Below are 72,089 nucleotides of genomic sequence, written 5' to 3'. Positions count from 1 at the left end.
ACCCTTACATTAGAATCTCTATAATAGAGAAAGATTTAAAGAGAACAAAGTAAGAGCATTCACATCTTATCCATCATTTTCTACCTTATAATTACATCGAAAACAACTACATTTTCTTTTTTTTTTTCTAATTAAGTAATCTCTTTTTTATATATTTATCATTATCTTTTCCCTCTCTCCTACTCACCACCACTTTTAAAATATATTAAAAATTATACATGGTGAACAGTATCCTCTCAAATATATAGATAAACAGTAACATTTTCCCTCTTTCTTCACTCACAACCATTTCTTATAATATGAAAACCCCTCACACATAATTTAGGGAATATGATGTGAATGCTCTAACCTCTATATTTAGAGGCTCATATCAACTCTCTATAATTTTATTGTGAGGCTGGTGGGTGTGGGGGGGCGCGACCCCGCCACCTCAGCCTCCATAGCGGCACCGGGGCTCCATCATCCACATCGCCGTAATTAAAGGGGGGCGCCATCATACTTTCGCCAGCATGTTAACGAGCAAAGGTGGGGCTCCATCGAAGTTGTCTGGCTTTAGAGGGGGGCGCTATAATGGTAAGGGGGCTTTATACCACACCCTACAAGTTAAAAGAGGGGGCTTTAAAGCCCTTGTATGACGTGGCGGTGAGGTGGCATGATAAAGCCTTTAGCCACATCCTCCAGCCTGAGTGTGTAAGAAAAGAGAAAGGTAATAAAATTAGTGTTTTTGAGTATAACAAAGATAGAGACAAAAAGTTGAATGTGATGTTTTTTGAAAAACAAATAAAATTTAGAAAAAGATATGTTTCTAGTCTTATTATAGATAAAGATAAAAGTAAAGGGTCTAATGTGAATGCTCTAAAGGAACTTGTGTTATGAAGTTGGTGTGAAAATTATATAACATTCTAATTTACAACATTCCTATTCAATGTTGCTTGTACCCCATGCATAAAAAATGGTTCAGTAGTTTTGTTGAATCTATGGGCTGGTTTTGTTTTACACTTTACCTGGGTTTGATGACAGATACTTGAGGGTATGTGCGTCCTGTGGTATCTTATAATGTCTTTTGGCTTCAAGAGAGAGAAATCCTTACTCATCTCTCTCTCTCTCTCTCTCTCTATCTATCTAAACATCTGGGATTCTTCTTCTACTACTTAACCAGCGATACACAAGCCCGTTCCCATGGTGGTGGTGCTTTATGTTACGTTCCCTCATCACCGCTTTATATGTCTTCAAATGAGACACTCAGAGACAAAGAAAGGGAAGAAAGAGATAGTGAGCAGCAAGAGAGAGAAACAGAGATGCGGAACGGCGACTCACCGGCGACTGGCTCCAGACGCGTGATCGCCTCCCACCTAGAGAACTAAAGTCGTCAACTCTAGGGTTTTCCGGTGAAAATTCGAGGGTTCAGAGGTGGTGGTGGTGGCGAGTTCCAACAGATCTAGGATTCCGAACCGTTCAATCATCCTTTAATGTATCCAATCACAGGTGAAATTCATATCCTTCTCTTTCCCTCTCTCATATTGTTGTTTTAATTTCGTGTCTCGAATTCGTAATCCAGATCGAGGTGTTTAAATGTTGGAACTGTATATACATTATGCTTCAACTCCATTATTGGAATTGTATTCTTTGAAGTCGAGCCTTAGTTTGAATTCTATTGATGTTATTGGAGCATTATGTCTAACAGAAGAGTTCTGGTGAAAAAACCACGAAAAAGACACTGTAATTTACAAGAATGACTAATTGTGAACAGAAAGTGCTAATTTTTCTTGGAAACCAGATGGTTTTCTTTTTGTCGTTTTCGAATTAGGTGATTGAAGAAACACGAAACTAATTTTAAGGTTAATTAGTTTGGTTTATGTTTCAAACATGAGGGTTAATCTTCTTAATTTTTCCTGAGCTCCGATGTGATCCGATCTTCCTGCAAAATAGCAACACTGTTAGCTCGTTAAGAGTGAGAGTAGAGAGAATGGAATGTTTAACATGAGTATGGAGGTCTCTATTTATAGCTGGAGTAGTGTAAGAGGAGATGGGCACCTTGATGGGAGCCACGTATCCAAGTTGTCGGCCTTGTTGTCCCTCTGCCCTCAGCAGGTGAGTGGAGATCATGGGGCAGTTGTCGCCGCCCCCTGATTGGTGCCACGTAGGCGTCCTTGTGTACTCTCTCTCTCTCTCTCCTGCACATCAGTCGATCGTGGAGCACGATAGAGCACAGCCTGGTGGATGCTGATTGGCTCGTTCTTCTGCCACTCGTACCTTTGGTACTTTCTGAAGTGGCCCTGCGGCGTAACTCTTGCACGACCCTTGTTATGCATGTAACTAGCCGGCGCAGGGTTGTAGGACTGGAAGGCTCTTATTCAAAATACTAAGTGTGGAACTAATGTTATCCCTTGCTTGGGCTTCGCGCAGGGTCCAGGTTTTATTTAAGCAGCCCGCGCGAGGTCCACAGATTAATCAGCTTATTGAGTAAGGAGTATGGTCCAGCGCGCGACCTGATTGGTCTGCGCGGCTTTTTGGGACCATACCCCTTCAAGTCCCCGCAATCCAGTGCTGCTCCATGCGCGAAGTAAATGGTTGGAGCTGTGGACTTAGAAAAAAGAAAGTGTGTTAGCTTTTAAAAGTATTTGCTAGGTCTTGGTAGACGGTGCACGTATAGGTGTTTGTCGACTATTATGGCGCGACTACCATGCTTGCTTGTTGATAGCTTTCGTTTTGGAGTGTTGGCGCGCAGGCTCATGGATATTAATGAATGCGGCGCGACCTTTGGTAACTTCTGCATGAAGTTTTGTAGTAAATTTGGGCAGGAAAAATCTCGAAATTTGAATTCTGACAGGTTGGTTCAAATGTCGTTGACGGTGATGTTTGAGTTGACTGCTGACACGGCGATCATCATGCTGCCACTGACGATTCGGCTCTCCGTCAGGCGAGTGAGGCCCACCGTCACTCCGAGAATCCCGCCTTACGTGGCGGCTGCTGATTGGTTACGCGCGCGGTGATCCCGGCACGTTTACCCATCATATTAAATGCGATGGGTATATATATTCGATGAAGGGAGAGAGAATTTCACAATCACTCGTCTGCTTTCCCTTATTCTCTCTCCGTTCTTCAAACTTTCTTCGAATAATCAAAAGTTATGTAGCAGATCTTCAAGTTTTTCTTGAGCATTCTTTGAGTTTCCCAGAAAATAGTTAAATCTTCATATTCAAGTACTCATGGCTGAAGAAGAAATCCAAGTTGAAGAAGGCCCAGTCCCTGTTCTCAAGTGGGATCAGGGGCTGTTTTGAACAACTGGTTAGAGGTTTCCACTTTCTGGTAGAGTGGGATGCCCGATACCCTGAACAAGGGCAAATGGCAGCCGATGCACCACCGGGTTATATCACTCTTTTCCCTGACTTCTTTCTTGAAGGCAACTTCCGTTTGCCGGCCACCCATTTTATGGGGGCCATCCTGCACTTTTATAGTTTTAATATTTCGTAGATGAGTCCCATGGGGATGGTTAGGGTTCACCACTTTGATTTTCTTTGTAGATCCCATAGGCTCGAGCCTGATGTTGAGAAGTTTAGGGCGATGTATCAGTTGATCAGAAACATGGGATTTATTCTTTTGCTTCTCAGAACGTGAAGAAAATCTTGCTGAACCCTCCTAAAAGCTTCCATGATTAGAAGATGAAGCTTTTCTTTATCTGAGAGGAGGTCATGCCCATCGCGATGATATTCCCAGAATCTGATGAGATTCTAAAGGGGGATGTCCCCTTGCCGAAGAAGGAGATGTGGTATGTGCGCTTGACTGCGACGCCCAACAGGGTTTTTGGTGAGCAGGTGCTCATCGCTGCAGGCATGACCGATAGGTGGCCTGCGCGTAGTGAAGAGGTTCCAGTTTTATTGCTTAATGGCGAAGGTATGTCCTGTCCTTTCTGTTCTTTACATCAGCGATAGTGATGCCTGATCACCTCTTCTTGATGCAGTCAAGCAACTGTATCAAGATGCTTTTACTACTTTTGGAGGAGCTATGGGTGTGCGCCCCTTGGAATCCGGCGAGGCGTACTGGTATGAACATATCAAGGACAACTTCATGTACCCTCCTGCTGGAGTCTTTGCCAATCCTCCCACTGCAACTGAAGGTGCGCATCTACCCAACCCGAGGCCCTTGCGTGCTGTGACTTCCGCTGGGAAAGAAATTCTTTATCTTTCCAGCGAGGAGTCTGCAGGGTCATCGAATGGGGAGCTAAGTTCCTTGTCAAACATCTTTGCAGGTGTGTTGCGCAACCTTGGTATAGATCCTGATGAGAAGAAAAAGAAAGTTGCGGGCAAGAGGAAGACGAAGAAGGTGATAACTCTTGATACTGGAGCGACCAGTAAGAAAGGCGGGAGTAGCCGCACGACTGCGGCAGCCTCTGATAAAGGTACTCTTCGATTTCGACAGAGTGACCTTGAGGATTACGTTGTTGCTAGTGATTCACTAGAGGGCTTATCCCGTATAGGTGAAAAGAAGAAGAGCAGTGCAGGTGGGTCGAAAAGCTCTGAAAGCGCAGGGTCTAGGATCCCTGAAGCTGGTGCGACCCCCTCTTCAGTCGCCTTAGATGATGAGGAAGAAGAAGAACATGAAGAAGCTGCTGCTAAGTTGGTGAGTAGGAAGAGGTTAAGGGAAGAGACTGCTGCTGGGGCTGGGCCGGCTTAGAAGGTTGGAGAGGGCCCAGTGATAGGGAAACAAAGCAGATTGCGCACCCTTTACAAGTTTTCCCCAGGTTAGGGCTGTAGATCTCATATTTTTTTTTTAGTAAAATTTTCTAACACTTAAATTTCTGCAAAGACCTTGAAGAAAACCCCTGAGAAGGTTAAGGGTGTTGAGTTGAAGGACCCAAAGGAGCCGGCGCCGAAGAAGACCAAGTTCATAATCAAGCCTCCTAGAACTATTGAGAAGGAGGTTGAGAAGGTGGTTGAGAAGCCTGCGGGCAGTGTAACCCTAGCGAAGGAAAAACAGAAGGAGACCGAGACTGCTGCTGCTACTGAGCATGCTACGACGCAGGATCCGAAGGTCACGTGCATCACGGGTCTTGACCAGCCCCCCAAGGAAAAAGAAAAGGAAGATGTTCAGCCAAAAGGGCCTGAGGTTGTTATGCCAACGGAACCTGCGTAGCCAGATGCCCCCACCCAAACTATGCAAGTAACATCTACTGCTGGGGGGTCAGCTGCCACCGTACCGGAGCGGAGAGCGCACAAAGACTCTTCTGCTGCTACCGGTGGTGCAGGTGCTGGAGGTTCCGGTGGTGCTAGAGGTGCAGGCGTGGCTGGTGGTGCTGGAGGTCAAGGATCAATGCCACAAGCTCCTATAGGTCCTAAGGATACCTTGGGAGATATCTACTATAAGACTTACACAGAAGCGGCTCCGGCGATACTCCCCACCAACCTGTTTGGGGTTTAAAGCAGAAGGACACATTCATCGAGTTTGGGGCCTGTCGAGATTGGTACTTGGGCTGCTTCCCTCCCGGAGAAGTTAGTAGACAAAGGGCGCGTACCCATGAGGGGTTGTATCGCGCCTACATTGTTGGGGAGGCCAATACTCGTGCTGCTAACCATCAGATTGTGTGCGAGTGGCGCACAATGGTTAGAGAGCGAGCTGACTGGGAGAAGTACAGGGAGAGTTTGTTGAAGCAGGTCCAAGACTTCGAACAGATGAAGAGCGCCTTTGCTGAAGAGAAACCTGCTTTTGAAGCGGAGAAGAAGTCTGAAGAATGGGGCCGCGAAGGGTTGAAGAACAAGCCGCATGCTGTTGAGGAGCTCTTGTCTAAGGAGCGCGCAGAATGGAAGAAGGTATGTGAAAAAGACAATCAATGCATGTATGTTGCGCGTTCCAAAATTACCGACCTTGAGGCTCAGATTGCCACTCTAAAAGGGAAGGTTGAGGAAGTTGAAGCAGACAAAGGGTGTGTTGAGGTTCAACTGTCTTAACCCTTTTTCCTCTTTATGTTGATTTGTACTTGTCAAAATATTGCTAAGTCTTTGTTTCAACCCTTGCAGGCTGAGTTGAATGCGCATGTTGCAAGCAAGGATAAAGAGTTGGCCGCGAAGGACGTGGAGATAGCAGAGCTTAAGCACCGATTGTTTGAGGCCCATGACAAGAATGAATCTTTAGAGATAGACCTTGAGGCCGAGAGGGTGAAGGCTGAGACCGCCGAAGAGGCGAAGAAGAAAGCCGAGGAGGCGCGTGATATCAGCACCTCTTCCCTCAACGTTGCTCAGAATAATTATGTTGAGGCCCAAACAATCGTTGACACGCTTATCTCTGAATCCGAGTGGATGCACAGCAGAGGGATAGCTGTAACACCCCGAAAACGGGTTTGGTAATTAAACCCCGTTAATACTAAAGAGCGGGTAAAATACCGTTAGTGGTAAAAGTAAACCCGATGAATATTAGGATTTAATTAAATAAACCTAATATTAAATAAAAGTTGAACAAATCCTTTCGAGGAAAATGTAGTTGATAAAAGGCCCGAGTTAACGGCACTTAAAATAAACTGAGTCATAAATTCCTTGAACCCACTAAGATACCTAGGAATATCTAACCTAGTTAACAAGTGAGAATATTGTTAGAAAGAATTAGGTTGTGGCTAACTTAATAACTAGCCAAAATATGAGGGACTAAACTTGGATAACTTGAAAATGGAATTATAAAAATAAAACATAACATAACACAACACACACACACACACATAGTGTGTGTGCGTGCGTAGAGATCGACCAGAAGGTTCCCATGGAGCCAAGAACCCTAGTTCAGCTAATTCCTTCAAATTGAAAGGCTAATTGAAGCCCGAATTCGGATCTGAACACATAATAACGATCACCTAATCATGTGAATCAAGAGGTATGTCGAAATTTATATTTTGATGATACTTGTGAAATTTGATAATCATGCATTAATGAAATTCTTGTATGAAATATGAATGTTATAGTGAAATTGTGATGTCTATGAGTCTAGGAACGAACCCTAGATGTGAATTTAGTAAAATAGTGCCATGAAACTAGAGATTTAACTAATGACCTTGTAGGTGATAAGTGGGTTTTATGGTACTATGATGAACACTTGAAAAGTGATGATAAATATGTGAAATTTGTTGTTGTAATAATAGTTCTAGATGATGTTCATATACACTAGACATAGAGGTTTGAATTCGATGTTAAAACTTGGTTAAAACGATAACCATGAACTTGATAAAAGAAGTATACGAATTTCGCCCATAAGGTGTTTGATAAAAATGCCTAAGTGAAATTGGGTACCTACTAGTTCGTAGATAGAACTTGGTTAGAATAGGTATTTGGATGAATGCCTAATAACATGATGAAACGGGTTTCATCTATAGATGAAAACCCGTAGATTTTGCGTAATGAAAGAATAATGTAACGTTAATAATTGAGAGCTAAGATAACTTAGTACTAAAAATAGCATGAACTCGGATTAAATATTAGTTCAATTGGTGGCCTAAGAATAGAGCCATCGAGTAAAGGGTGGAACGCCAACATAAGTTTGTCAAACTTAGTTGCTCAATTTCATATGCTATAAGGAGGCTTGACTCTTAAAAAGTGAAACCGACCTATGATAGAGTTCGGTAAGAAAAGTAGTATAAAGTTCCATAAGGCGTAAAGGTTATGATCTAGAAAGACTAACCTAACCACCTTGTTAATATTATATGATAGTTGACGCTTAACAAGCTAGGTAGAAGCTTGTGGATGAAGCGGGACAAACCGAGAAAGTACGGAAAGAAAAGCGTGGCATGGATGAAAGGTAAGTGAAACTTACAACTTTTTGTAGAATACTTATTTAGTTTATAAGTTATAAACTCGAGGAAGATAATATTGGAAATATGGATTCCGACAAGATTGATACGAGTCGGAACATATACAAAATTGACGAAAACCATGGTTTATAGTAAAAGGGGCGAAACGGTAATTCAGTCATGTAATGACTAAGAAATGATGAAATTTCGTTAAGGTTACCTTATAGTGTAACTAATAATGAGAAAAGGGGTAAAACTGGAAATTTAGTCAAGTGTCAACTAATGTAAACCGAAGCTAAAAGGATACCCATGGTGTAAGCCAAAATGGGCTAAATAAGTAAGGAAAGGGATCTATTGAAAGAAAAATCCGAAATGGGTCGGATGGGAAAATTGGTAATTAAAAACCATGGTTTTGTACATAAGTAAATGTTTGGTCATATAGGCCAAATGGGTCAAATGGTGGTGATAACGCCATTTGACAAAATCGACTAATGTGGTTGCTAAGTCTTACGTCAACAGGAGCGATTAGCAATTCAGATAATTGTGTCACCATAGAATATGGGATAATTAAAGTGAGGTATAAATTGGGTCTATATGTTGACCCGAGCCAGGTACGCATAAATAGGTTTATTGTTATGAGTGAATTTTGGTTATATAATTAGTGAGTCCCTTGTAGTAAATGAAGGGCTGAAAGTTGACCAAAAAGCCCTTAATGGGCGAACTGGGTAAACGACCCTTAGAGTTTGTTTAGGAACTCGTTTATTGATTATGAAGTCCTTAGATACATATAAAAGTTATAGGCAAAAACCTTTGTGGGTCGAATGCCTAGAAATGGGTCATTTGCATAAAATGACTAGTCAAAGGGTAAAAGTGGGATTTTGGGTTCCTTACGTTAAATCCACCACAAAAATAGTTGTGGTGGAAGCTAATTAGTTAATTATTATGGAAATGCGAGGTACGAAAGAAAAATAACGAGTTTGATGCTTAATGCTTAAAAGTCCACTAAACGGGTCAAAATAAACTAAGAAGTTAAATGCGGATTAAGTGATTAGAAAGATACACATAAATCGGTGAATGTAAATGCGTACGCGAACCCCATAATGGGATTGAAAATGCTATGGCTTGATAAGCCCGGGATGGGTAGGAAATGTTTGAAACGACATCTTGTTAACATTATCGCAATGTAACTTTAAACGGGTCGAATAATAGGAAAAGAGATTTATAGACTAGTTTCCTATAAACTGGTTTTTAATACGAAAAACGATGGTAAACGGGTCGGTATTTTAATTACGGACACGTAGGAAAAAGAATCAGGTAAAACGGACATCTGGATCGAAAGATATGCGCGTTTTGTAAATTATAAGTTTGAGTAATTGAGCTGGGAATCTGCAGCTCAAAGGAAAATAACTTACTGTCGAAACCAGGAAATCGTGTCGCGCGACACCCCCATCCTGATATCGTCGCGTCACACGACAGAAATCGCGGCCCGCGACGGCTTGAGGGTGACTTCGTCGCGGCCCGCAAGGACCTAAAAAGCTGACAAACGTGTTATTTGTTGTTCGTTTTAATTTACGGACATGTTTTAGACAGGTTATAAGCATAATATAACTAAAATCATTTCATGATTATGAAATGTAGGTACATCTTTGATGCCGTAAGACGATCAAGCTCAATGAAGGACCGAACACGATCAAGATACAAGCTTCCACACACCGTTTCGTTGTTACTTTTAAATGACGAATTTAATTACATTATGTTGTAAACTTTTAAATTGTAAAAGTTTTAATTAACCAGTATTTTTAAATATATATGTAATCCTAAATACATGTTCATTTTCGTAAATTAAACGAAAACCGCTTATTAATATCATGGGTGTTACAATAGCCAAGGTGAGTTCTCCTCTTCTGCCTTGGGTTTTGTTTATTGTTGTTTTTGTTCTTATGATTTCCTTCTTTTTGCATAGATTGCCAACTCCATACTAAATGCTACTTAGATGGATGAGGTTGTTGCCACGCTGATAGATTCCTCACGCGCCGTCGGGCATCGTGGTGGCTACCTAGAGTGCGCTCAGTAGGTGGAAGAAGCGTTTGGCCAACAGTTTGACACTCATCACTGCTCAGTGACTGATCAGGCTGATTCTATGCTTTCTCAAGCCGAAGAGGTTTACGACCATCTTTCATTGCCCGTTATGGAGTTGGTCACTAAAGCATTAAAGCATGATGACTGGAGCGCGCGGCTGAGGTCCATCATCGATCCTCCAGAGATGGTGGAGTAAACGGATGAAGAGGAGGCACCTGGCGAAGATGGCGATGGTGATGGAGATGGTGATGGTGATGGTGCTGGCTATGAATAGGTGGTAGGATCTGTAGGCTGGTGCCTTGTAATTTTTCACGTTTTCAACTTTAATGTAATCGTTGCGCGGTCGCACTTTTTGAATAGAACATAATATGTTTGCTAGTTATTTTGTCAAGTTACAATTATTGCACTGTTGTTAGAAACTTTGTTTAAGTTAGCGCGAATAAATGTAAGTGCGGCTCGTGTATAAGTGTTACTGCCTGATCTCGCGCTATGTTCGCGGAGGACCTTGGAGGCTTAACTCAAGAGCTCGTAATTTACTGAAGTGTTTTCGTGCTAATCAAAAGTTTAACATGCATTTGTAACGTAGAAGACATGATGATAAATCATAAGGCATAGCCAATGCTTGCATTAAGTAGCTTAGAAACAGGCGCGAGGCCCTCATACATAATCGAAATAAAAGAAAAGGCGCATGGCCAACATAGGTAATTAAAAGGCACATAGCCAACATAACTAATAGAAAAGGCGCGTGGCCAACATAGATGATTGAAAAGGCGTGTGGCCAAGGGTGTTCACATGTAGCACTTGCGCAGTTGTTGCGCGTTCCACATGCGAGGGATGATATGGCCATCTAAACTGCGCAGTTTGTACGCCCCTTTTCCTAGCACTTCATGAACCAAGTATGGGCCTTCCCATTTTGGTGCTAGTTTTCCAGGGCGCTCGGCATTAGAGGCTTCATTGTCCCTGAACACATATTCTCCTGGGTTATACGTACAAATGCGCACCCTCGCATTGTAGTATCGCTCCAGCTGGGTCTTGTACTTGGCCTCTTTGATTCACGCGATTCCGTGCCTCTCTTCGAGCAGGTCCAAGTCTAAACAGCGCTCCGCCTCGTTATTAATCTTGTTGACTACTGATAAGCGCGGCGAGGAGAGGCCTATCTCTACTGGGATAACCGCCTCTGAGCCGTAGACAAGGCTAAAAGGGGTTTCGCCAGTGCTTGTTTTTGGCATGGTTCGATTAGCCCACAAAATGCTAGGGAGCTCATCTACCTAGCCTCTTCTCTTGGTGCCCAGGCAGGCCTTTATCCCTTCAACAATGCTTTTGTTGACACTTTCTACTTGGCCGTTGCCTTGAGGGTGCGCAACGGAAGAGAAAGTGTGCTCAATGTTTAGCTCTTTCATCCACTCTTAAAGGTCTTCAGAAGTGAAATTAGTGTCGTTGTTAGTCACGATCTTTAGAGGGAGGCTAAACCTGCAAATGATGTGTTCCCATATGAATTTTCGCACCATCATTGCAGAGGTTGAAGCGAGGGCCTTTGCCTCCACCCATTTAGTGAAGTAATCAACAACAACAATTTTGAACTTCACTGCGCCAGGAGCTTCAAGGAAAGGTCCCACCATGTCAATCCCCCACTGTTGGAAGGGCCAAGCTGTTGATATAGGAATCAGATCGTTTTTTGGGCGCAGGGTCTTCGGCGCATGCCTCTGACAGGCATCACATTTGCACAACTCTTTCAAGGCGTTGACATGCATATCTGGCCAATAGTAGCCTGCATTCATTATCTTCGCTATGACCATGCGCGGGCCCGCATGAATGCCGCAGATACCTTCATGAATTTCCCTGATCAAATAGCTTGCATCCTGGGGGTCCATGCATCATAGTAGTGGGCCTAAATAAGGATCTTCTGTAAAGAATGCCCCCGTTCATCTCGTAAAACAGCGCTTTACTTTGTATTTTCCTGTCTTCCGCCTTGTTCTCCGGGAGGATTCCTTCTTGCAGATACTGAATGATAGGGGTCATCCACGAAGGTGGCCCTATCTCGATCACATTGACCTGGCGTAGCAGTACCGATGGGTTTTTCAAGACTTCAATTCTTACATCCTTGGCGAGGTGTTGAAATGTTGTTGAAGCGAGCTTGCTTAGCGCGTCAGCTGGCTTGTTCTCTGACCGGTAGATATGAACAACCTTGTAAGACTTGAACTTTTGAAGTAGCTCCTTCGCTTGTTCCAAATACAAAGCCATGACCTCGCCCTTTGCATCATATATTCCGTTGATTTGACTCGTGATCAGGAGAGAGTCGACATGCGCTTGTAAGTTTTGTGCTCCCATCTTGATGGCCAGGCGCAAGCCTACCAAAAATGCTTCATATTCTGCCTCATTGTTGGTATTTTTGAAATCCAACTTGATGGCATAGGTGAACTCATGCTTTTCTGGGCTAACAAGGCACAAACCAGCTCCTACGCCGTCTTCGTTTGAGGCTCCATCGGTGAATAACAACCATGGTTTATCCGATGTGTCTTTGATGGGAGTATCTACTAGCTCACATTCTTTGATCTTGTCTTATGGGACTTCAGTGATGAAGTCCGCTAATACTTGGCCTTTGATGGCTGGGCGCGGCCTGTACAGGATATTGTGGCCCCCAGTTCAATTGCCCACTTCGCCAAACGGCGTGATGTCTCTAGCTTTTGCAAGATTGTGCCAATATGGAAGTTAGTGAGTACATTGATTACATGCCCAGTGAAATACCTGTGCAGCCTCCTGGAGGCGTGTAGTAGCGCGAGCACTAACTTCTCCATGGTTGAGTATCGTGTTTCCGGATCCGTGAGCACCCTACTAACATAGTAGATTGGAGTTTGAACTCTGTCCTGTTCTACTAGCAGTACCGACCCAACTGCCTTGTCCGAAGAAGACAAGTACAGAATGAGTGGCTCTTCCTCGAATGGTGTGGTTAAAGTAGGGAGTTTGATCAAGCATTCTTTCATCTGTTGGAAAGCTGCTTCCTCTTCTGGCGTCCATTTGAACTCTTTCTTTTTCACGCAGTTGCGCAAGGTACAGATGAAAGGATAAGACTTTGCAGCGTGGTTTGATAAAAAAACAATTAAGCGCGGCTAGGCGACCGGCCAATCTTTGCATTTCTTTGATTCTGCACGGTGATGGCATCGGCTTAATGGCTTGAACTTTTTCGGGGTTGACTTTGAAACCGCCGTTTGTAACCACAAAGCCTAGAAATTTGCCTTCTTCCATTCCGAAAGAACATTTCGCTGGGTTCAGCTTCATATTCACGCTTCTCAGAGAATTGAACGTCTTCTCTATGTCCTTTAGCATCTGGTCTTCCTCGGGAGTTTTGATCACGCGATCGTCAATGTACACGTCGATATGCTTTTCGATATCATCAGCAAATATCTTGTCCATTAGTCGCTGGTAGGTTGCGCCAGCATTATTGAGCCCAAAGGGCATCTTTGTGTAATAGAAGATTCCGATGTCAGTGCGGAAGGGTGTCTTATCTTCATCTTCGAGCTTCATCTAGACTTGATGATACCCCTTGTAGAAATCTAAAAAGCATTTCCACCTAAATTGTGCGAGAGAGTCTATCTTCTTGTCGATCTCAGGCAATGAATAGCAATCTTTGGGACATGCCTTATTGAGATCTACGTAGTCAACACACATGCGCCATCCTCCCGTAGACTTCTCGACCATGACAGGGTTTGCAACCCATCTTTGGTAGCGCACCTCCCTCAGTATGCCAGCCTTTAACAGTTCACAAACTTGCTCATTCATGGCTTTGGTCTTATCCGCTCCTAGGCTGCGCCTTCTTTGGACCTTCGGCTCGATGGATGGATAAGTGTTCAAACAATGTTCGGTGACGTCGCGCGGGACACCTGTCATGTCAGACGGGGTCCAGGCGAAGATGTCCATGTTCCTGAACAGTAGTTGCTTGAGGTGCGTCCTGATACTTGGTGAGATTGTGTGGCCTATCGTCACCGTTTGTTCTGGGTACTTGCGGTTCAAGACCCATTTTTCAGGTTCGATTGTTGAAATCATTGCCGCTTTGACTGGGAGCGCATCTTTTGCTGCCGTCACCTCTTTCTTCGCGTAGATAATCGCCACCCCCATTCCAGTTGGAAAGCCAATGGCTGAATGGGGCGTGGAGGTTACCATGTTCATTTCTCCCTGAGTTTCTCTCCCAATTAAAACGTCATGCCTTGACTTGACTGGCATCACCATAAAGTTGACGTTTGTGGTTCTTGAATGCTTCCCGTCAGAGAGCGTGACGGGGAAGCTGATTTGGCCCAATGGGAAGATTGTCTCATTGCAAAATCCTGATAGAGGATAATCCACAGGCTCGAGGCGCGCTTTGTCTTCTTCATCAAACTGGTTGAAACATTGTTTATAAATGATATCAGCTGTGCTTCCTGGATCGATGAAGACATACTCTGTTTCAAAGTGGCCTACGATGCCGGTAATGACAACGGGGCGCATGGCGCGTGGGCCCCCGCGCACTACCGGAAAGATGACTTGTTGCTCTTGCCATGCTGGTTCAAATGGGCGCTTGCCCTTGTTCCTTGCGCTGTGTCTTGGTCCATTGACCATGTGAGTTTCTAGGCGCCTAACCTTCTTCTTGTTTCCATCGTCATTCCTCTGAATCCGGCGCGTCTCCTTGCGCATATTCTTGACCAGATGGCTTAACTTGCCGCTTTTCAGCGCCTTCTCGATCTCCTGCCTTAAGCTGATAAAATCATCTGTCAAATGACCTGTGTCTTTGTGGAAATCGAAGTACAGGTTCGGGTCTTGCCCCTTCTTGTTTGTCATAGGCTTTGGTGCCTTGAAGTCATGGTTCTCTGTCATGAGCACCTCTTTTGGTGTCTAAATTAGTGGAGTCCAATGTTTCTCTCGGTATTCATTCCTGACAGCTTTACGATAGCCGATGCGGTCAATTGTATCTCGCGCGTCTTCTCTAAAGCGAGGTTGCTCTTCATAACCGCTGGACTGGCCTGTCTTCAAGCCAGGGTTTCTGTTTCTGTTTCGCCTGTTGTTGTCGCGCGGGCTTGCTTTTGAAAAACGATCTTCGTTGTAAGAGATTTTGGTTCCAGCCAATGATTCTTCGGTCTGCACTACAATCTTTGCAGCTGCCATGAGTTTGTCCCACTCTTTGGGCATACCGTCCTTTCCTGTGATAGTCCTGATTAGACTATCACAACGGATGGCCTTTTTAAAGTGAGCGCGCTTCAATTGTTCGTTTACATCTCCAATCTCTAAGCACTCCTTGTTGAAGCGAGTGATAAAATCTTCTAACCCCTCGTTATCTCTGCGCCAGATGTCTGTTACTTCTGATGTATCGCGCTGATAATCTCTATGTTGGCTAAAATGGCTTACAAATTGGGTTTTGAAGTCGACCCATGACTTGATTTTTCCAGATTGAAGGCTGTCCAACCAAGCGCGAGCAGCCCCTGTGAGAGTCTGAATGAATAGATGGCACCACATTGGCATGGTCCATCCTCCTAAAACACCAACGCTTGTAAATACTCGAACATGATCATCAGGGTCAGTGAGACCATTGAACTTTCCCACTGTTGGGGGTAACTTTGCTTTTTCTAGCAGGGCTAGAGGAATTTTTGGGATAAACTTCGAGTGTTTGGCGGCTTCTGCTGGTCTATAGACGAGACTGAAATCACGCTCTGCTTCTTCGTTGTAGGAGATGCGCGGCCTTGCTCTATAAGACTCATGATTTTTCTGCAGACGGTTGAAAACTGAGGAACCTTCATCCTCTTGCCAAGTAGGATCATCCGGATCCGTGTCGTCCCATTCGTTGTTCATGTTACGCGGCCCCAGCCGGCTGTGAACTGGACCCCTTTGCACATTTGACGGATGGTCATAATAACTGCCTGTCTCCCCATGTGTGTCGCGCGTGTCGTGCACGCTTGCTCTTCTCTGGGGAGGAGGTCTATTGATTCGCCCTTGAATGTTTTGTTGAGGAGTGTCTGGCGCGCCCCCTGAGTTGGACCCGGAGGTGTAACCAAGGATGGTTCTGTTTGCAGAATCGCTTGTTGTGCGCTCAAAGACTGATACGCAGCATTTATAGTAGCAATCTGCTTGGCATACCAGGAAGCTAAGGTTTCACCTTCTGGTAGCCCTAGTAACGCCGAAATGTTCGGGGTTGGAGCTGAGTTTGATGGGCCAGCGACATTGCTTGTTGGGGTTCCCATTTGAGTGATGCGAGTGATGCTCGCACGGGGTCCCCCAGTGTTCGTTGCTTCGACTTCGACTATCTCGTCGGCAGGTTGGAGTTGGACATGCGGATTGTCCTCCCCCATTCCTACGTTAGAGTTTGTTCCGAAACCGAAATCGGGCACTCCCTGACCAGCCATGATCGAGATACTAGAAAAAAGCTCAGAAAAAAGAAGATGAAGTGATTGTAAAAAACGGTGGGCGCCAATGAAGAAACACGGAACTAATTTTAAGGTTAATTAGTTTGGTTTATGTTTCAAACATGAGCGTTAATCTTCTTAATTTTTCCTGAGCTCCGATGTGATCCGATCTTCCTGCAAAACAGCAACACCGTTAGCTCGTTAAGATGGGAATATGGGGGTTTCCCTCTTAACCAGACTCCAGCGTGAGAATAAGTAACTCTTTGAGGAAATAAGTGTGTGTTAAGAGTGAGAGTAGAGAGAATGGAATGTTTAACCTGAGTATGGAGGTCTTTATTTATAGCCGGAGTAGTGTAAGAGGAGATGGGCTGATGGGCCTTGGGCCGGAAGGCGACAACAAGGAATATCCTTCTTGTCTCACTGGTATCGACCGTTAGTGGTTTCTAGAAGTTCTCCGGTGCTGGCGCACCTTAATTGGAGCCACGTGTCCCAGTTGTCGGCCTTGTTGTCCCTCTGCCATCAGCAGGTGAGTGGAGATCATGGGGCAGTTGTCGCCGCCCCCTGATTGGTGCCACGTTGGCGTCCTTGTGTACTCTCTGTCTCCTGCACGTCAGTCGATCGTGCAGCATGATAGAGCACAGCATGGTGGACGCTGATTGGCTCGTTTTTCTGCCACTCGTACCTTTGGTACTTTCTGAAGTGGCCCTGCGCCGTAACTCTTGCGCGACCCTTGTTATGCACGTAACTAACCCGCACAGGGTTGTAGGAGTTGAAGGCTCTTATTCAGAATACTAAGTATGGAACTGATGTTATCCCTTGCTTAGGCTTCGCGCGGGGTCCAGGTTTTACTTAAGCAGCCCGCGCGAGGTCCACAGATTAATCAGCTTATTGAGTAAGGAGTATGGTCCAGCGCGCGACCTGATTGGTCTGCGCGGCTTTTTGGGACCATACCCCTTTAGTGATGGTTATTTTGCAAAAAGTAACTAAGTATGATGATATAATGGTTGTTTGTTTATATTTAATCTATGACTCAATAAGTTTTAATCAAATTGTCAAATTCTTTTAATCATACGATCATTATCATCATCATATTCAGTAAATCCCACCAATAGCAAGTCTAAGGAGGGTAAGATATAGACAACCTTACCTCTACCCCCATAGGAATAGAGAGACTGCTTCCAGTGAGACCCCCGGCTCGATAGTAGTTTTACATCAAGCCTTGGACATAAGGCACATAACACTCAACAATTGGGACAAAAGCCGGTTAATGCATGTACCCCCTTGTCTTTCGGGCTTTCGGCTATCAACGCCACTACATGATGCATAATTAATTGTCCGCCGCTTTTAACGTTATTTTCACGAAATTAGTAAAATAAAGTTAAAATTAGTGCAATTTCACTTTTGCCCCCTGAGGGCACACACATATATACATTATATGTGCACACTGTAAGCGGGGCGTTTGAGACTATACGATCCTCTTTGTTAATTTGGAGCTATGTCAACAGGCTTCGTTTGAAATAGTAGTTATTTGAGTGGTTTCACTTTGTATAAGCTATCACTTACACACACTGTCTTAGTCTCTTAGATGCACTGGTAACTGCACCAACACAAGTTTCGTCTTAAGAAAAGAATTTATAGTCATTGGTGGGACTCTGCTTGTTGGCAGGCTGTATTACGCTGACTGGGTAAAGATGCTGAAATATTCGATGAAGAAGAACTTCGGTGTCATCAGAAACTTCAAGATCTTTATAAATCTACCAGGGAGACTAAGGTATACTGTCTGGAACCAAGGCGATGGACAGTAAGTTGATGTTCCCAGCTCCTTATTAACCTTGGCGTACACGCTCTGAATCGATCTTTTTTTCACAAACACATCAAGTGAGTTCTCTCTTTCTTAACCTCTAATATGTTGATTTAAGATTCTAGAATAATGCCTAGAAACATATATCTAAAACAATAGTTAAAGTGTCTATCCGTTCACTAATTGCTGCATCAGATTTTGAAGAAGTACACTCGCACAGAACAAAAGAATGCAGAAAATGGATTGTTATTGTACTGATTTTAAAAGCATTTATGTTTTTTCTGCATTACATACAATTATACATACACACACCACATAGCCAGTGCCTAGTGGGATGAGGTGTGGCCCAATTAAAAAAAGAAAAAGACTTCAATTTCTGTAAATCCACTTCAATACATAAATGCTTATACATCATATTTATTTTTTAATTAAAAATCATTTTAATATTAGTAATTTGGTAAGATAACAAAAAAAATGTACAACTGTTATTTTAAAAACCATTATTTACGTATAAGGCTTACACCTTGTGGCTTTTTCGCTCAGCGCCTAGAGTAATTACAAGAAGCCCTAAAAAGGCGCACTTTTTTGGGATTTTCCTGGCTTTTTTGGCCTGAGGTGCGCGTCTATTTGCAGGTACGCACTGTGTGCAAGCCTTTGAAAGCGTTTGGAATACATAAAGTGAGTCTACATTCAGGGGCCTCCGTAGATCATCAGGTTCATGGGTAATATACATAAACCTTTGTAAACTTAACTGTAGCAAACAACGCATGCAAAGTTGCAAATATGATTCTTTGTTGGTTTTGGGAGTTGATGTTTTAGTTTATTAGCCCTGCATGTAGTGTATGTGTATGATTAGATGAAGTATGAACTTCATTCTTTTACATTTGTAGCATACATATTACTGTATTCATAACATCACTTAATAAAAACTCTATTCCTTTTACAGATTAAAGAGTTGTGAACCAGAGTTCCTTATATGCACGCCAGACATAAATAAAAATCTAGCCCCCGCCGCATCGCGGCGGGTTACTTTTCTAGTTACTTTCTAATTACTAGTTATATATTTACACGATTAAAGGTGTACACCTTTTTTATTTTATAAACATCTAAAAATTAAGGAAACACTTGGACAATATGTGGCGATTTAGACAATGTTTGGCGTGTTAAGTTATGTTCTCATGTTCTACTTTTATAATGACTTTTTTTCCTCGCGCAGTGACAGGTAATTATGGCATTTTGAAAAGATAAATAAATTCAATGCCCCAAGTATTTTGATTTTAATATAATAAATGTTAGTAATTATGTTTCCGTCGCTTCATTTTACTGTTTGCAGTTACTATGTTTTGTTTCAGATTCATCTGTGTATGGCTGTAACACGTCTCGTCTTTACGACTGTGATTATGGCGTTTTGTTTTCCGATGGCGTTTAGATAAAGATGACACTTTTGTTTTATTCTCTTGCACATTGTTTTAACTTTTTTTAGATTTATTATAATAGTACTTGTCCAAAGTAATTTTATTATAGTTTGGTAGTTTGGGGCGTTTTATGGCATGATGGTGTTTCACAAGCATTTGCCCGTTTGGCGTTTTATTATATTTTTTATTAGAGAATTAATGATTGTTGTTCTTAGCTGAAAATTACATAACAAACAATAGAAAAAGAAAATTAAAAAAAAACAAATAGAAGCAATTTATGATCCAGATCTTCACTGTCATCAGTCTCTTTCTATTTTTAAAACTACAATAACTGTCACAAATAAATGGCGTTTTGGGTTTGGCGTGGTTTTTTTTCTTGTTCGTGTGTTGAAGTGGGTTTGTGGATGTTGGAGACATAGATCGACTCCGTGTGGGTGGATTCTATTTGTCCGTCATCTTCATTATCATCATCGAGACCAAAGTAGCATTTACACTGGAATCGGTCTCTTCTCCTCATCCAAACCTTCTTCAAGAACAAAGAAGACAAAATGACATTTGGGTGTCATCAGTCCCTTTTTCTTGAAATTTGTCCATCTCATGCAGCAAAATCTTACTCCCCTCACCTAACAAACCATTCAGCAAAACTTCATGCAGAACATTACTGAGTATCAAAGAAAAGATGTTTGCCATAGTTGATTTCTCTCAACTTTTGGCGTTTTACAGTGAGTGGTTTTTAGGAACCATTGTGTTTTGTGTTTTTTTTTTTGTATGATCAACGGAAGGTGGTGAGACGTTTCTATTTATAGGATTTTTTGGTGCGTAGTTTAGGCGGGATATTATTATAACAATAAATGCAATGAACAATTATCCGGATGTAAGGCTTGGCGTTAAAATATTATGGCGTTTTACGTTTTATGGCGTTTTGTGGGCTAAGACCTTAACTAAAACACAGAAAAAACTACGCAGTAATAAAATTGGCGTTTTGTATTTACTTGATGTTTTATAGTTTCAATGGCGTTTTATGTTAGAAAGGTTGTTTTACCTTTTTTACCCTTAATGAAGCGCGTCCACGTAATAAAATTTATGTTATTTACGAAAATGCCACTGCGCCAATCTAGTCCATAGATTGTTTTGATCGGACGATCCATAAGCGTTCTGTGTAATAATTTCCTAACCACTTGGAGGAAAAGACCTAATCCAATTGTCCTGGTTAGTTCAATCATTATGCGATACGTTGACCATATGAAAACACGCATTTCGACATATTCAATTGAACTCAATGTAACCTATATAAGCATTGTGATTGTATCAAAACGTAAAGTAAATCGAGTTTATAACGTATAAACATAACGTATTATATGTGACCCGTACTCACACCCTGCCATATGAAAACACATATTTCGATGTATTCAATTGAACTCAATGTAACCTATATAAGCATTGCGATTGTATCAAAACGTAAAGTAAATCGAGTTTATAACGTACAATCATAACGTATTATCTGTGACCCGTACTCACACCTTAGTAACTAGTCCCGCTCTTCGATTTTCAATCTTGCCAAAGTTTTGATTTTCCCAATCGATTAAGGACGTGTAGTAACTGGATCACTTATCCAAGCTCCAATTCCAAAAAGAAGAAGAACCATCTCATATGGTTGTTCTTATAAAGAATTCTTGGCCTGCAAACCAATAGAATTATCAGGCAACGAGGGAGCCATTTCAGCCTTACGCTGGATAGAAAAGACAGAAGCAGTCTTAAAAATAAGTAAATGTGCAGATGAAGATAAAATCATGTTTGCTTCTAATCTTTTTAAGAATGGAGCCTTAGAGTGGTGGAATACCATTCTCCAGTCTAGAGGAAGTGAAAGAGTTTATAATATGGAATGGAACAACTTTAAAGAGATAGTTGAAAGAAAATTTTGTCATCCTCATGAAAAGGAACAAATTGCCAATAAGTTCCTAAATCTTAAAATGACCGGAATAGACTGCAGGGAGTACACTACCATATTCTTTGAATATGCTAGGATAGTACCAACCTTGGCCTCACCAGAGCCAGTATTAATCTCCCGTTACATCTGGGGATTAATTAGTGAGATCAGACACGTAGTCAAGGCAGCCAGGCCACAAACCATAGAAGAAACAGTAGAAGGGGCTAACACTCTGACTGACGAGTTGGTACGTACGCAAGAGGAAAACCAGAGATAGAACCTAGCTCAAAAGCTTACCCAAGAATTACATTATGGCAATTCCTACCGTGGAAAAGGGACAGGTTCTTCCTCTTCACCTAACTGCAAGTATTGCAAAAGGAAGCACTCAGGAAGGTGCTCCATATACTGCAACTTCTGCAAAATATATGGACATAAGGAAGAAGACTGTAGGAAGAAAGCTAGCAATAGATTATGCTACAATTGTGAAGAAGCTGGTCATATCAAACCAAACTATCCGAAACTAGCTCTAGCGACAAACAGCAAAGCTAAGGCAACTGAAGAACCCAAGAAGAATGCCAGAGAATTCGTTCTGATAGCTAAAGAAGCCAAGATGATTCCAGATGTGATTGCCGGCACGTTTTTAGTTAATGATGTTTTTGCTAAAGTATTATTTGACTCTTGTGCAAACCAAAGTTTTATCAATACTTCTTTCCACAAACTTATCAGTCAACCATTAACTAAACTCCAACAAGACTGTCTGGTGGAAACGACAAATGAAGAATCCATTAAGATAAGTGAAATCCTGCAGGGAGTAAGGGTAGAAATTCGAACCCATAATTTTACTGCTAATCTTTTTCCAATGAATCTAGTTGGATTTGATGTATTACTAGGAATGAATTGGTTGATAGCAAAGCATGCCAGTATTTTATGTGATCAAAAGTCTGTGCAAGTAAGTGCACCAATTGGTGAAAAGATCACAATTAAAGGAGACAAGCCAACCAGGTCAACAAAATTCATCTCTGTTATGAAAGCTACAAGTTATGCAAGGAAAGGAGGAATGGTGTATATGATTTCAGTAATCATTAAAACTAAAGGAAAAGAATTAAAAGATAGTTTCAGCTTCCTCCACTTTTCAGGCTACTGCAAAACATTAGTGATGTGGTAACCACACCCGGTATCAAATACCCATGTGTTGCTAGAGACAGTAAAAAGTTCAATAACATAAATGAGAATACCTGAAGAAGTGCCAATGTTATTGGCCTTGTTCGCCTTCAGCTTGGCTAGATACTGCGGGCAGTTCCTTCTCCAGTGCCCCATTTGGTTGCATTCAAAGCGTTGACGCTCCTGGGGAGGGGATGGCACTATTATTTTCTTAGAATAGAGCTATATTGTATCTACCTGTGTTTTATAAGTTGATGGACCGATTTTCGTGCTATGGCGTTTTGTGTTATGTGAATGGAAAACACTTGGCTTTTCTAAAGGTTATGATATGTGTGTGTATTAGGAGGCTAGGAAGATGAGTTTCGGTTTGACGAAAGATGAGATTTTTATGTGTCCTGACGTGGCAGCCGAGATGATCATGTGACATTCAGGTACGAGACCGTAGTAAACCAAATCTGCCTTGAGATCTCTGCCATGCATATGTCACTACATGCATGGTATCAATATTTGTATAGATTATTTAAAACTTACTACAACCATACTTGCGAAAAGCCATGAATTCAAGTTGCATTACGTTTTTTATTTCAATCGGTCCCTTTTCACATGGTTACCGGTGGTAATATAATCTCATTTTCATTTTTAGTTGAGTAATACCTCCAATATGATGGTCCCACACACTAATACAGTCAACAACTATATAATATGGTCAAATGCTAGATTTATTGCTTTCTAACATTTTTTTGTTATTATGTTGGGAAATTTAACTTAGAAAATCAGAAAATGAAAGGAGATATTTGTATATTGTAGAGAAAAAGAATCAATAAATTAAAAAAGAAAAGTAGATGGCAAGGTGAGAAAAAAGAAAGCAACAGATCACATCATGTAAACTACACACATACTGGCCAACATTACAAAAAGGTTGAAGAAATCAAAAGAATTTCAAAAAGTTGTGAATCCACAACTTGCTGAAATATCAGTGGATGACCAAAATGGAGTGTCAGATAAATCTTCTCCAACTAACCTAAATAATAATTTGAAGTCAACAGGATTGAGTTGTTATTGCTTCTAGAAGGGTTTTCCTACAGGCTTGCACATTGACTTCTGGTTTTATAGCTTTCATGGGAGTAATAATTCGACAGGTAAAATCTTGATGTGCACTCTTTTTAGCAGGATATGCTTATAAGTTATAGAACAATTTAGGGGTGTTTGGATGTGCATTTAAGGTGATCATGTTGCAATAATCAGTGTGGCAAAAACAGATTATGATTATATTTGTTATTACTTATTAGTTAGGCTAAAAAAATAAAAGGTGCTAATTTCTACACATTTAGTGGGTCAATTTATGTTTTATTTTATTGTTTCAATGTAGAAAATTAGCTAGAAATGATGGATCAACAGTTGCTTAATGTGTATTCATATGCTTTTAGTGCCCTTAGTTATCTTATAATTATGGGTAAGTATCAGAACTTGGGAAATCAACCAAAAGATAAAACCCAAAAATAAAGTCATAGGACGAAAATAATATTTGTATGTGTTTTACATCAGTCGAAAACCATAAAAACGAAATCAGTAACGACACTTTTAATTGGGGATATTTGATATTTCATATATCATTAAAAAGAAAGACAAGAGAGAACGATAGAGCTTTAGGATAGTTTTGTTTTCTATAAAATCAACGTGTTTGGAATTGCTTAGACGTAATCTGAAAGGGCTTCAAGGGGTGTAGCAACATCAAAACACCTATTCTTCAATAAATGCTACTTGATTTTATGTTTCTAATAGCTTGAAAATGTCGTAACCATGTTTTTGGGTGGAACTTTGGTGCAAGTCACTAACGTGTTCACAAATTCTTACATATTTATAAAAATCATGGAGAACAAATTCTATCAAAGTTGGCATGAAGCAAACAAATTGTACCCAATTTTTACCAAACAAACGGGTTCTAGTACATTTACAAAATAGCTTAAACATATATAAAAGAACCTAGTTATTTCGGGTTTTTGGTTATATTTATAAAACTTAAAAATCAGTATAAGTTTTCATTTTTGTAACAAAATGGTTTTTAAGGTAAGGAAAACGAGAGTAGACATGAAAGATACTTGTGATTGATTGCGAGTTGAAAAGGCGGTGAGGGACATTATGGATTCCAAACATAATGTATTTACGCAACATGTACGTACTTGGGAAAGTTTGGCTAAAGAGTCGATAAGTAAGACGGATTCATCATGCCAAATAACATCAATGCCACACCGCTGGTAGCGGCCACCAACAGGTAGCGAACTCCTAAAAAATGGGTACCGGTACTGAAAATACCCGGTACAGTACGGTACGGACAGATATTTGAAGGTAAAAGCTGGAGTGAAAAGAGGATTCAAAGGTGAAAATGATGAAGAAGTGTGTGTAGATGATAGATGTACAAGATTTGAGTTGAAAACTTACAAGAATCGCGAGAAATCGAGTGAAAAGAGGGCTTGAGCGTGCTGATCGGAGAGAGAGCTGTCTCATCACCGTTTGTGATGTGACAGGAGGTATTTATAGGATTCCAAAAGAGGAAAGTGGCGCGGGTGTGAGGATCGGATAGCAACCCGATCGAATGGTCATTCGATCGAAGGTTGCCACGAGTTGGTTTTCGATGTTTCGTTTTGCGTGTTGAGCGTTGTGATGCGTTTGAGCGAGTGTCGATTGAGTGATGTGATAGAATTAAATAATAATCACACAAATGCTATATCTAATCATACAATCATAAATAATCTTGCGTTTAGCGTTTGCGATTAGATTGTGTTGCGATTTGCGATTGCGTTTTCGATTAATCACCACGAAACACTCATAAACATACACAAGTAACACATAAATAGCACATACACGTAAAACAATATCCAGAACACATAATTCAAGTTGCGATGCGATTGTGAGTGCGATTAGCGATAAATAGATTAACGATAAATAGATTAGCGATTAACATCGATTAAACTGCGATTCTTAACAAATACTCCACAATACAACTAAAACAAACAAATAATAGAATTCGATTACAAGTCAATGTGTACAATCCATGGTTAGGCAAGGAGTGACAGATCGCAATTAGCAATCTTTTCTTCCTTTGACTTGTACTTTGACTTTAAAAATCGCGGGGTGTTACACATGCGCTGTGTTAACTCGCAAAAATTAAAACGAAACGTAAAAACGTTGAACCACACAAGCACGTGTTAACTCGCAAAATTTTGAACGAATCATAAAACAAAAAAAAATTGTGAAATATGAAAAGTACAGAGTAACAAAGTTGAAAGTAAAAACGTTGTGAGGTTAAATTGCAAAAGACGAAGACTTTTGGTTTAAAAGTAAAAAATCAAATAATTGTGGGTTAAAAGTGTAATATCAAAAAAAATTGAAAACCACCTTAAGCATTTGGCACAACTCCTCTATGCATAAAGATGTTACAAATAGTTTGTAACTAGTATTAAGTCTACCCGCGTTGCGGCGGGGGCATAAACATTGTCAAGTAGCACTAATGCTACAAAACAACCAGCGACCAGTAAAACAGGAAAAGCTAATAAAAACAAAATAAACAAAAAGGAAAAAATAATACCGAACGAAAAGCTTATGTAAATCGTCGAACCACGCATGCCTGTTGCAGCATTTTAATGCGAAGAAATTAGATTGAAACGTAAAAATAGAAAAGAAAAACTAAGTCAATCTAAGACCATGCGCGTTGCGACAAACCTATCAAACAGGGAAAATAGACGCGTTGTGACGGTCCTGACAAACGGGAAAAAATAGACGAAAAATGTTGAAACCCACACGCACATTGCGGCGTGTTCACTCGCAAAATTAGAACGAAATGTAAAACGAAAAATTTACAAAAGATGAAAAATATGGGGATCAAAGTTTAAAATAAAAATGTGTTGAGTTAAATTGCAAAAAATAAAATTTTTTAGGTTAAAAGTAAAAAAGAAAAAAACAAAGAGGTTAAAGTGTAAAAAAATGAAAACCTTTGAATTAGAAATGAAAACTCAAAATTTTTTTTTTGAAAATTCCCCATGATTGTACAACTTTATAAAACACCAACATGTTTCTAATTTATAATATGGTAATTTTAATGTGATTTATGGCTTGTTTTTGTTGTTCTAGACATCTTGCTTTTATACATTCATTAATCATGAAAATGTTCATATAATCCATCCTTAATTTAGTAAAAATATGTGAGAGCTTTTTACTATTAAATTTATTTACATATTTTGACCTCTCAAATTTCGTTTTTATACATATCAACCTCTTTAGTTTTCATTTATCAACTTTTTTAATTTTCATTATTTAGTTTTCAACCCCTTTAATTTTGTTACTTTTCCATTTTTAATCCTAACACTTTTCCACTTTTGACTTTGGTTCCATATAGTTTTCATCTTTTATAAAATTGTTGTTTTACGTTTTGCTCTAAGCCTTGCGAGTAAAAAATGTTGTAACGCGTGTGTGATTCAAATTTTTTATATCTATTTTTTGGTGTTTCTCGTTCATATTAGAGCATAAACTTGATACTTGTTAATATTAAACAATATAAAACGATTGAAACTTAATTCTACCTTTAAAACAAAAACCCTTTTAAAAAAGTTGAAATTACAATTAAGACCCCATACTTGTTCATTCAATATCAAATAAAGAACATCATACCTAGACTCAAAACCCAAGATATTTCTAGTGACCCGACGCTCCATGGCAAAAACATTTGGTGACCCGGCCCGATTCAGATCCTTCTTAGTAGGCATACAAACAACGGTTTTAGTTGTGATCCTTGTGAAAAGATTCTTGGACCCATCACCAATCATAGTAAGTACATATACTTGGGGTGTTTCGGATAGTGAGTTGGAAAGGGAAAGAGAAGTGTAGCATGTTCTTGTGTCTCTCATGCGGTCCAAAGTCCGCAAGGGAGTGTAAAGTTCATTGATTTCAACCTTAAATGTTGTAAAACAAGGTCTCGGAGGTCGCTCCCCGAGTAATCGTTACATGGTTGGCTGTCGAGGTCCGAGTACTCTTAACCTAGGCCGAGTATTCCCTGAGTACTCTCCGCCTAGGTTGAATACTCCTCGGGCACTCTCAACTCCGACTAGGGAGCGCTTAACGACTTTTGCAACCATGCATTAAAGAAGTGTTACAAACATCGCTAGGAAGTAGGATGTGCCTTAAGGTTGATAAACTATAAGATCAATGTAAATTTCATACTCTTAGCTAGGGCTGCAAATGAACCGAACGAACACAAACAAGACATTGTTCGTGTTCGTTTGTTAAGAAATATATGTGTTCACGAACTGTACATGAACATTTGCCGAATGTGATTTTATGTTCGTGTTCGTTTGTTAAGGAAATGAACTTGTTCGTGTTCGTTTGTGTTTGTTTATTAATTTTAGGCAACGAACAAATGCGAACGTTGTTGAACACAAATGAGCACAAACTAATGTTCATGAACATAAATGGAAACAAACGAACACAAACAAGCGTTCAGAACATAATACATGATACACCGACACTTATCAAATATTTTATTTGTCAGAATTTTGGGCATTTAATAAAATATAAAAACTAAAAACACAATTGAATTATCAAACACAAACGAACACATTACCGAACGTTCACGAACATAAATGAACGAACGCGATCTCTGTTCATGTTTGTTCACACAACTAAACAAACAAAATTTTTTGTTCGTGTTCATTTGTTTAATAAATGAACGAACACAAACGAACTTTCCGCCAAATAGTTTATGAAGTGTTCGCCGAGTGTATGGTTCGTTTGCAGCCCAGCCCTACTAGAAATGGTTCATGGAAGATTTAATACTTGCTAGACTAATTTAATTTTATACTCTGCAAATAATTATCATTACATGTTGGTGATTCTTGCCATAATTGATCAAATTTGGCTAAAATGTGTTTTTGGTATGTTGTACATGAATTCTGAATTAAACTTGGTCTCTTGTAGAAAATTGGAATTTATGATCACAACATAGTAGTGCTAGAAATCTACACAAACATGTTGACGGTTGATAAAAAGGAATTGAAATATATTGAATTAATTAGAGTGTGTTTGTGTATGGTTAAAAGAATGCAATGAATGGAATAAAATCATTACAACAATCATGTGGCTTGTAAAAGCGTCGAGAGTGGAAAAGTAATATATAATGAATAAATGGCAGAATTAGAATACCCTTAATTGCATTATCAAACTTATATCAAATAAGCTATGCATAGTTGCATACAGCATATATAGATGTATATATATTAGGTTTTGAACTCATATCAATATTTATATAAAATTATTGAATAAAACCTTGTATGATACAATCAATGGAACAACTTTATTGTAAACAAACTCTTTTCGGATAATATACCAGCATCATTTCATTCAATTATTTGTACTAGCCCATCTTCTCAATATGACCACTCATTAAAACCAATCCATTCATAAAACTAGTTTGATGAAACCAAATTTACAAACTAAGCATCAAAACAAACCGTTAACAAAGAAACTTGCTTCTAGCAGTCGCATCCCGAGGCCCTTGGTTGACTCGTGTTTCCTACGTCAATGGTATCCGGCAGATATCTTCATAGAAAAAAAAAAAAGAAGAAGACACCAACGCGTTAGTGTAGTTACGGTTTTATCATTTTTTTGAAATTTTGGAAGTTGAATTCGAAACTTACATTTCTTCCTCTTCGTTCTTCAATGCATTCTTGGCAATGACTTCAAAAGCCTCTTCAACATTAATTCCATCCTTTGCAGAGGTTTCAAAATACGGGATATTTCCTTTCGATGCGCACCAGGCCCGTGCCTTTTTCTCAGAAACCTGAAATGAAAGTGTTATCATGACAAAATGAGTAAATTTGACGGTAAATTTTGTGAAAACTGAAGATTTATTATTTAAAAGGTGAAAGTACCACTCGACTATTGCCACCATCAACATCAACCTTGTTACCTAAAACAACAAATGGGAAATTTTCGGGATCCGAAGGGCTTGCCTGGAAGATATTATCAGAGCATGAGTTCACAATGAGCCATGCAACCATATTTCATGTTTAAAATGCCAAAATACATGACGTAAAAGATTATATACATACCTGAATAAGGAATTCCTCTCTCCAGTTGTTGAGATTATCGAAGGATTTCTGCACATTCACGTCATATACAAGAACACAGCAATCTGCACCTCGGTAAAAAGCAACACCGAGGCTTTGAAATCTTTCTTGCCCGGCTGTATCCCAGATCTAAGATAAAAAAGATAACGGATTCAAAGGTCATGTTCTTAAATTTAAACTATGCTTGATAAAAGGATAAAGTTTTCCATGTTTAATAACATGTGACCCATTGCGATTTCGCGATAAAATCAAGCGTTTTTTTGTCTAGATAGTCATGATTAAATTTCACCATTTGTAGTCAAATTTTCCCTTTTGGGGCTTTTTAGTATGGCAAGATACAAAGATTTACATTATTACAACAATGAAGCATTAACGTGATTCTCGTGATATTATTAGTTTGTACATAATTTCTTCCAACCTACCATACTAGCACAAAGGGAAAATCTATAACCACCAATCACCATGGTTTGTTTCTGTTTTAAAAGTTAATATAGAAAGTCATCATTAATATATCTTTCTGCGTACTCGGATTCTGTTTGTTCAAAGAATGAAAATAATATTATATTGTACGGGTGAAGTTGATGGTTGTCATAATTCACCTTCTACACATGTGACAAAACTAAACGTAACAAAATGAGCCATAATCATAGAATTTTAATTGTCTGATCTTACTAGTCTGTTACAGAAGTGTCCAAGTAACATCAAAAGTAAAAACCAAACTTTATCACTCATCAACGAGTCATAACTACTAACCTGCAGAGTGAAGAGCCTATCATCAGACTGCACTTCCTTTGTCAAGAAATCAGCTCCTATTGTTGCCTTGTATTGAGGGCTAAACTTCTTGTTGACATATCTAACGGCAGATATAAAGGACAAACAAGAACCATCCACGAAAATAGATTTACTTCTCATAAATCACATTAGTTTTGGTAGGGATGTAAGTACTTATGTTCAAAGAGTTATACTCAAATACTCAATCATGCCATAGCCTGAATGCTATCAAATTTGCAAATTGTTTTAGAACGACTTACTCACAAAAAGCACTAATCCTACTCCTAAATCTACGCCTTTTCTCTACTATGGTTCAAATATTAAACAAGAAGTTTATGCTAATAAGTAATACAGACCAAATAAAGGGCAAACATATCCTGACAAAAATTCTTTAAGTAGTTTGAGTTTATGCTAATAAACACCAAATAATAATTTCTCTGTTCCAATTTTTCAGTCACTTGAAGAATTTTTGATAGTTAGGATCTTACACATTACTAGTTCAAGCCACAAAGGAATAAGGATACTGATTCATCAAAGATGTCTTCCCCACCCTGCACCAACCAAGGATGACAAATTGGTCAGCAAGTAGAATAGACAATCATGAATATGCTATAAGTTCATCAATAGTATCACAGGAACCCTAGACGATGTAATATGTACAACTTGCTAAGATAAATTCTTAAAAGATAAACAAAGATATCGTGAAAAATTAAGTTCATATCGAGCTGTATTACCAATAGCAACAATCATCCCATAGAAACCCTAGAGGATGTAATATGCAAAATTGAGAAGCCTAATCATTAAAAAATGAACCAAAAAACTCATGAAACAGTTAAATTCATATCGAACCGCATCTACAAAAGCAACATTCATCCCACAGAAACCCTAGAGGATGTAATATGCAGAATTGAGCATCCTAATTGTTCAAAAACGAACAAAAAACTCATGAAAAAGATAAATTCACATCTAACAGTATCTCCAAAAGCAACAATCATCCCACAGAAACTCTACATGATGTAATATGAAGAACTAAGAAGCCTAATTGTAAAAAAAAAAAATATGAACAAAAAAACTCATGAAACAGACAAATACATATCAAAATAGTTAAGTTCATATAGAACAGTATCTTTAAAAGCAACAATTATCCCACAGAAACCCTAGATGATGTACAATTTAGAATTAAGCATCCTAATTGTTAAAAAGCGAACAAAAAACTCATGAAAAGGTCAAATTCACATCAAACTGTATCTCCAAAAGCAACAATCATTGCACAGAAACCCTAAATAATCTAAGGGTGAACGGGGCGCAATCGGTGAGGTGATCGGTGAACCATTTCCCCGATCGGGAACACCGCCGCCATCCCCGCGGGGTCCCGAATCGGGGGTGAAGATGGGCATGGACTCACCGATGGAGGAGGGGGGAAGTTTGGTGGGCCAGCCTTGGATCCATCCAATCATAGATTTTCTTTGTTTTTTTTTTTTTTTTTTTGAATAAAAAAATAAGGGGAGTTAAGAGGGGAGTGGCGCCATCAAATGGGGGTGTTAGGGGAGTTTAAGAGGGGAGTTGACGTGGCACACGGGGATTGGTTTGGCGTAAGAGAGGGCACTCACCTATTAGGTGTGCACCCCCTTCACCCTAATATTTAGAATGATAAGCCTGATTGTTTAATAACGAACAAAAAAACTCCTGAAAAAGTTAAAATTCACAGCAAACTGTACCTCTTAAACTAACAACTATCACAGAAACCCTAGCAAACAAGAATTAACACAATCTAAACCTACAACAATCAACAACTGCAACAGTAATCAATCTAACAATTCAAAACCACAAAGTTCACAGTAATTATCACGGAAAACAGTTACGTATACGCTAGTCAAAACGAATCAATCAATTTGACCTAAACAAGAGTAAATCAAATCAGATCAGATCAAAATCCAGTAAGTTGAATTATATATATATATAAAAAGTGATTTAGATTGAAGTACTGACCCGCTGTCACCGAGGATGATGACCTTGAGTAGAGTTCGTCTGCGTGAAGCCATGGATGTTGAGTTATTGGATTGGATCTAGAGAGAGAATCTAGAGAGAGAAACAGATATGTGTGAGTTGAATTGAAATGCAGTAGAAACTAATTCAAGAACACCATTGGATCTTTGTATGGCGTAGGATTTATCGAATTCAAATTGCTTAATTCTTTTTTTTTTAATTTATATGTTTAAATAATTGGAGAAAAATAAATATGCATTGCTGGACATAACTTTATAGAATCGGTCAGCTTCTATTTTTATTTTCTTCTTATTTCTATTTTTAGGGCCGGATATATTTGATACCACTCCAATGAAAAGAAAAAGGTTTCGGGTCAACTAACATGATCGCTTTAAAAATATGTTCTGTTCGGGTTAACTTGTTTGAAAATAGATCAGGCTTGGGTTGAATTGTTTAACATGATCGCTTTAAAAAATAGGTTTTATTCGGGTTAACTTGTTTTATAAACAAATCGGACTCGGGTTGACTCATTTAATAAATTGGATGACTCGTTAACCTGCTTAGGTTTTTAGGAAAAAAAGAAAGTTTTATAATTTATTTTTTATTTTTTTTTCATTTTTCAATTTACATTGTTAATTATCTACTTGTCACATTCATACTCAACATGAAACACATTACGGATAACCCGCTTACAACCCAACAACATGTTTATAACTCGTCAACATGTATGACTCATTTAAAATATGGATTCAATGTGTTGTGTTTGGGTTCATTCGAATTTATGTTGAATTAAAGTTTTAGAATATACGTATATGTTGGATTGCATTCTCCGTGATTAAGTTTTACCGGTAATTTCACCGTCGTGCCTATTGGCGGATGAGTTACTGGGTTTTACTCGGATTTGGTGGCTGACTCGGGTTACTTTCGGAGTACTCCGTTTGGTCCAGTAAATACTCCAAAAATGTTCGAAATTGATTATGTTGTCCGTTAAAAGAAAAGAATAGACTCACACTGTGTACCAAAGAACATAGGAGGCATTCCGATGTATGTTAGATTCTTATAGAACAGTAGCATCAGAAATAGTCCTAAAATTTTCAAAAGTAATACACACTGGGGCGGATTCACGTAGAGCGAGTCGGGGTCCCCGGACCCTAATTTTTTTAAAAAAATAGTAGATCCGATATATTAAATTTTATAAGGACCCCATAAATATAATTAGGTTGGCACCATAAGAAGAAAAGTAAAGCTGATGTAGTGGTAAACCACCCTCTTTACCAACAAGAGGTCTTGGTTTCAATCCTTGTATAGCTTGTTTTTCTGTTTTAAATCGAATCCTAACCTCACTTAGGACCAACCTGAAAATTTTAACGTTTTATTGTGAAAATCTTAAACACCAAAAAAAATGAACTCTAATGGAAAAAAAAAATCTTAGGCGTGACACATGTAGTAAAGACTTTTAAATAACTTATATTTATACAATTCAATTAACTCTTGGTTTAAAACAATGGGTGGAGATACAATAGGAAGTTTATTTGGCTAAGAAGGCTAGGAAGTGATCTTGACCATACATTTATTTAATCAAGGCCTAAGATTAAATGGTGGAAATTGAATGGAGATACAATAGGAAGTTTATTTGGCTAAGAAGGCTAGGAAGTGATCTTGACCATCCATTTAGTTAATCAAGGGCTAAGATTAAATGATGGAAATTGAAGGGAAGAAAAGAGGCGCGTGAGTTTGTTTAGGGGCATTCTAGTCAATCCAAGGCAATAGTTTCTCTCTCCTCCAATTCCCCCCCATTTTTTAAACGTTAATAACTATTTCATACGACATTATTTTTTTATAAAAATTGCACCAAAAAACGAGCGTTTTTTATCTTTAAAACGAGTATACTATTGCTATATTTTCGAAAAAAATTTTTGAAAACCCAGTTGCGTAAAACGCAATAGAAAAAACCTAGTTGCGTAAAACGCAATAGAAAAAACCTAGTTGCGTAAAACGCAATGGAAAAAAAACCTAAAAATGACATTTTTCTAAAACGCAATGCACCAAAAACACAAAGAAATGTCTTATTTGTAAAACGCAATTGTCACACCTGGCTTTTGCGGAAGCGTGGGTTTATTTTGGTGTGACTTCTTAATACCATAGCAACAATCATAACAATGCTATATGATAAAAACACAAGATGTTCATCCATTCATTAGTTTAAAAATACCACAACATCATTGTTTGAAAATGTCAATACTTAAAATAAGTTACAAACCATACTTGTCTACAACGTGTTCATGAGACACAACAAAAGACTTTAAATACGTGGTTTAAAGACATGTAACCCGTCCAGGTAAGGGTTACACCTCCCAAACCCTACAACCTTGGATGACATCTTTATTTAGTACGCAGCTTAATATGCATCACTTGCCAGATCCGGTCAATTCCCTGAAATACATGTAGTTTGAAAAATCAACAAAAGTTGAGCGAATTCATGTGTATGTGAGTATGTATAACCTTTAAAGTATGTTTGTATGTATAAAAGTCCCTGGTATGTAGCAATTAAGAAAAAAAAGAACACCAATGGGTTGCAAAGCCACTGGTATGTGTGAAATGGTGCAGGAAGTACTCAAACCTAGCAAATTTGTACCAGGCTTCCGGCTGGAAGACATAGTCACCACTATGGGCCGCCCCGGCCTCATGGGTATGGGCTCGCTACACCCAAATAGATCTATCACTCATGTCTCTCGGTCCTACGATGAGGATTAATGGCCTTAAGTGTTGTACCCACCACTCACATGATCTAAGTAGTAAACCCTCCTTAAGCTAACCATACCATGTATAAAAATGTCTGTAATAATTGTAACATGTATTCCACCCCCGAAGTATAAAACTGAAAACAGTTAAGAGAAAAGGGGGACATGAACTCACTGTATTGCGTCTTCAGTATGTGTACCCAAGTCTCCTCATCAAACACGACTACATACAGTGTACTAACGTCTATTAGACGAACGAGCCGTGCCTTTGCTTAGTATGAAGGTTTTTGAGTTACGTTACTTGTGTTCCCAAAATTATTCCAAGTTATAATTATTAGTTAAAATAATTATTTTAACTTTAAATTATAGTTAATGTTTGAAATAATTGTTAAACAATATTTTGTATTCCTACTTCTCAAGTATTTTAACTTCCGTATTCCTTCCCAAGGATGGGGGTATTTATACATGTATATTTGTAGTTTCGAAAAATACATTTTAAGTCCCACTTAGGAAAATATATTTAATTATTTGTCCAAAAATAGCGTATTTCCAAATATATGTATTTTTCCCAAAAATAATATATTTTCACTTCTTTAGGTTCCAAAATAATATTTTACCCAAAATATATGTGTAAGAGTATTTTCTGGAATAATTCATAAGTTACGTTTTCTTGTTCGGTTTCACAATATTATGCGCGTAACTTAAATATTTATTCCGTTTGATTTTTGGTATTATTTTGGAGTTGTAATTTTGCATGGTATTTGTAAGTTATATTATTTTACCCTAAAGTAATATAACTAGTTCACAAAATATGACAATATTCACATAAGTGTCTTAGTATAAAATATATATTCTAAATATACATTTACCCATTTTTATTTACAAAAATCAACCTCCGATACTTTGTATTTTTGTAACAAACCCATGGTGAAGTTTATTTTGAAAAACAAAGTTGAAAATATACTTGTAACACTTGTTTAGAAAATATTTTCTAAGTGTTGGGATTTTTGAAAATTTCGCCAGAGTTTCCTTTGTAAATGGAGGTGTCCATGCTTATTAGCATATCACTTTCTTTTCGGAAATCATTCAATCAATCAACAACAAAATACTAAACAATACTACACTAGTCAAGTGCAAAAACAATGCACTTTACAAAACAACATGAACTTGGTTTTTCATAAAAATGCGTAGTAACTTAGTGGGGTGTTTAGTGGGTTTAGTTACCCTCCAAAGTGTGTTTACTTTTGTTAAAATCTTACTCTCAGGGTTTTTAGATGTTCACAACTTGCGAACTTATTTTACAAAAATACTTGCTTACAATATTTTCTTGTTTCACTAGGCTTACTACACTTATTTTGTTACTAAAATAGTGTAGGTTTAACAAAAGTCATAACCCTTCAAAAATCATCTTCTACTCTTGGTTTATTTAGGAAAACCATTTGTAAACCTCGAATCCATACGATCATCAACTCACTTTGTTTACTAATTTTTCAAGAAATCATTTTGTTACCAAGTTTATGTTGAAACATGGAGGTGATTCTTTTATGTGGATCACTAATCACCTCCTAACTTGTTAACTTAAGTTTTTAATCTTACTTTAACAAGTTCAACCATGATGTTCAACATCATATTACTAGTAATCGTCAAGAAATCATCAACACATTCAAACAACAACATACTACCATTATTTCATCTAGATTTCATCTTATTTCATCATCATGTTAGCTTTATGTTCAAGACTTATGTTTATGAAGTTTTAGTGTTCTTGAGATTTCATCATAATATAACTATTAACCACCATAAACATGAAGTAATTAGGATCAAAGAAGCTTACTACTAGCTTTTAAGCTAGGGAAGATCAAGCTTGGAATTGTAGAGGATAAAAGCAAACTAGAGAGGTCCTTGATGATCCGTGAGTTCCACACTTCGTGATTCACCTTTGTGCACCTTGTATTAACCTTGGAATACTTGAACAAAAATCGAAAATGGTGGTGGTGTCAAGGGGAGTTTCGGCCGAGCTTTTTGTAAGGGAGGAAGAAGAAATTGTGTTGATGAAGATGGAGAGATAAGGTTATTTATAAAATTTAAATCCAATGTCCAATGGTCCATGTGTCTTCATAAGTACAAGACAAATCTTCATTAACTCCAAGAGAAGATTATTAGGAAGATTTAGGAAGCTTGTAAAATCTTATGGTGGGGCCTCTTGGGGCCGTAAATTTGTAAGGGGGGGGGGGTTAAATGAAAAATGTTGTGGCAAGTGGTGATTAATTAGGGGTTAAGATGTAAAGTCTAATGTGTAGTGGGTACCATGTATTATGTAGTGTGTTTAAGTGTTCGGGAACCAAGACTAGCTCAGAAAAAGTGAAACAATGTGTTTAACAATATTTTTGTGTTCCGGGTAATGTCCGATTGTCTGGCTGGATACCGTTCCGTTAAAGTGCTAAGTGATATCGTAAAGTGTCCTTTATGTATCTTTTAGTGACTCTTTTAATTCCTGACACTTAGGAAAGCATACAGGACCATTTTGCCATATTTTTGCAAGTGACTAGCATATTTAAATGCTGAATTTTGTTAATAAATGCATAATTTTGCATTTTAAGCGGGTTTTAGGCACTTTCCGGCACCTAAGCTATCACCTAGTGACGCAGTTTCATGGTCCTTACTTCCCTACACTCCCTACTAGTGTAGTACCTTGTCCCTGGCTCATACTGGGCCTCAATATATAGTCTGTCTATGTGCTGGCATTGTCAGCATGTTTCTGAGTTATCCGCTCACCGTGCTAATTATGCTTTGTGCATCAAGTTTGTCACTAAAGGTTGTATGTAATAAATGGAGTGACAGTATGAAATGTGATGCATATGTATGTATGATGCAAAAATCATAAAGCAGTTTAATCATCAGTTGGAATTAAGCACAGTCATTAAGCACAAATTTAATATTAATTAATTGTACGGATACCTGTAAATGTGAGGGTTGTCACATTCTCCCCCTGTTAGAGAAATTTCGTCCCGAAATTTTAGTTCTGCTACGAGATGCAGGGGTCTTGGGGAATAAATGTGGGTATTTTTCTTTCATACGATCCTCACATTCCCACGTGAATTCTGGCCCGTGTCGTGCATTCCATCGAACTTTTACGAGTTTGACACTACTCTGGCGTGTCTTGTTAACCTTCCAATCCGTAACCTCAACAGGTTCTTCAGTAAAGTGGAGTGTGTTGTCGATATGAACCTCGTCGGCAGGAATGACCACTGTTTCTTGAGTTGGACCAACCACGAGCCACTAATTACATTGAACCCATACATGTCTCAAAATAAAGTTCTCAAATATTAATCAAAAATACCGTCAACAAGTTTAAGTGAAAACCAAAGTGTTCAGCGGAAGCAAAGTTAATCAAAGTTAAACAGTTTCAAACCAATAAATAGTATCAAGAAATCAATAACATGGATCCCTCCAGTCGACCCATAACCACTCCAGCTACTCCAGACAGCAAGTTCCAATGCAAGACATCTAACGACCTACAAGCATGCAAACAAGTGTGTCAGACAACGCTGGTGAGTTCAAAGTTTTGTAACCGAGTTTAGTTACCAGATATATGTACAAAACAGTTTAACAAATTGATTTGATGTTGTTATTAACTCGATTACCGAAATGGCTACAAGATGTGTTTGCCCAACCCCAATGTCTCTATCAAAACATTGGTCATGCTTTAATGAAATTAGTTCACGCCCGTACTCCCCGGTACGGTGTGAGGGTGCCAAACCTAATAGCGCTATCAACTAATAACCTCGTTGCCTTCCCGGCAACTGTCGGTAGATGTAAGGGGTCTTATATGATAGAAACTGAGTAATAACCAACATCCCAATAACCTGCATTCCTCCCTGGAACGTTACCCAATATCCCTTCCCGGGATGCATGCTTGGAAAAGAGCAGTGAACTCACCTTTGGTTGCTCAGTTAGATTAGTCATATGCTTAACTTTAATCAACCGTGTCCTATTTTCAATTACTCACAATAGTTAGGACCATGTTCAATGTTTCGCACCAAAACTTATCACATAACATCCATCATACATTTTTGGTAACTTATGTACTCCTCAGTTATTTGAACAACAAACCACAAACAATATACAACCCTTAAACAAATCAATGTAGGGGCCCATAAACATGCAACATCTTTTAGAAATCTACTAATTTATAACCCCACATTATCATAGACTAAAAGCACGGCTGACTCACCCGAGCCCAACCTACTTCGAGTGCATGGTTGTTTCGAAGTCTGTTATGTGGCCCAACCATATTCAAACAACATTTGTTCAATTTAGGGAGCCCAACCCAATCACATGTACAATTCTTTGTTAAGTGGCCTGGTTACAAGCATCACCCGATTTGCTCCTCTAATTGTTACCCTAATTCTATTTTATAATTACACCTTATTATACATTATCGTGTCTCCCCATTATCATCAACAGAAATCTTGGATCAAACAATTAACAATCCAAATCAAATAACAAACCATCCTCTAACTACTCCACATAATTCAACTGTTTCATTATCTCGTCAAACCCATCAAACACTAAAGTGCGCATAGATACTAACCCATTAATTAATTCTATTCGCTATTAATCATGCAATATCTTAATCACCTTAACGATTAGTTACATGCCATTCAATTCTCATGAACATGTGATAACTTTAATAAAGATAGCCGACATAAATTTAATTAGTGGTAAGGCTTCATTGGGCCTCTCAACTCAATCACATGGGCCGCCAACTTAATCACATGATTTCTGATTGTTGTCTAATTAATGAGGTCTGCACATGATAGTTCTATAATTATCATGACACAAATACAGGAACATCAATAGCAATGAGGGCATACATTCAAACCAGGAAGATTACACCTTGATTACATGCACATATTGACATCAATCAACACCACTGATAATAACAACCACTCATGACTCATCGAACCAATGATCATACAACATCACATAGCATATTCATAACATCACGTTAATACATGTATACATATACATTTAGGGTAATTGAATAAGCACTAACCAAACAATGAATTGAGGCAATTTAGAGGATTAATCACGCAAGAGAGGGGATCAGCGAGGTACTCGCCTTGTTGCCGTTCACCAGGTGTTTCTAGGGTTTTTTTTATCAAAAACCAACTACGTAACTAATATAATCATATATAATCCACAATAAGGTCTTGGGCTTTGGACTTGCATGATCGGCCTAATATAACCTTTGTGGGTCGGCGGGTTTAGAAACAAAAGGAGGTGGGTAGCTAAGGGGGAATGTCCCGGCCCAGATACACACCGTGTGTGTGCGGCCCAAATACAGGTGGCCCAAACACACTAACAACCGGCCCAAGGTGGTTTAAGAACAATTATAGTCTTGGCGACCCCGAACACTAACGACCGGCCCCAACACTAGTTATGTGATACAATGAAACCCCCCGTACCATCACTCACACCCAATAATCATTTATGTTTAACCAGTTTAACAAAATCCCGAGCGTTAACAGATTCACTAAAACCAAGAGTATGCAAGGAAGTGATAATAGCGAGGAATCGGAATCACAAGATTGAAAGACACTAACCGAAAAGTTCGGGTTATCACATCATCCCCAACTTGAAAGAAATTTCGTCCCGAAATTTTACAAAAAGTCTCAGAGAAATGAAGTGGTAGGTCAAGATAACTGTGGATGACTGTGGGTTTCCTCGGGTACCACATCATCCCCAACTTGAAAGAAATTTCGTCCTCGAAATTCACCAGTTGCATCGGAATTGATTCATCAGATTCGTACGATTGCGGATACTTAGTCTCTAGTTCCAGCAAACTCTCATAATTGGAATTTGACAGTGCTCGCAAACCTTAACCTCCTGGGCATGATTTCAATAGGCACCTTGACAACTGCAACTTGTCGTTAGCCTCAGACTCTAAGAAGGTATCACAAGTGTTTCGTCGGATAAACACTGCTTTAGACTCACGACGTAAATGACATCATGAACGTTACCCAATTCACCGGGTAACTCAAGTTTTAGGCGACGTGACCGATTCTTTCCAGAATTCCAAATAACCCGACGTAACGTAAATTAAGCTTGTCACGCTTCCCAAGCGTACCACACCCTCCCAGGGTGAGACTTTCAACACGTACGATCTTTTTCAGATTGGACACATGAAATGTATCCTGAACGCCATTAAGTTCAGCAGGTAGGTCCAACTTGTATGCTACCAAACCAACCCTTTTCAGAATTTTGAATGGTCCAATGTACCGCGGATTCAACTTCCCACGCTTCCCAAAGCGTGCCACACCCTTCCAGGGTGAAACCTTTAATAAAACCATATCTCCCACCTCAACTTCCAGAGGTTTCCTCCTTTGGTCCGCATAACACTTCTGTCGATCACGGGCCGCTTTGATGCGTTCTCGGATCTGAAAAATCTTGTCTGTTGTCTCTTGAACCAATTCTGGCCCGAAAAGCTGTGTATCACCTGCGTCAGCCCAACAAACCGGTGATCGACACTTGCGTCCATAGAAAGCTTCGAACGGTGCGGCTTGGATGCTTGCATGATAACTGTTATTGCATGAAAATTCAACCAATGGTAGGTGAGTGTCCCAACTCCCACCTAAATCCATTACGCAAGCTCGCAACATGTCTTCTAATGTTTGAATCGTCCGTTCACTCTGTCCATCTGTTTGCGGGTGAAATGCAGTACTCAGATTCAACTGAGAACCAAATGCTTCTTGAAAGGACTGCCAAATCCTTGACACGAAGCGTCCATCTCTATCAGAGATAATTGAGAGAGGCACTCCATGTCATGCAACAATCTCTCTCATGTATAGCTCAGCTAGCTTACTGGTGTTATCCTTCTCCTTGATTGCCAAAAAGTGTGCAGATTTCGTTAAACGGTCTACAATTACCCAAATCGTATCATGGCCCTTGGGCGTCCTTGGTAATTTCGTTATAAAGTCCATCGAAATTTGTTCCCATTTCCATCGGGGTATTTCAGGTTGTTGCAAGAGACCTAAAGGCTTCTGGTATTCGGCCTTAACCTTGGCGCAAGTTAAACATTTGCCAACATATATCGCAACATCGCCTTTCATCCTTGGCCACCAATAGAAATCCTTTAGATCTTGGTACATTTTATCCGCTCCTGGATTAATCGAGTATCGTGACTTGTGAGCCTCGTCAAAAATAACCTTTCTCAAACCACCAACCAGAGGAACCCAAATTCGCTTCATAAATCACAAAGTCCCTTCCCCGTTTGGTACCAACTGTTACTCCATCCCACGGAGATACTCACTCTCAACATTCCTTTCTTTGAGTGCTTCTCTCTGCGCGGCACGAATGCGCGATGAGAGGTCCGTTTGTATGATCATTTCCAAAGCCCTAACCCTTATGGGCTTGATCCTTTCCTTTCGACTCAGGGCATCGGCGACCACATTCGCCTTCCCTGGGTGATACTTAATTTCACAATCATAATCATTCAATAGTTCTACCCAGCGTCTCTGTCTCATGTTAAGCTCTTTCTGATCAAAATATGCTGCAGGCTCTTGTGATCAGTGTAGATGGTGCATCGCGTGCCATATAAATAATGTCGCCATATCTTCAAAGCAAACACCACCGCGCCTAATTCCAAATCATGTGTGGTGTAATTTTTCTCGTCGACTTTCAACTGGCGAGAAGCATAGGCTATAACTTTCTGACGCTGCATTAGTACACATCCCAGACCTTGACGCGAGGCGTCGCAATATACCATGAAGTTGTCCGTGCCTTCGGGTAGAGATAAAATTGGCGCGTCACAAAGCTTGTTCTTCAACAACTGAAATGCTTCTTCTTGTTTGTCTCCCCAATCATACTTCTTGTCTTTCTGCGTAAGGGAGTTCAATGGTTGAGCGATTTTTGAGAAATCCTCAATGAACCTACGATAATAACCAGCCAAACCTAGGAACTGCCGAATCTCGGTTGGCGTCTTAGGAGTTTCCCAGTTCTTGATCGCCTCGATCTTTGTGGGATCCACATGAATTCCATTTCCATTAACCACAAGACCAAGAAACTGGACTTCGCGTAACCAGAACTCGCACTTCGAGAACTTTGCGTATAGCTTCTCCTTTTTAAGTAGCTCTAAAATAGCCCTTAAATGCTGTTCGTGCTCTTCTTTCGTCTTCGAGTAGATCAAAATATCATCAATGAATACAATCACAAACTTATCGAGGTACGGCTTACAAACTCTGTTCATCAAATCCATGAATACTGCTGGTGCGTTCGTCAAACCAAACGGCATAACCAGAAACTTGTAATGTCCATTGCGATTCCTAAAAGCAGTCTTGGGAATACTTTCCTCTTGAATTCTCAACTGGTGATAACCTGATCGAAGGTCGATCTTCGAGTAAAAACTTGAACCTTAAAGTTGATCGAGCAGGTCATCAATTCTCGGCAAAGGATATCTATTCTTGATAGTCAACTTGTTCAACTCCCGGTAGTCGATACACATGCGAAAACTACCATCTTTCTTTTTAACAAATAAAACTGGAGCTCCCCAAGGCGAGAAGCTTGGTCTGATAAATCCTTTATCCAGTAGCTCCTGAAGTTGCGCTGACAACTCTTGCATCTCTGAAGGTGCAAGTCGATAAGGTGCCTTAGCTACAGGCGCGGCGCCTGGAACTAAGTCAATATGAAACTCGACTTGCCTTTGAGGCGGCAATCCTGGCAAGTCTTCTGGAAAGACTTCAGGATATTCCTTCACGACTGGAATATCTTCTAACTTCGGTTCAGTGGCTACTTTATCAATGATGTGTGCCAAGAAGGCAACACATCCCTTCTTCAAACACTTTCGAGCTTTTAGACAGCTAATGATCCTTAGAGGCGTATCGCGCTTCTCTCCGTGTACCACAATCGTTTCTCTATCTGCCATTGGGATGCGAATGGTCTTCTCGTGACAAACAATCTCGGCTTTGTTGCTTGACAACCAATCCATCCCTACTACCACATCGAAGCTTCCCAACTCGACTGGCAGTAGATCCAGTGTAAACCCGTGTTCTCCCAGCTCTATTACACATCCTCTGATGACTTCATTCGTTTCAACTATCTTTCCATTAGCCAGTTCAATTGAGTACGGAATGTCTAATTTACTAGCAGTTAACCCAAGCATACTTTTAAATTCTAGCGATACAAAACTATAGTCGGCACCAGTATCAAATAGCACAGATGCAAAGCGTTGATTAATAGGGAACGTACCAGTAACGACATTTAGGTCCTGGCGCGCTTCCCTCGCACCAATGTTGAAGACTCTTCCTTGTGCCTAATTAAGCTTTGGGCATTCCCTCTTGAAGTGCCCCATGTCTCCACAGTTGAAAAAACCTGGTCCTTGTCACGACCCCCGACCCCATCTAGCTGGAATCGGTGCCGTGAGCAGTCCAGTGGTACCGGTGATTATTTAAAAAACATTGCAGCGGAAATTTCATCAGGACCGTGAGTTAGGAAAAATATCAGAGTTTAGAAACACCGGATTTTATTTAAAAAGATGAAATAAATTCCATGTTTTATAAAGGTAGCTTTTAATAAAAACAATATTTCTTAATTTGAAAATAAGCCACTTCTTGAAGTCCTTCAGTGCTGGATCCAATCCTTGCTCCAATCTATTGTAATTACCTGAAACGCGTTTTTTAAAAAGATTTTGTCAGCGGGAAATACTGAGTGAATTATTCATTTTACTGAAAACGACACATTTGTTATAATTCACAGTGTTAAGATCTTTTACAATGTTTCTGATATCAACCAACTACCCACAGTACTTTACCACTCGACCCATTGGCCCATATGTCCAATGGTGTCTGTGATTATGGTCATATCACCCAATGGCTGCCCCAATGGTGAAGATTATCAAGTAATGTGCACAATACCCCACATACCGGCTGTAATTTGGTGATTACATAAACTTAATCACTGTAAGTTATAATTCTGAAAATAATTTGGAGTATTGTAAAATAGTTAACAACTCACAAACGGTGAGAAAAGAGTTTATAAAAGAAGAATAACTCACAAATCAGCATGCAGGATTGAGTTAACAAACTTCCTGATTCTACTTCTTTCGATAATTAGGCATGCACTTTATTATTCTGGATCTTCTGATGATTTTATAGTTTGTTTGATTGTAAGGGTGTAGCTGGGAGTATTCTTGGTAGTTAAATACATAGTTTAACAGAATGGAATACGTATTGGTGTAGAACCCAAATCAAACCTTAACGGTAGTCATGAGATTCGAATCTTAACGAATTTCACAAAACCGGGTTAATGATCAATACAGCTTTTACGATAATTCACGAGATCAAATTCTCACAATGAACGATAAAGTGCAATACTTGAACTCATTCATCGAATTAACGACAAACAACAAAGTATAATACTTCAACTCATTTATCGGATTAACGACAAACGACAAAGTATAATACTTCAACTCATTTATCGGATTAACGACAAACGACAAAGTATAATACTTCAACTCATTTATCGAATTAACGACAAACGACAAAGTATAACCCAATGTGGGCGGCACTTAGACATCCATTGGATATATTGATCACTCGGAAAATGAATCGTAATAGCGATTGAGTGATTATTGGTTAGAACACCAACGTATAGAGAGAAGAAGAAAAGAAATGAGCAAAGAAAAATGAATCCTAAGCTTCTTATTTATAGCAAGCAGGCAAGCACCTCAATTCATAATTCTGATATAAGTTGACGTGCCTACCTACCTGCTTGACGTGCTAGCTAGCTTGCTTATATATATTAATTCAGCTGCTTCACTCGTTTTTCTTGCATAACTTTTAAAATATAACGTTTTATAAAACGACGAATATGTCTTTAGAACGAGCATATTTTTATCTACGTTTTAACCTAAGTTTCATTAAAAACGGAGTAAGGAAAAAAAATATATATTTTATTATTAATATTAAACGTTCTTATACGACCCCATATATATCTATTTTTAATAGACCTTACTTAGCTTAATTAATCTTGTTAGCTTAATTAATATTGATTAACTGATTAATTAATCATACTAAACTGAATTACGGTTCCCTTATTGCATAATTGTCATACTAAATATTAATTTTTTTTTAGTGAGGGTTGTTACATCCTCCCCACCTTAATAAAAATCTCGTCCTCGAGATTTGAACTATGATATTTTCTTGGGGTTATGTTTCTTCTTTTAATTAAGAGGAAATAATGTAGCGTGGAATGGAATCAAAAGATATTTTGAGGGGTATGAACATTTTAAAAATAAAAATGATTTATAGAAACAATTGGATTTAATATTCAAAATGAACTTACTTTAATCAACTGAGGGAGATTCAGATTCGATAAATATCTATTTGTGAATGGGAGTATGGAAAATGATTTATTAATGATTATCCGAAAATCAGTATTGTTTACTTAAATGGTACTGGACAACAGGATTTAGTGTATTGTAATCTGAGTACATAATTGTACCAAGAATATGACAAATCAAACGAATGACTTATGAATAGGGTTTAACACAGGCTACAGCTCTATTCGGATACTACAAAGTGTTTGTAATGATTGAAAGAATTCAATAATGATGACCGAATAAATTCACCGTTTTCGAAATTGTGAGTTTCAAGGAAGAGGATCTAGATATTTCAAAAGATGAAATGTTCAAACGAATGAGATGAAATGGTATAGTTTTTCAAGGTGATTGCGTTCAAGCCAAAAGATATATGATCTATAGATTCTTAAAATGAATGTGAAGAACTTTTTGGAATTAGTAAAATTCTTTGTCAGAAGAAAACTTACCTTGATTGGTACCTAAGGAAGACTTAGAATTGACGGGTTCAAAAGGAAATAAAAGCATGGAAAAATGATTTGTCAAACAGTAAATTATGATATGAGAAATTCTATGTGTTGAGATGAGTGAATTGCAAAGATACACCAAAGGACAATAGAGTTAGTGTATTAGAGTTCCAAATTGTTTTAAATGGTGAAATAATGTGATAGTACACTATTAGTGACTATATTTTTCATGCTATGTCCTAGAGATGGAAATACAATAAAAAAATAAGTTGTTTTGACATGACTAACCATTATATTATATTTGTAAAGCCAATGTAATATATATTATTTGTTTCGCATTTTTACTATGTGTAAATGGTTACCACTTTCAAATAAATATTATTTTAGTATTTATTATACTATGTAAAATAACTTATATTTATTATGTAATATAGATTACAAAATACTATAGTGAAGTTATTACATTTACAAAATATTTTAGTATTATGATTTTGTAAAAGAATCACTATTATTTATAACGTTTAAATGAAAGTTGTGAATAAAAGGGGTAAAAGTATTTGTAAAATATTTTATATAACACTGGGTCAATTCTATGTGATTACTTATTTTTATTTTGAAACCATATAGTGTTGTAAAATGTAGTTACAAATGTTGTGGTGACTATTCTTTATGTATTACAATGTTCTTCTAACCCAATGTAGTCGCTGACTACTATATTATTCTTATATGGTTATTTTCTTGCTAGAGTGTTATAGTACATAGTTATCACAAAATATGTGATACATAATTATTTGTATAATTTTATTTGTCTCTCTAATTCTGGTATTGTTTTATAAAAATATGTCTTCTCTTTTTAGTACAAAGTAAAATATTTTTATATATAATTAAAATTTACTAAATAAGTATGATGACTTAATTAACTAGTCATTATCACGGCGGATATTGGTTAGTACTGCCTTGTTTAAGCATAGGTGGCCAGTCCATGCCTAACTAAGGCTAGGCTATTCAATACATGCCCCTGATAATAACTTTAGTATCTAAAAATAATACTAACACTATTACTATTAATATATTATTACTAATAATAAAACTAATATAAATTACCAATAATAAATGCATAAACTTAAATGAGAATATACTTTAAACAAAATTTTATACGTAAAAATATAATTTCTTTACCTTAATTGTTTTAACAAAAATTTTAATTACAGAAATACTATATTGTAAGTTTCTATATATAATCAATTAAGTTTATACAATGTTTTTCGATTAATGAAAGGTAGGAAATATCACGAAAGGCTTGATTGGTTGTAAGGACTACGGAATTTAGGACATGAAATGGTGGATCATTATTTTAGCACATAATTGTGTTAAGATTGCTTTTATAAAATAAATCAATAAAGCGGATTCAATATAAATAAATAAATAAATAATTAAATCCTAGATTAGCGCAATCTTCAATTTTGTGAAAATGTCATTTACAAAGTGATCGTGATTAAAGAAATAATTCAGTGAAGTCGAAGGCCAAGAAAGCATGTTATGGTTCAAGAGAATTGAAGTGCTTGTCGGGACTATTTTGAATATGATGGCTTCAATCCATCATATGGGATTTTGAATTGAATACGTAATACGAGCAAGTTTAAACAATTGAACTTGGTGTAAACAAAACGAGTTCATGTATTAATAAGAAATTTTGGATATGGTTACAACAAAACCTATGTATGCTAAAGGAAATTGACTCGATATCAAAGAGTCAACGTTTTGCAATAACCGTGGTTTATAAATGCAAAGATCAAGTATAGTAATACGATATTTGAACTTTTGATAAAAATAATAATTTGGAATGAAGCCCTCCAGTGGTCTTTATAAATCAAACGAACCACATGCGCAACAAACAGTGCATGTGTAAAGTGTGGATTTACCAAGAAATGAAATAGATCAATATTTGCTACTATGAAAGAAATCCTCATGGTATGATGACTATTAGAGGAAGTAGAAACACGAAAGTCAACTATTTATAGGCAGAAGTCTGAATTGTAACGAAAGAAATATAAGAACTTTATCTGAAATCTCGTGTGATAACCGTTGTTACGTGACAGTACCAAGGAATGTCGAATGAAATGAAATGAAATAGGGAATTTGCAAAACTATATGACTTCTTTTGTAGTGCTAATAATTATGACTCAGGTTAGACTATGCACTGATGTTTGTGAAATATTGTACCTCAGCGAGATTTTGATCGGTTGTAAGATCATGTGGCAAAATACCGCTTTTTGATTAGTAGTACTTTCACCGACGAAATTAATATTGGTGTCATCGTGCCTAATTTATATTTTTCAAAGGTCTTGCCTTGGAGGTTTGTGTGTGATAAACTTTGACGTCTGTGGACGTATAATTTAAGTTTCATGTATTTTCTTGTGTATTAGTACAACTTTACCTGCTTCTTACTGGCGTTAATAGTTTATGGTACCGCATTGGTAATTCTTATATATTTTTGATGGTGTCCCAACTTAATGGGTTTCCAGTATTATTTTGTTGTACGAGTTACGAGGTAGATGATCAAACGAAAGAATGTTTGACATCGAAATTAAAGATATATGCGAGAGATTCCTGATAAAGAAATCTATATACATATGCTTGTGCTTTATTCTTAATTGACTTTTGGAATTCCTTATAGATATACATATCTATATAATCATATATTTCACATGCTGTAATATACATACCCTTTATAAGGTTAATGTATTTAACAGATTCTTATTTTCAAAAACAAGTCTGATATCAGGCCATGATACTTATTTAGGGAAATCTTGTCACTTGTTTGACATTTTATATACCCCATCTTACCCGGTTCGCGCCGGAGAGGTAACCTCAGTATATCCGGACAAGCTGGAGAGTCTGCTACTCTATACCCAGTTTTGCCGGAGAAAATTTTCTATTTCCCATAAATAGTATCTTTTCAAGATTTTAAAAGTGCCTCTTTTATTAGGGCTTTTATCCAGAATTAAGGAAATTTGTATTCCCATAACATATTCTTGACCAAGTAATACCAAGAAACAAGAATAAATAGCAATTAAATGCTATTGCCTGCTAGTCGTTATTCTTATTGAATACCAATTATACTTATTTATACTTACATAAGTAATTTTATCTTGAAGCTTATATTAAGACAAAATTCTTAAGTTCGAGTCTAAATATCATTCAGAGTGCTATCAGATAATATTAAGTTTCTAATTCTCAGTTTAAACTTAGGTATTATTATAACACCTATTTGCGTAAACATGTGGCTTAGCGTATACTAAGGCATCTTTTCTTATGTTCAAGTCTAAATGCTATCAGATGTGCTACCAGTTAAGTTAATAGCAATCTCCTAACTCTTTTATTTAAGCTTAAGTATTGTTATCACAACACTTATAGGCTTAAAGCAGTGGCTTAGCTCTGATACCCCCTTCTGTCACGACCCCCGACCCCATCTAGCCGGAATCGGTGCCATGAGCATCCAGTGGTACCGGTGATTATTTAAAAAACATTGCAGCGGAAATTTCATCAGGACCGTGAGTTAGGAAAAATATCAGAGTTTAGAAACACCGGATTTTATTTAAAAAGATGAAATAAATTCCATGTTTTATAAAGGTAGCTTTTAATAAAAACAATATTTCTTAATTTGAAAATAAGCCACTTCTTGAAGTCCTTCAGTGCTGGATCCAATCCTTGCTCCAATCTATTGTAATTACCCGAAACGCGTTTTTTAAAAAGATTTTGTCAGCGGGAAATACTGAGTGGATTATTCATTTTACTGAAAACGACACATTTGTTATAATTCACAGTGTTAAGATCTTTTACAATGTTTCTGATATCAACCAACTACCCACAGTACTTTACCACTCGACCCATTGGCCCATATGTCCAATGGTGTCTGTGATTATGGTCATATCACCCAATGGCTGCCCCAATGGTGAAGATTATCAAGTAATGTGCACAATACCCCACATACCGGCTGTAATTTGGTGATTACATAAACTTAATCACTGTAAGTTATAATTCTGAAAATAATTTGGAGTATTGTAAAATAGTTAACAACTCACAAACGGTGAGAAAAGAGTTTATAAAAGAAGAATAACTCACAAATCAGCATGCAGGATTGAGTTAACAAACTTCCTGATTCTACTTCTTTCGATAATTAGGCATGCACTTTATTATTCTGGATCTTCTGATGATTTTATAGTTTGTTTGATTGTAAGGGTGTAGCTGGGAGTATTCTTGGTAGTTAAATACATAGTTTAACAGAATGGAATACGTATTGGTGTAGAACCCAAATCAAACCTTAACGGTAGTCATGAGATTCGAATCTTAACGAATTTCACAAAACCGGGTTAATGATCAATACAGCTTTTACGATAATTCACGAGATCAAATTCTCACAGTGAACGATAAAGTGCAATACTTCAACTCATTCATCGAATTAACGACAAACGACAAAGTATAATACTTCAACTCATTTATCGGATTAACGACAAACGACAAAGTATAATACTTCAACTCATTTATCGGATTAACGACAAACGACAAAGTATAATACTTCAACTCATTTATCGAATTAACGACAAACGACAAAGTATAACCCAATGTGGGCGGCACTTAGACATCCATTGGATATATTGATCACTCGGAAAATGAATCGTAATAGCGATTGAGTGATTATTGGTTAGAACACCAACGTATAGAGAGAAGAAGAAAAGAAATGAGCAAAGAAAAATGAATCCTAAGCTTCTTATTTATAGCAAGCAGGCAAGCACCTCAATTCATAATTCTGATCGATGTGGGATAAGTTGACGTGCCTACCTACCTGCTTGACGTGCTAGCTAGCTTGCTTATATATATTAATTCAGCTGCTTCACTCGTTTTTCTTGCATAACTTTTAAAATATAACGTTTTATAAAACGACGAATATGTCTTTAGAACGAGCATATTTTTATCTACGTTTTAACCTAAGTTTCATTAAAAACGAAGTAAGGAAAAAAAATATATTTTATTATTAATATTAAACGTTCTTATACGACCCCATATATATCTATTTTTAATAGACCTTACTTAGCTTAATTAATCTTGTTAGCTTAATTAATATTGATTAACTGATTAATTAATCATACTAAACTGAATTACGGTTCCCTTATTGCATAATTATCATACTAAATATTAATTTTTTTAGTGAGTGTTGTTACAGTCCTCGACCATTCCCATTACCATTTCCGCCTCGATTGACGTTCGCTCCCCGGTTACCAGCTTGATTCCTAGCATTCCCATGATTTCCATTCCCGCCATTTCCTCCCTGTTGGCGGTTTCCATTCCCATTTCCATATCCTCGCTGACCACCACGACCAACACAAGTTTTAGCTTCCTCTGGTGGGTTCACGTTCTTTTTCTTACTTGCGATGCCAGTACTCTTTTTAAAATTGGAGAACTTCCTTTTGTTCTCTCCTGAGGACTCCACATGAGTTTCTTTCTTTTTCTGGTCGGAATTTGAAAACTTGTTTAGCCTGATAGCTTCCTCAGTCAGTGATACGCTCAGGTCGATGGCTTCAGTAATTGTTTCAGGCTTTGAAGAGGTTACCATGCTCATAATCTGGGGTGCCAACCCCTAGATGAAACGCTCCACGCGTTTGAATTCAGGCGTAACCATGTATGGTACCACATGTGACAGATCATGAAACCTCTGAACATACTCGGCAATCTTCGGGCCATCCATTTTAAGATTCCAAAACTCAGTTTCCAACTTCTGTATCTCGGCCCTGGAGCAATACTTTTTACGCATGAGCTCTTTCAGCTCGGTCCAAGTCACAGCGTAAGCTACCGCCTCTCCTAGCGTTTGGACCTGGAGATTCCACCATGAGAGTGCTCCATCAGTAAACAACCTGGAAATATAGGTAACTTGCTGGTCGGGTGCGCATTTGCTCATTCGTAGCACTGAGTCGGTCTTTTCTGTCCATCGAACATACGCCACTGCACCCCCGGTGCCATCAAAGTTAAGCGCTTTGCAGTCTAGAAATTGCTTATAAGTACAGCCTGTACAAGTAATGTTGTTCACAGGAAGTGTTAGCAATTGCACATGAAATGTCCAAATGTAACGTAACGTGTCTCAAGTGACTTGGACATTACCATTGGGTGGGTTGTTATTTCTTGAGGAACCTCCGCTAGTCTCAGCGCGTGAGGCCTCGTAATCAGCTAGTGCTTGCGAAATTCTTGCTTGCAGTTCTGCCTCACTAGTGGGCAGACGGTTTTCCCTTCTTGGAGGCATCTTCTACAAGAAGGTTGTATTGGTCAAGTCATATTATATATAATGAGTACGTAACATGCGCATGTAATAACATCCATCAACCTCATAACACATAACATCCCATGCTATAATACAAAACAACTAATTCAACAACACATATAATGAGTATACTGCGATTGAGCTATCATATAATCAAGACCACACTACAATGTTTACAAGTTTTATAACTGTATCGTACATCAAAAGAGACTAAGGGCCACATCACCCTTGTCTGAACTGTCTAGTCATATACAACAACCAAAAATCAAATATCAAAAGTCATCATGTCATCCTGTGGTCTTCAAAATGTTGTATAGTCTGGCTCAATCCCTGTCTTCTCATCAAAAGTAACGTTACCTGCAACAGACCAAAAATCCTCAAGCTGATGGGGGAAGAGGAGGAGGAGGGAAGAAAAGCAAACGGCGCAAACGCACCCAATCCTCCTCAAGTGCGTGGACAACGCGCAGCAGGTAAGCAATCTGCTGCTCCGGAGTGAGAAAGCGAACATCGGAATCCGGGTGTAGTGGAAGAGGAGCTGGTGGTGTAGCAAAAGGAGACTGGAAATGACAAGGGGGAGGACGCGGAGTCCTCTTCAGCTCCTGGACTCGTCGGCTCAACGCATCCTGCTGTAACTGCAGGGATATAAGTATGTCATATGTGGTATATCCAACATGGTAAGGATGATATGGGTCTGACAGAGGCATAACATTGGGCGAAGACCACATAAGTGGCTCGCCCGTGGGTGCTGACGAAGGAAAAGCAGCGTGTGCGGTCGGTGCAAAAGGGGGCATAAATGAAAAAGCTGTTGTCGTAGGGGGCATATGATCGGGCTGCTATGAAGAAGGTCCTTCCCCTGGACGGGGAGGAGGAATGTCCTGTAGAAAGGTGATGGGTAAGTCCGTGCGGTGGACATCAGATACGTGCGGGTGAACCTGGGGAACATCAAGAGGTGCAAAGACAGGTGCAGCAGGGGGTGTGACTGGTACACCAAAACAAGGATAATCGTCGTCCTCAATCCACCCATTACGGGTGTCCGCATATCTAGGATCGACATGTGTGGCAAACGGTGCACGGTCAATAAATACTGGCACTGGACAGGCAGAGGTGCATCAACAATAGGAACATCAGAAACCGGTGGTACAACGACTGGTGCATCAACAACGGGTGGTGCCAAGACTGGTATATCAACGTGATCAGGCTCTGGTAAAGGATCAGGCAAAAGTGCAACAGCTGGGACATCAATAGGGTCGTGAGCAATGTCAGGCTCTGGAGGTATCACATGCTCTGGACCAACTGGAGCAGGCTCAGCAGGTACAAACTCGACCTCAGGATCCGGGTCAACGTCATGGGGAACGATGGGCGCAACAGACATCGCCATGTCAGAATCAGAGTCGGAGGACTAGTGTTGCACACCCTGGGCGTGAAGAGTAGCGGATGCTACAGACTCAAACGAGTCTGGACCAGACGGATCAGAAGGAGCCTCTATGACAGGAAGCTCAATGACAGGGACAACAGGGTCAACAACGGGAACATCAGCAGGTGCTATATCGCCATCCATCGGGGCCCCACACTCCTGGTCACCCTCCGGGGGACCCTCAATGAATAAGTCGATGTCGTCATCAGCTAACTCGTCAAGTGGCAGATCCTCGACAGGAACTGTAGCGAGTGGTAGAGGAGTAGGGATCTGAATAAGAGGTAGATCCCCATCGAAAGGACCATCAGCTAGAGGCATATCATCCCCAAAGTCCGGTAGGGCAAATGGCTGAAAGTCATCCTCATCAGTGCTCGTAGTGTCTAACATATAAACCTCGCTCTCAGGTAGAATCTCGTCGTCCGAGACTATCGCCATAGGATCCAGCGTGTCTGACAGTCCGGTATCCGAAGAAGAGGACATGGTGTCTGTAACACAACCACACATATGCACATATATCAACATGTAGTCAAATAAGCATGTAAGTCACAATCAATGTATGTCACACCCTGGCTTTGCGGAAGCTGGTTAATTTGGTGTGACTTCTTAATACCATAGCTTAATCATAACAAAGCTATATGAATTAAAAACATGCAAGATCATCCATTAAGTTTTAAAAACCAAATACAATACCATTATCTTAACGGGAAAACACCCTAACAACCATAACATTGTTCAACAACACAAACATAACATAAACACAGTTTAAGGACTGTGACTTGTCCAGGAAAGAGTCACATTCCCTAAACCCCGGATGACCTCGTACTAGTGCAGCGGGAAAACGTGCCATACCGTGCCAGATCCCTTAGTTCCCTGAAATACATGTAAGTTGAAAATCAACAATAATGTTGAGCGAGTTCATGCGTAAGTGAGTAAATAAACCTTTGTATTTATCAAAATCCTGGTATGTAGCAAATAAGGAAAAAGAGATCACCAATGGTTTGCAAGGCCATTGATATGTGTGAAATGCAAGTAGGAAGGCTCAAACCTAGCAGATTTATGCGTCGGGTACAAAGTCATCTCGAGGTCCGTTATGCTGGGCCTGGGACTGGGCTCGCTACACCCAAATAGATCTATCGCTCCTGCCCCTCGGTCCTACCCTGAGGATTAATGACCTCAAGTTTCCGCCTACCCATTCACATGATCTAAATAGTAACCCTCCTTACGCTAACCATACCATGTATAAAGTAATCATCATCAAAGTAACATGTATTTCACCCCCGCAGTTTAGAAAACTGAAAACAGTTAAGAGAAAAGGGGGACATGAACTCACAGTCGGTGCGTCTCTACCAAGTATGTCTCTGAGAGCAAGCAGCTGTGCAACGACCTACAAGTTCTAACTCTATTAGACGGACGGCCGTGCCTTAGCTTTATGGTTTAAGTTCTTGGGAAATAGTTAGACAACTATTTCGTGTTTACTTTTCGTATATACTTGGTAGTTAATCTCCTTCCCAAGGATGGGGGATTAATACATGTGTGCTCGAAATATATTATTAAGTCTTACTTAATATATATTTATTTCCAACTTCAAAATATAAATATTTTTCTCAAAAATATTATATTTTCATTTCACATAATTTCCCCAAAATAATATGTTGACAAAATTACGCGTTCATAAATATTTCCGTATAATGCGTAAGTTACGTTTTAACGATCGAGTGGTAATAGTAATTACCGGTGTAACTTATATATTTATTGTGAAAGCGTTCGTATTATTTTGGATCCGTTAACGTTTGAAAATATTACTTTTACTCTAAAAATAATATTTGTGTATTTTTCACAAAATAATCATAAACAATGTTGTGAAAATATATTTACTAAATATATCTATCACGTTTAACTTTGTGAAAATCCCACCTCTGATATTTGTAAATAAAGTCGTGGCGAAACTTATATATTTTGAAAACATGTCAAAAAGTATTTCTAACACTTATAGTGAAAATATTTCTAAGTGTTAGGTTTTTAGAAAAATTTCGCCAGAGTTTCCTCTGTAACTGGAGGTGGCCACGCTTTCAAGCGTATCATTTTCTTTTACAAATCAATTCAACAATTTTCTTTATTCGATCAAAACAATATCCAATACATCAAACAAGTTAATATATGTGTAAATCGCCAAAATTACATGAACTTGTAGTTTTCCCAAAACTATGGTGTAAATCTCATTACTTTTAGCGGATCCTTACATAAAGTAATCCGATCCCGTAAAAACCTCGTTTTTAGAGAAAAATCCGTCTTCACAACTTCTTGTAAATTTTACAAAAATAGTTATTTTGTCGAAACTTTTGTGTTACACAAGTGCTTACACACTTGTGTGTTCTAAAAATCATACTTGTAAGTGTAAGATCCGTTTTTAGAAAACATGATTTCTTTGATACGTGGTTCTTTGAAAATACCACTTGCAGATACGTAGATCTGCTAGTTTTAAATACTATTTCACAAGTAAAACACTTTTACACAAGTTCATGATTCGCGTGTGGTAAAGTTTCACCTTTTAACCCTTGTTTCATTCAAAACAACCTTATGTCATGATTCGTGATCATGACCAACCCAGGTTAAATGATGATCCGAGCTACCACAACATAGATCGGGTCCAAATAACCACAAAATTTAAATACTACAACATTTACACATCATATGAGCTTTTAACCATCTTTTAAATGCTTTTTAGTAGACCTTAATGCATCAAATTGCAAGATTTCGAGTTTTAATCGTTACACATCATATTAACCACTCTAGATTAGTTCAAGAAGGTGTATTAAGTGACATACCACTAGCTCGAGGCTAGGGAAGAATCTAAGCGCAAATGAGGTGGGTAAAAGCAAGAGAAAGAGGTCCTTCAAGCTCCGAGTGCACCAAGCCTCCTAATACGTGACCCTTGATGCTTGTATGTGGTTGGAATGTGAAGATCAAAGTCGAACAATAGGATGGGTGTGGAGGGGATGTTCGGCCGAAGCCTCTTGAGGGAGAGAGAGACGAGTTTTTGTGGTGTTGTGTGTTGTGAGTGTTCATTTGTGCCAAACAAGTTACTTATAGACAATTTAGAGATTAAGGATCCATTGGTTCTTGTGTCCCCTTGATATCAAACAATCTTGATTAAAATAATAAAAAGGAACAAAGTGTGTCCCCTCCTAGTTTGGGGCCGGTTAGCAGGGGGGGTCTTGGTTGGATTGTAACTAATAGTTAGTTTAATAGTTAGGTTAAGTAGGTTAGTTAAGCACTTAACCCGGTTAGTTGTGTGTTATGTTTTATAGTGGGTGTTAGGGTTTTCAGGGACCCTAACTGGCTCAGAAAAAGATAAATAATGTTTATGGCAATATTTTCATGTTCCGGGTATAGCCCGGTTGTTCGGTTGGATAGTAATCCGTTAAAGCGCTTAACAAAGCTTTTAAGTGTCGTTAATACCCTTTTTAGTGACACAACCTATTCCCGACACTTTGGAAAGTGTCTAGTAACATTTTTCTCATGTTTTGGCACTTAACTAGCCAGCTAGAAGCTGAATTGTTCATTAAAGTGCTGTGTTTTGTGCTCAGTGTACGTTTTAGGCACATCCAGTCATTGTGACTTATTCCTAGAGACGCAGTTCTACAACCCTTGTATCCCTACACTCACTATGGGTGTAGTAAAATATTTCTGGCTCATACAGGCCTTAGAGGCAATATTTGCCTGATGCTGGCTTTGTCAGCATGCTCAATAGGTTATCCGTTCATGGTGTTACTGTGCTTTTGTGCATCATGTTTGTCACTAGAGTTCAGTATGTAAATAATGTGGTGACGGTATGTAAAGTATGATGCAGATATGTACAAGTATCAGAAATCAAGTAGCAGTTCATCAGTAATTTCAAGTAAGCACAGTAATTAAGCAGCAATTAATTATTAATTAAACCGTACGGATACCTGGTTTAGTGAGGGTTGTCACATTCTCCCCCTGTTAGAAAAATTTCGTCCCGAAATTTTAAGTTCTGCTTCTAGTTGCAGGGTTCTTGGGAAATAAGTGGGGGTATTTCTCTTTCATTTGGTCCTCACGCTCCCAGGTGTATTCAGGACCATGTTTGGCATTCCAACGAGCCTTGACGAGCTTGACACTGCTCCGGCGGGTCTTGTTCACTTTCCAATCCGTGACCTCTACGGGTTCTTCAACGAAGTGGAGCGTGTCGTCAACATGAATCTCGTCGGTAGGAATGACAACGGTATCTTGAGTTGGACTTTTCCTCAGATTTGATACGTGAAATGTATCGTGAACACCATTTAGTTCAGCAGGTAGATCCATCTTGTATGCTACGGTCCCAATTCTTTCCAAAATCCTGAACGGACCAATATACCGCGGATTCAGCTTTCCACGCTTCCCAAAGCGTGCCACACCCTTCCAGGGTGATACCTTCAACAAAACCATATCACCAACCTCAAACTCCAGAGGCTTCCTTTTTCGATCCGCGTAGGCTTTCTGCCGGTCACGAGCCGCACTGAGGCGATCTCGGATCTGTGCAATCTTATCTGTGGTTTCCTGGACCACATCAGGACCAACCAACGGTCTATCACCTGCGTCAGACCAACAGAGCGGTGATCTGCACTTGCGGTCATAAAGAGCTTCGAATGGTGCAGCCCCAATACTGGCGTGATAGCTGTTGTTGTATGAAAATTCAACCAAAGGCAAATGCTTATCCCAGCTACCGCCCAAATCCATCACACATGCTCTCAGCATGTCTTCCAAAGTCTGTATCGTCCGTTCGCTTTGGCCGTCGGTCTGCGGGTGAAACGCGGTGCTCATATTCAATTGCAAGCCAAAAGCTTCTTGGAAGGATTGCCAAATCCTTGATACGAACCTTCCGTCTCTATCAGAGATGATTGAGAGAGGTACTCCATGGCGTGTAACAATTTCTCTCATGTAAATTTCGGCCAACTTGCTCGTGTTATCCTTCTCTCTGATAGGTAAGAAGTGCGCTGACTTCATCAATCGGTCCACTATTACCCAAATAGTGTCATGGCCTTTTGGCGTTCTTGGCAACTTCGTAATAAAATCCATGGAGATTTGTTCCCACTTCCACTTGGGAATTTCCGGTTGTTGCAGAAGTCCTGAAGGCTTCTGGTATTCCGCTTTAACCTTAGCGCAAGTTAAACATTTGCTCACATAAACAGCCACATCGCCTTTCATCCTAGGCCACAAATAATAATCCTTAAGATCTTGGTACATCTTATCTGCTCCAGGGTGGATAGAGTACCGCGACTTGTGAGCTTCATCGAAAATAACCTTCCTTAAACCTCCAAACAAAGGAACCCAAATTCTTTTCTCAAAACATAACGTTCCTTCCCTGTTTGGTACCAATAGCTTCTCCATCCCACGGAGATATTCCTCTTCAAGGTTTCTTTCCTTGAGAGCTTCTTTTTGCGCGGCACGAATGCGCAGAGGAAAATCGGTTCGAATAACCATCTCCAAAGCCCTAACCCTTATGGGCTTGATCCTCTCTTTTCGACTTAGGGCATCGGCGACCACATTCGCCTTCCCTGGATGATACTTTATCTCGCAGTCGTAGTCATTCAATAGCTCAACCCATCGTCTTTGCCTCATATTCAACTCCTTCTGGTTGAATATGTGCTGGAGGCTCTTGTGATCTGTGAAGATTGTACACTTCGTACCATAAAGGTAGTGTCTCCAGATCTTTAAAGCAAAAATCACTGCGCCAAGCTCCAAATCGTGTGTGGTATAGTTCTTTTCATGTACCTTCAGCTGTCGTGACGCGTAAGCAATAACCTTTTGGCGTTGCATCAACACACAACCCAATCCTTGACGCGAAGCGTCGCAGTATACCACAAAATCATCTGTACCTTCCGGTAGTGCTAAGATTGGCGCGTTGCAGAGCTTTTCCTTCAATACCTGGAACGTTTCTTCCTGTTTGATTCCCCAATCAACTTCCTATCTTTCTGCGTGAGGAGCGTCAGTGGTTGAGCGATCTTTGAAAAATTCTCAATAAATCTCCGATAGTAGCCAGCCAAACCCAAGAATTGCCGAATCTCGGTTGGCGTCTTAGGCGTTTCCCAATTCTTGATCGCTTCGATCTTGGTGGGATCCACGTGGATTCCATCTCCATTTACCACGTGCCCAAGGAATTGCACTTCTCGTAGCCAAAACTCGCACTTAGAGAACTTGGCATACAGCTGTTCCTTCTTCAGCAATTCCAGAATGGCTCTTAAATGCTGCTCGTGCTCGGCCTTCGTCTTTGAGTAAATCAAGATATCATCGATGAACACTATCACGAACTTATCCAAATACGGCTTGCAAACTCTATTCATCAAATCCATGAACACTGCAGGTGCGTTTGTCAACCCAAACGGCATAACTAGAAACTCGTAGTGTCCATATCGAGTTCTGAAGGCTGTCTTTGGGATACTCTCCTCTTGTATCCTTAACTGATGGTATCCAGATCGAAGATCGATCTTTGAGTAAAAGCTTGAGCCTTGCAGTTGGTCAAACAGATCATCAATCCTTGGCAGAGGGTATCTATTCTTGATCATCAGCTTGTTCAACTCCCGGTAGTCAATGCACATAATAAAACTACCGTCCTTCTTCTTGACAAACAAAACTGGAGCTCCCCAAGGCGAGATGCTTGGTCGGATAAATCTCTTGTCTAACAACTCTTGAAGTTGTGTCGACAGTTCTTGCATCTCAGACGGAGCAAGTCTATAGGGTGCCTTAGCCACAGGCGCGGCGCCTGGAACTAAGTCGATGCGAAACTCCACTTGTCTCTGAGGCGGCAATCCAGGCAAGTCCTCTGGGAAGACTTCTGGATATTCCCTCACGACAGGGATGTCTTCGATCTTCGGTTCTTCAGCTTTCTTATCCATAATGTGTGCCAGAAAGGCAACACTTCCCTTCTGTAGACATTTTCGCGCTTTGAGGCAGTTGATAATCCTCAACGGTGTATCACGCTTCTCTCCGTGAACCACAATGGTCTCACCATCTTCGGTTGGGATACGAACTACCTTTTCGTGACAAACTATTTCTGCCTTGTTGCCTGATAACCAATCCATTCCTACCACCACGTCGAAGCTTCCCAACTGGACTGGTAGTAGATCCAGAGCAAACTCACGCTCTCCCAATTCGATCAAACAACCCCGAATAACTTCATTGGCTTCTACCCACTTTCCATTAGCCAATTCGATCGAGTACGGAATATCTAATTTACTAGCGGCTAAACCAAGCATATTCTTAAACTCTAATGACACGAAGCTATAATCGGCGCCAGTATCAAATAAAATGGATGCATAGCGTTGGTTTACAGGGAACGTACCAGTAACAACGTTGGGATCCTGGCGTGCTTCCCTCGCCTCTATGTTAAACACTCTTCCACGGGCTTGGTTTAACTCTGGGCAGTTCCTCTTGTAGTGCCCAAGATCACCACAGTTGAAGCATCCGGATCTTTGCCCATTTCCACCAGCTTGGTTATTCCTCTGATTACGATTCACAGCGCCCGCTTGATTAGCATTGTTAACTCGATTTCCATCACCTCCATTGTTCCCTTGTGGGCGATTTCCATTTCCGCCCCGGTGGGTGTTTCGGTTTCCAAATCCTCATTGGCCTCTCTGGCCAGCTATGGCCCAACAAGAATCCTTCCAGTGGCCAGTCTTTCCACAAGCTTCACAAACTTTCAAACCACAACGGCCAGAATGGTGGCGCTGGCAGGTATTACACTTGGGCTGGGTGCCCATGTATCCTTTTCCTTTCTTTCCGCTACCAGCTGTAACCTGAGCTGGCATGCTTGCTTCTCCTTTCTTGACAACACCACTGGTGCCCTGCATGAAGTTTGAAAACTTCCGCTTGTTACCTCCTGATGACTCCACATGAGTTTCTTTGCCAGGGTTTGCAAGTTTTTCTAGTCTAATGACTTCCGTAACGAGTGCCAAGCCCATCTTACTTGCAGCCATAAATGTTGGTGGCGTAGATGCTGTCATTAAGCTCAGGACTTGAGGTGCCAGTTCCCAAATGAAATGTCCTAATTTCCTCAATTCTGGTTTTACCAAGTACGGAACGACTCGTGCCAAATCATGAAGTCTTTGCATGAATTCCAACATTTTCGGACCTTCCATTATCAGGCTCTAGAATTCACCTTCCAACCTCTGGGTTTCTGTTTGGGCGCAATACTTCTTACGCATTATTCCTTTCAACTTATCCCAAGTCAACGCGTATGCTGTAGTTAGGCCCATTATTCGAATCTGAAGATTCCACCATAATCGAGCTCCATCTTGAAACATCTCAGTAACGTATGGGACTTGTTGTTCTGGCGTACAACCACTCATTCGAAAGATGGATTCCATACTTTCAATCCATTTCACAAAAGCTATGGCACCCCCAGTGCCGTCGAACTTCGGAGGCTTGTAATTGAGGAAGTGCCGGTAGGAACAACCGTTATTTTCTGAGGTGCCTCTGCTAGGTCCGGAGCGTAGGGCCTCGTGCTGTGCGATAGCTGCAGCAATTATCTTTTGAAGTTCCGCCTCTGAGGTGGGCATGTGCATTTCGCGTCTTGGTGGCATTTTCTAAAAGATGTTTCACGTAGGTTAGGTCATAGCAGGTGAAACGTATGTATGTTTTCAACAATATCAGCACATAACATCTCATGTTATAAGTAAATCAGCCACATAACATCCCATGTCATAGAATATAAACAATAGATCACTGCGATTGCATTGCCACAAATCGAGACCAGAATGTAAGGTTTACAGGTACCCAACTGTATCATACAACATTAATGACTTATTAGGGGACGACCCTAGGCAAGTCGTGCGATCGCTGGACATGTTCAGGAATCTCTGGTTCGTCCATTTTCAAATTCCAGGACTCTATCTCAAGCTTCTGAATTCCAGTCTTAGAACCACATTTCTCCTCCATCATTTCCTTGAGCTCATCCCAGCTCAGTGCATAAGCAGCATCTGTGTCAAGGGCCTGAACCTGATGGTCCCACCATGAGAGTGTGCCGTCTAGAAATGACCCCGAGGTAAAGGTATCACTCTGTTGGGGCGAACAGTTAGTCTTTCTTAGAATGGAGTCAATCTTTTCGGACCAACGAACAAATGCAATGGCGCTTCCCGTTTCGTCGAAGTTCAAAGGCTTGCAGTTCAGGAAGTGCTTATAGGTGCGGTCAGCTGGGGGGGGGGGGGGTTATTTCCAGTAGTGCCATTGCTGTGCTAAAAGCGGAGAGCTTCATGTCGTGCAATTGCCTGTGAGTTGCGTTTTTGCGGCTCGGCTTCTATCCTTGGCAACATACTGGTGTTTGTGTCACGCCTGGGCGGCATTCTCTTCTGCCGAAATGGCATGAAGTGGGTTAGACAACTTTCCAATTGTCTATGAGATTACATAGCACCATAAGCCATCATATACTCACCCAATTTTACACATAAATATACTCAATGTATGGGTGGGGAAATAAATTTTCTGAGCCTTCACATAGGCTTGCCAATTTGGCTTGTTGCTTGAAATAGAATGAACTCGAGGCTTCATCGCCTTGGTCATTCGTGTTCGAGTTATTTCTTGCTACATTGGTTTTCATTAGCTTGACCCGCAGAGTCCACCAGGATTTCTGTGCACTACAAGTCGTTATTACGTGGGCCCCCGTAATAATAAATTGTCTTGCACAGTTACCCCAAATTTTCTCTCGTCCAAGCAGATGATCAATCAAGGAGCAACAGCAGGTGCATCGGCATGAACAGGGTCATGCTCCAATGCGGTGTTAGGAGCAACGCCTGGCTTAGGGGCCACGGCTGGCTCCGGATCAACAAACTCCATCTCAAAATCAGCTGGATCAACCATCACAGAGGGTTACAGGATCCTCCAAGGGCTGGTCTAGGTGTATGAACTCAAGGTCATGGTCTGGATCAAAACCGGGAAGAAGAACAAGATCACCCTCAATACTGTGATCAAACTCAAAGCTGTGTGCGGGAACCGGTGCAGCTGATGATGCCGTATCAGGGTCGGCGTCATGTGAATGGTGCTGCACTCCTTGTATATGCGAAAATGCGGATGTCAGGAACTCAAATGAGTCTGGGACAGGGGAATGGGCATGAGTTTCCCCTGCAGGAGCGTCCGCAAGCAGTAGGCTAATACCAGCAGCAATAGGGCCTCGCCCTTGAATGGGTCCTCCTTTAGTAGATCATTATCGTCGTCAGAGGCCACGTCGGGGGGGCATATCAACAATGGGATAAGCGGCAAGGGGCACAGGAACAGGGATCACCGCGAGTGGCAAATTCCCAACAAGATGGCCATCAGTAGGCTCTGCTACGACATCAGGCAGCGCAAAAAGGGGCTGAAAGTCGTCATCGTCAGTGCCAGTAGTATCGGAAATGTACACCTCGTGCTCCGATGAAACTATGTCGTCTGATACTATGGCCATGGAATTCGTAGTGTCCATCTTTCTAGTACATGATGAAAGCATGACGTTTGTAACACAAACACATATACGTAAAATAATCAATCATATATTCATATGAACATGTAAGTCAACAATAAACAATCAAATAATTCTCCTAGTCCCACTAGCCTCCCAGTCTCCTAGACTGACATTCCTAGTCCCACTAGCCAAATTCCTCCCAGTCTCTAAGACTGCTCTATCATCTACCTCGACCTCTTAGATCGAGCCTCGGCCTCCAAGACCGAGCCTCAGCCTCCAAGACTGAGCCTATTCTCCCTAGTCCAACTAGCTATCTACCTCGATCTCTTAGATCGAGCCTCGATCTCCAAGACCGAGCCTCAGCCTCCAAGACTGAGCCTACTCATCCTAGTCCCACTAGCCCTCTACCTCGATCTCTAAGATCGAGCCTCGGCCTCCAAGACCGAGCCTCAGCCTCCAAGACTGAGCCTAAAATAATAAATAAACATCTACCTCGATCTCTAAGATTGAGCCTCGGCCTCTAAGACCGAGCCTCAGTCTCCAAGACTGAGCCTAATAATAAATAAATAAAATGTGCTCAACATGTGTTTGTAAAAATGTTTTGGATCTGGACTTAAGTGGTATGCAGTAAAAATGTTTTCGTGAGAGCCCTAGTGATCATAGTCTAGACTCGAGAAGGAATCCTAGTTCGCTATGATCAGAGCTCTGATACCAAGCTGTCACACCCTGGCTTTGCGGAAGCGTGGTTAATTTGGTGTGACTTCTTAATACCATAGCTTAATCATAACAAAGCTATATGAATTAAAAACATGCAAGATCATCCATTAAGTTTTAAAAACCAAATACAATACCATTGTCTTAACGGGAAAACACCCTAACAACCATAACATTGTTCAACAACACAAACATAACATAAACACAGTTTAAGGACTGTGACTTGTCCAGGAAAGAGTCACATTCCCTAAACCCCGGATGACCTCGTACTAGTGCAGCGGGAAAACGTGCCATACCGTGCCAGATCCCTTAGTTCCCTGAAATACATGTAAGTTGAAAAATCAACAATAATGTTGAGCGAGTTCATGCGTAAGTGAGTAAATAAACCTTTGTATTTATCAAAATCCTGGTATGTAGCAAATAAGGAAAAAGAGATCACCAATGGTTTGCAAGGCCATTGATATGTGTGAAATGCAAGTAGGAAGGCCCAAACCTAGCAGATTTATGCGTCGGGTACAAAGTCATCCCGAGGTCCGTTATGCTGGGCCTAGGACTGGGCTCGCTACACCCAAATAGATCTATCGCTCCTGCCCCTCGGTCCTACCCTGAGGATTAATGACCTCAAGTTTCCGCCTACCCATTCACATGATCTAAATAGTAACCCTCCTTACGCTAACCATACCATGTATAAAGTAATCATCATCAAAGTAACATGTATTTCACCCCCGCAGTTTAGAAAACTGAAAACAGTTAAGAGAAAAGGGGGACATGAACTCACAGTCGGTGCGTCTCTACCAAGTATGTCTCTGAGAGCAAGCAGCTGTGCAACGACCTACAAGTTCTAACTCTATTAGACGGACGGCCGTGCCTTAGCTTTATGGTTTAAGTTCTTGGGAAATAGTTAGACAACTATTTCGTGTTTACTTTTCGTATATACTTGGTAGTTAATCTCCTTCCCAAGGATGGGGGATTAATACATGTGTGCTCGAAATATATTATTAAGTCTTACTTATTATATATTTATTTCCAACTTCAAAATATAAATATTTTTCTCAAAAATATTATATTTTCATTTCACATAATTTCCCCAAAATAATATGTCGACAAAATTACGCGTTCATAAATATTTCCGTATAATGCGTAAGTTACGTTTTAACGATCGAGTGGTAATAGTAATTACCGGTGTAACTTATATATTTATTGTGAAAGCGTTCGTATTATTTTGGATCCGTTAACGTTTGAAAATATTATTTTTACTCTAAAAATAATATTTGTGTATTTTTCACAAAATAATCATAAACAATGTTGTGAAAATATATTTACTAAATATATCTATCACGTTTAACTTTGTGAAAATCCCACCTCCGATATTTGTAAATAAAGTCGTGGCGAAACTTATATATTTTGAAAACATGTCAAAAAGTATTTCTAACACTTATAGTGAAAATATTTCTAAGTGTTAGGTTTTTAGAAAAATTTCGCCAGAGTTTCCTCTGTAACTGGAGGTGGCCACGCTTTCAAGCGTATCATTTTCTTTTACAAATCAATTCAACAATTTTCTTTATTCGATCAAAACAATATCCAATACATCAAACAAGTTAATATATGTGTAAATCGCCAAAATTACATGAACTTGTAGTTTTCCCAAAACTATGGTGTAAATCTCATTACTTTTAGCGGATCCTTACATAAAGTAATCCGATCCCGTAAAAACCTCGTTTTTAGAGAAAAATCCGTCTTCACAACTTCTTGTAAATTTTACAAAAATAGTTATTTTGTCGAAACTTTTGTGTTACACAAGTGCTTACACACTTGTGTGTTCTAAAAATCATACTTGTAAGTGTAAGATCCGTTTTTAGAAAACATGATTTCTTTGATACGTGGTTCTTTGAAAATACCACTTGCAGATACGTAGATCTGCTAGTTTTAAATACTATTTCACAAGTAAAACACTTTTACACAAGTTCATGATTCGCGTGTGGTAAAGTTTCACCTTTTAACCCTTGTTTCATTCAAAACAACCTTATGTCATGATTCGTGATCATGACCAACCCAGGTTAAATGATGATCCGAGCTACCACAACATAGATCGGGTCCAAATAACCACAAAATTCAAATACTACAACATTTACACATCATATGAGCTTTTAACCATCTTTTAAATGCTTTTTAGTAGACTTTAATGCATCAAATTGCAAGATTTCGAGTTTTAATCGTTACACATCATATTAACCACTCTAGATTAGTTCAAGAAGGTGTATTAAGTGACATACCACTAGCTCGAGGCTAGGGAAGAATCTAAGCGCAAATGAGGTGGGTAAAAGCAAGAGAAAGAGGTCCTTCAAGCTCCGAGTGCACCAAGCCTCCTAATACGTGACCCTTGATGCTTGTATGTGGTTGGAATGTGAAGATCAAAGTCGAACAATAGGATGGGTGTGGAGGGGATGTTCGGCCGAAGCCTCTTGAGGGAGAGAGAGACGAGTTTTTGTGGTGTTGTGTGTTGTGAGTGTTCATTTGTGCCAAACAAGTTACTTATAGACAATTTAGAGATTAAGGATCCATTGGTTCTTGTGTCCCCTTGATATCAAACAATCTTAATTAAAATAATAAAAAGGAACAAAGTGTGTCCCCTCCTAGTTTGGGGCCGGTTAGCAAGGGGGGGGGGGGTCTTGGTTGGATTGTAACTAATAGTTAGTTTAATAGTTAGGTTAAGTAGGTTAGTTAAGCACTTAACCCGGTTAGTTGTGTGTTATGTTTTATAGTGGGTGTTAGGGTTTTCAGGGACCCTAATTGGCTCAGAAAAAGATAAATAATGTTTATGGCAATATTTTCATGTTCCGGGTATAGCCCGGTTGTTCGGTTGGATAGTAATCCGTTAAAGCGCTTAACAAAGCTTTTAAGTGTCGTTAATACCCTTTTTAGTGACACAACCTATTCCCGACACTTTGGAAAGTGTCTAGTAACATTTTTCTCATGTTTTGGCACTTAACTAGCCAGCTAGAAGCTGAATTGTTCATTAAAGTGTTGTGTTTTGTGCTCAGTGTACGTTTTAGGCACATCCAGTCATTGTGACTTATTCCTAGAGACACAGTTCTACAACCCTTGTATCCCTACACTCACTATGGGTGTAGTAAAATATTTCTGGCTCATACAGGCCTTAGAGGCAATATCTGCCTGATGCTGGCTTTGTCAGCATGTTCAATAGGTTATCCGTTCATGGTGTTACTGTGCTTTTGTGCATCATGTTTGTCACTAGAGTTCAGTATGTAAATAATGTAGTGACGGTATGTAAAGTATGATGCAGGTATGTACAAGTATCAGAAATCAAGTAGCAGTTCATCAGTAATTTCAAGTAAGCACAGTAATTAAGCAGCAATTAATTATTAATTAAACCGTACGGATACCTGGTTTAGTGAGGGTTGTCACAATGTAAGCAAGTAATCATCCTAGTCTTCCCCAGACTATCCCACCCAGTCTCTTAGACTGAACTCCCTAGTCTCTCAGACTAACTCCCTAGCCTCTAAGACCAAACCTTCCCAGTCTCTAAGACTAACTCCCTGGTCTCTAAGACCAACTCCCAGTTTCCAAGACTAATTCCCTGGTCTCTAAGACCAAAACCTCCCAGTCTCTAAGACTAAACCTCCCCAATCTCTAAGATTGAATCCCTCAGTCTCTAAGACTGAACCTCCCTCAGTCTCTAAGACTGAACTTCCCCAGCCTCTAAGGCTGAACTCCCTCAGTCTCTAAGACTGAATTATAAATATAAATTTTGAAATGTGTATTTGTGCCTTTTGTTTGTAAAAATGTTTGTACCCTGGATCTTGACGTTTTGTGTATGCAATGTAAAAAAAATGTTTTCGTAAGAGCCCTGATGATCATAGTCTAGACTCGAGAAAGAATCCTAGTTCGCTATGATCGAGGCTCTGATACCAAGCTGTCACACCCTGGCTTTTGCGGAAGCGTGGGTTTATTTTGGTGTGACTTCTTAATACCATAGCAACAATCATAACAATGCTATATGATAAAAACACAAGATGTTCATCCATTCATTAAGTTTAAAAATACCACAACATCATTGTTTGAAAATGTCGATACTTAAAATAAGTTACAAACCATACTTGACTACAACGTGTTCATGAGACACAACAAAAGACTTTAAATAAAACGTGGTTTAAAGACATGTAACCCGTCCAGGTAAGGGTTACTCCTCCCAAACCCTACAACCTTGGATGACATCTTTATTTAGTACGCAGCTTAACATGCATCACTTGCCAGATCCGGTCAATTCCCTGAAATACATGTAGTTTGAAAAATCAACAAAAGTTGAGCGAGTTCATGTGTATGTGAGTATGTATAACCTTTAAAGTATGTTTGTATGTATAAAAGTCCCTGATATGTAGCAATTAAGGAAAAAGAGATTATCAATGGGTTGCAAAGCCACTGGTATGTGTGAAATGGTGCAGGAAGTACTCAAACCTAGCAAATTTGTACCGGGCTTCCGGCTGGAAGACATAGTCACCACTATGGGCCGCCCCGGCCTCATGGGTATGGGCTCGCTACACCCAAATAGATCTATCACTCATGTCCCTCGGTCCTACGACGAGGATTAATGGCCTTAAGTGTTGTACCCACCACTCACATGATCTAAGTAGTAAACCCTCGTTAAGCTAACCATACCATGTATAAAAATGTCTGTAATAATTGTAACATGTATTCCACCCCCGAAGTATAAAACTGAAAACAGTTAAAAGAAAAGGGGGACATGAACTCACTGTATTGCGTCTTCAGTATGTGTAACCCAAGTCTCCTCAGCAAACACGACTACCTACAGTGTACTAACGTCTATTAGACGAACGGGCCGTGCCTTTGCTTAGTATGAAGGTTTTTGAGTTACGTTACTTGTGTTCCCAAAATTATTCCAAGTTAAAATTATTAGTTAAAATAATTATTTTAACTTTAAATTATAGTTAATGTTTGGAATAATTGTTAAACAATATTTCGTATTCCTACTTCTCAAGTATTTTAACTTCCGTATTCCTTCACAAGGATGAGGGTATTTATACATGTATATTTGTAGTTTCGAAAAATACATTTTAAGTCCCACTTAGGAAAATATATTTAACTTATTTGTCCAAAAATAGCGTATTTCCAAATATATGTATTTTTCCCAAAAATAATATATTTTCACTTCTTTAGGTTCCAAAATAATATTTTACCCAAAATATATGTGTAAGAGTATTTTCTGGAATAATTCATAAGTTACGTTTTCTTGTTCGGTTTCACAATATTATGCGTGTAACTTAAATATTTATTCCGTGTGATTTTTGGTATTATTTTGTAGTTGTAATTTTCCATGGTATTTGTAAGTTATATTATTTTACCCTAACGTAATATAACTAGTTCACAAAATATGACAATATTCACACAAGTGTCTTAGTATAAAATATATATTGTACATATACATTTACCCATTTTTATTTACAAAAACCAACCTCCGATACTTTGTATTTTTGTAACAAACCCATGGCGAAGTTTATTTTGAAAAACAAAGTTGAAAATATACTTGTAACACTTGTTTAGAAAATATTTTCTAAGTGTTGGGATTTTTGAAAATTTCGCCAGAGTTTCCATTGTAAATGGAGGTGTCCATGCTTATTAGCATATCATTTTCTTTTCGGAAATCATTCAATCAATCAACAACAAGTTACTAAACAATATTACACTAGTCAAGCGCAAAAACAATGCACTTTACATAACAACATGAACTTGGTTTTTCATAAAAATGCGTAGTAACTTAGCGGGGTGTTTAGTGGGTTTAGTTACCCTCCAAAGTGTGTTTACTTTTGGTAAAATCTTACTCTCGGGGTTTTTAGATGTTCACAACTTGCGAACTTATTTTACAAAAATACTTGCTTACAATATTTTCTTGTTTCACTAGGCTTACTACACTTATTTTGTTACTAAAATAGTGTAGGTTTAACAAAAGTCATAACCCTTCAAAAATCATCTTCTACTCTTGGTTTATTTCGGAAAACCATTTGTAAACCTCGAATCCATACGATCATCAACTCACTTTGTTTACTAATTTTTCAAGAGATCATTTTGTTACCAAGTTTATGTTGAAACATGGAGGTGATTCTTTTATGTAGATCACTAATCACCTCCTAACTTGTTAACTTAAGTTTTTAATCTTACTTTAACAAGTTCAACCATGATGTTCAACATCATATTACTAGTAATCGTCAAGAAATCAACACATTCAAA

At 39.2% G+C, this 72,089-nt stretch overlaps 2 protein-coding genes across 2 annotated transcripts; both read right to left on the bottom strand.

Moving 5' to 3' along the window:
• Positions 1–28,806: 28,806 nt before the first annotated feature.
• Positions 28,807–32,669, bottom strand: LOC110872290 (ras-related protein Rab7). Its single transcript, XM_022121063.2, has 7 exons — positions 32,395–32,669; positions 30,930–30,956; positions 30,388–30,487; positions 29,617–29,763; positions 29,437–29,517; positions 29,203–29,345; positions 28,807–29,104 (listed from the first exon to the last, which is right to left on the bottom strand). The coding sequence occupies exons 1-7, from the start codon at positions 32,445–32,447 to the stop codon at positions 29,038–29,040; spliced, it is 618 nt and encodes a 205-aa protein (XP_021976755.1). The 5' UTR covers positions 32,448–32,669; the 3' UTR covers positions 28,807–29,037.
• A 19,504-nt stretch (positions 32,670–52,173) lies between these two features.
• LOC110931136 (N66 matrix protein-like) lies at positions 52,174–52,569 on the bottom strand. Its single transcript, XM_022174542.1, has one exon. The coding sequence runs from the start codon at positions 52,567–52,569 to the stop codon at positions 52,174–52,176; it is 396 nt and encodes a 131-aa protein (XP_022030234.1).
• Between the last annotated feature and the right edge of the window lie 19,520 nt (positions 52,570–72,089).

This window comes from Helianthus annuus, chromosome 3, assembly GCF_002127325.2.
Source record: "Helianthus annuus cultivar XRQ/B chromosome 3, HanXRQr2.0-SUNRISE, whole genome shotgun sequence".
Taxonomy (NCBI): Eukaryota; Viridiplantae; Streptophyta; class Magnoliopsida; order Asterales; family Asteraceae; genus Helianthus; species Helianthus annuus.
The sequence above is the reverse complement of the archived record's forward strand: the minus strand, read 5'-3'. Positions and strand labels throughout refer to the sequence as shown.

Excerpts from the sequence above, each read along its gene's own strand:
- LOC110872290 (XM_022121063.2), bottom strand. The coding sequence starts at position 32,447 with ATGGCTTCACGCAGACGAACTCTACTCAAGGTCATCATCCTCGGTGAC. Across the intron at positions 30,957-32,394 it reads ATCATCCTCGGTGACAGCGG|GGTGGGGAAGACATCTTTGA; the intron begins GTCAGTACTTCA and ends TGGTTGGTGCAG. Across the intron at positions 29,105-29,202 it reads AAGAACGAAGAGGAAGAAAT|ATATCTGCCGGATACCATTG; the intron begins GTAAGTTTCGAA and ends TTTTCTATGAAG.
- LOC110931136 (XM_022174542.1), bottom strand. The coding sequence starts at position 52,569 with ATGGTAACCTCTTCAAAGCCTGAAACAATTACTGAAGCCATCGACCTG.